The sequence below is a fragment of the Mastigoproctus giganteus genome, chromosome 1 (assembly GCF_048544385.1).
Source record: "Mastigoproctus giganteus isolate SK-2022 chromosome 1, ASM4854438v1, whole genome shotgun sequence".
Lineage (NCBI taxonomy): Eukaryota > Metazoa > Arthropoda > Arachnida > Uropygi > Thelyphonidae > Mastigoproctus > Mastigoproctus giganteus.
In genome coordinates, this window is record NC_143575.1 from 18,908,726 (window position 1) to 18,980,814 (window position 72,089).

General features: G+C 35.6%; 1 protein-coding gene across 1 annotated transcript; it reads right to left on the minus strand.

The window, feature by feature from the left end:
- Positions 1–1,201: 1,201 nt before the first annotated feature.
- LOC150090605 (zinc finger C3HC-type protein 1-like) lies at positions 1,202–56,465 on the minus strand. The gene is made up of 9 exons (XM_090379033.1): positions 56,289–56,465; positions 47,935–48,068; positions 37,960–38,107; positions 34,191–34,274; positions 30,462–30,589; positions 22,991–23,097; positions 18,998–19,259; positions 7,322–7,525; positions 1,202–1,270 (listed from the first exon to the last, which is right to left on the minus strand). Exons 1-9 carry the CDS (start codon positions 56,302–56,304, stop codon positions 1,202–1,204), a joined length of 1,152 nt encoding a protein of 383 aa, XP_090235159.1. The 5' UTR covers positions 56,305–56,465.
- Between the last annotated feature and the right edge of the window lie 15,624 nt (positions 56,466–72,089).

Genomic DNA, 72,089 nt, shown 5'->3' on the forward strand with positions numbered 1-72,089 from the left:
CTTTTAAGAAAACCAATGTTGTCTGATTGTGGTCCCAGTAATAACGCTTAGAGGACACCACCCATTGCCCACCCATTTAATCTTCATGTACAGGATCTTGTCATATTTATCTCTAATATGCCATTCAATTAAATACATTATATCCTGCTTCCAACTAATTCACACCTCAGATTCTATACTAGCATGTGTAATTGATTCTGTGAAAACTTTTGTAGCACTCAGGCTATTTTTAATAAGAAGCATGACCCTCCCCCACTCATACATTGTATACCATAGTGAAACTCATTCTCTATTTCTGGGAGACACTATGTTTCCATTAGCCCTATTATGTCAGCATTAGTTATCCTAACAAGGAGTTCAAATTCACTCATTGTACTGACAACGCTCCTGACATTACTGTAGACAATTAAAAAAGTTCTTATATATTTTACTACCCTGACAGACTCCACAAAGTTATTTAAGCATGTTTCTAGTATTAGCTTCCTGTTAATTTGAGACACTGCTACCTCTCAACATATTTTTCCAATACCAGTTATTGAAACAACAAACAAGAACTCTTCATATGTGTGCAATTGATGATTTAACCTATATCATCAGTGAAACACATTTACATTAACCTCCCCTCACTAACAGTTTCCTTGAGCCCTTAAGGGCTCCTCAGTGATGATACTGGCAAGGTTATTTGCATTACAAATGTAATCAACTGTTGCTCCTGGAAGAACATCCTGGTTTTAGTACACCCATCCTTATTACAAAAAATGTTACCCATTTCTATGACAATGGGAACAGTATGCATTTGACTATTCTGCCCTGAATAGGGGGAGTGCATCACATGGTCACTAGATACTTCAGTCTCTAATGAGATCTGGGCTTTGTCTCCGGGCCATCCTGTTTCTTCAGTGACTGATTGCACCAGTTGACTATATGTGACATTTGCCATTATCCTAATAAAATATTTCTGTAGATTGTAAATAAAGAGACTTGAAATGATAAATCAAATACAAAAATACAGATTATGATTCAAAAACATATATTAAAATGTTTTAATACTTTGTAAATATTTATATAATGAAAATGAGTTCGGGCTATACTAAGTAACTCAGAGGCTGAAAGAATCAGTTTTCATTTATTAAATAAAAAATTTGTATACGAAATGATTAAAAATGCCACAGCATATAATTAAAAATTACTATAAATCTCATCATAATATCGGATCTGACCAAGTGTCCAACATCTGCCTTATTTTTGTGAGTTGTTCTCGAGATGGGCTCTAGACAAGAAAGTTAATAAAACCGAAATTAAATTGGATTTCATATCTGAAATTCTTGGTAATTAAATAATATATGTAACATGTATATAAACAAATACATTGTCATAAAATACAACAAAAAAAACTTGAAAAATCAAATATATTAAATTTGTGTTTTAATTTTATGCAGTCATAATTTCAGTCATCTTAAATGAGATTTTTTTTTTTTTTATATGACAACAGAATTTTCAATGTTTTTATAAATGCATACTGTCCACTAATTAACTATCTTAAAATCAAGAGAATGACATTAAATTTAAGATGACACTCTGTCCCAGCATAAGAAAGGACTTGACATTTTCCATATGTACATATGAATGTATGAATTTTCATGGAAGAGCAGCAGTTTATGAGCTATTGATGACAAAAAAAAAAAAAAAATGCCCACCATTAACTTGAATGATACAAGGTGCTCCAGATTGAGACTATGGAAACTGGTCCTATGGTGCAATGAATCACACTAGATGCTCTTGCTCTTTTAATCTGATAGATAGAATACTTGTTAACAGAAGAAACTGTTTTTGCAGGGATGGGATACATTTGAATAGAAGGGCACAAGAATATTTGCTGATGGTGTCAAGGCAGTGAGAGGTAGGTCAGGTGGAGGAAGATAGAGAGTAGTTATTAAAGGACACATCTCTTCATGGACTAATGTTATTAAGGGAGTCCACCATGGTTCTGTGCTAGGCCTCCTTGTTGTTTTCAGTATTTATTAATGATTTTGATGAAGGTATATAAAGCTTAATGTCTAAATTTGAAGATGATACAAAAGTTGGGAGACAGGTAATGACAGTAATCAAGGTATGCTACTGCAACAATCTAGAAAATTTAGGCAGATGGGCTGAGGAATGGCAGTTGAAGTTTAATATCAACAAGTGTAAGGTACTGCATATGGGCAGCAGTAATCCCAGATTAATATACCAATTGTGTGGTACTAAACTCAGGGTAATGGATAATGAAAAAGATCTAGGGGTAATTGTGCAGTCATATATTAAGTTCTCTGAGCAGTGCAGATTGGCTGCCAAGACAGATCATGGGATGAGGTTTTGTTGATGATTATACAGGAATTTTGCTAGCAAGGATAAGGAGTTGGGTAGCCTATTGTACAAGGCAATGGTTAGGCCCAATCTTGAGTGCTACATACAGGTCAGGAAGCCTCATTTTAGGCAGAAGGATGTAGATCTGTTGTAATGGGTACAGAGAAGGGCCACAGGATTGATGAGGATGGAAAAATGGCTCTTACCAAGAAAGGCTTCAGTTTTGCAAACTGATTGCATATACAAATTCAATAACAGGTTACCACTTTGATTTTTTTAGTGTTAGTAGTGGCAAATGATGCAAGAACGCAAGCTTATACAGCATCAGCCAAGAAAAGAAAAAGTTTATATTAACAGGCTCTTTAATGGTATTTGGGAATCTATGTTAAAATGGTTATATGATTGGATTGTATAACAGGTTGTCAGTATCATATTATTCACAATGGATCTACTTTATGGATTACTACTTTTCCAACTGATGTTCCCCAAGAATCCTCTTTGTGTCTATTATTATTTAATATTTATATCAATGATCTTGCTTGTGTACTCAAACTTGTCATCGAAATTTTGATATATGCTTCTGATGTTAAATTTTATACCTCATGCAATCAAGCACATTCATTAGATGATTGCATCTACATATATCAAAATCAAAAAATGTAATAGTTTCAGTTAAAGATACACATAAAATGATAAAAGCAATGATTATATATTCATGAGCCAAAATATTATGACCACCTGTCCCTATGAGTGGACACATCCTATAGCACCTAGGAGTGATGCTACTGACTCCCACAGCATATATATGAGGTGCTACCCAAATGTTCCTGAAATTTGAATGTTGTGCGGGAACTACATCTAGTATGGCCTTGTGGCGCTAGGTAATACTGCATGCATCCTTTGTGAATCAGTGTGCCACGTGGCGTCGGGCTAGACAGAGCCACTGAATATTTATGTGCAGTTCTTTGGCAGTGTGTTTCGCGTAGTTTGTGATTATTGCGATGGCTGATGTGAGAAAGCAACGTGCTTGCATCAAGTTTTGTTTCCTTCTTAACGATACAGCAACAGAAACCCATAATGCTTTAGGTCAGACGCAGATCTACTACTGGTTTAACCATTTTAAAAATGGTTGAATATCGGTTGATGATGACGATCACTCTGGGCATACATCATCGAGCACCACTCTGGAAAACATTGCAAAAGTTTGGGTGGCAATCCGTGAAGATCACAGGCAGACCATCCATGGCATTGTAGGACTATTGTGTGGCACGTGTCAGCGGATTTTGTCAGACAAGTTGAACACGAGAAGGATTGCAGCCAAGTTCATGCCATGGTTACTGAGTGAAGACGAAAAGCAGAATCGCATGGAAGTTAGCAGAGATCTTCAAGAACAGACCAAAACTTCCTTTCTACGGTTGTCAATGGTGATGAGAGTTGGGTATGACCCAGAAACCAAACAACAATCATCTTAGTGGAAGATGATTGTTGCTTGGTTCCGACCGAAAAAAGCCCGACAAAGATCTTCCCAAGAATGACAGTCAAGCTGAAGAGTCGAAGATTTGACAGTGTAAAGGATATTCAAACTGAATCGCAGGCAGTGCTAAACACTATGACAAAGGACTTTCAGGATGCATTCAAATCATGGGAGAAGTGCTGAGATCAGTGTTTACTCTCTCAAGAGGAGTACTTCGAAGGTGATGGTGGCAAAATAAGAATAAGACCCAGAGTGAGTCTAATTTATTTTATTAGTACATTTTGGGATCTTTTGGGTAGCACCTCGTATAATGACTACACAGGTACTGCCTGTCAGTTCATCATTATGAAGCCTGTGCAATGGTGGGGAAAGGGAAGGACCTGATGGAGTTTGAATGGGGAATGATTTGCATTGCTCAGAATGCATAGGCCAGCACCGCAGCAAACAAGCATTTTCAGCTGTTCGAGGGTCACCATAGCAAAGATGTAGCAAGAATGGTCAGAAGAGGCATACACAGCTATCCAATCTGCCAGGACAGGGAAACCACCTCAGGTTGACAGTCGAGGTGAATGATGGCTGATACGTTTGTCGGGGACAACAGATGGCTCTTGATCCCTCAAAAGTCTCCTGGTCTGATGAATCAAGGTTCCAGCTGTATCATGAATGCATATCAGACGGCAAGCAAGTGAACAGCTGCAACCAGGCTGCTCTTTTGGACAAAAAACAGGCCTCCATGGCACCATAATTTGAGTGATGTTTTCACAGACATCACTGGCTTCCCTCATCCCCACTGAACAGCCTTAACTGTGAGATCTTACTTCAGCATTGTTTCGGGACTAAGTTTTGCTGCCTACATGCTGGCTGTACATCGGGTTGGCACTGAACTCTTTCAACAAAGCAACACCCCATGCCACAGGCCCAGACTATTCAGGAATGGTTCAAGCATCGTGTTGAAGCATTTTGTGTGCTCCTCTGGCCGCCAAATTCCCTTGTCATCAATCCCATTGAACATTTGTGGGAAGAGGCGGAACACAACATTTGACAGTGGCTTGGTTCTTTGCTGAACTCTGGGATATCCTTCTGTTCAGCTGGTCCAGGATACCCGAGGACACTTTCAGGGATCTTGTGGAGTCAATGTCATGTTACCTGCAAGCAGTTATGGCGAAATACAGCTCAATATACTCTTAGGTAGTTGGTCATAATGTTTTAGCTCATGAGTGTACAATAACTTCCCATATTATAACACATATCAATGAAATGTATGTGACTTAAGTGTATTATTTTCTGATTGCCTTAACATAATAAATTGATAATATAATTAAACCAACTTTTCAGAAGGCTTGGATTCATAAAATTTTTCTAATACTTTTAGTAGCTCAAAACCCATCAAAGACTTGCTTTTCACATTATATTTATCTATATTATTTACTTACTACTATACCTATTTTCCTTCTTTTATACATTATACTTTACTACTTTACCTATATTACTTACCTTTATTTATAGTAATGAAACTTAGGTGTATTATTTTCTGATAATTCCCATTTAACTCAATACAGTGACAATATAATTAAACATGCTTACAGAAGACTTACATTTATAAACTGTTCATCTAATACTTTTAGTAGCTGGAAACTCATCAAGACCTTATTTTTGACATTAGCTGGAAACTATATTGGAATTGCATCCAGTATGGTTGTGACTATATAATTCATGTTTCCAAACCGAAAGATGCAGAGAAGCAAAATTAAAATACAGTACAGCATCAGTTATCCAGAATAATCAATGTCAGACCTCTTCCGGATAACCGAACTGGAAAATTTTCCAGATAATTTTTCCAGTAAGATTAAATAAATTTAATTAAATAAATTTAATCTTACCTTACGATTAAATTAAATAAGATTAATTAAATAAAAAAATTAGAAACCAATTTCGGAAAACAGAAACATCCATCCAGGCATTTTTATGATTTTTATACAAAACAGGAAAATTAGAAAGATTTTTAAATGCTCTTGGTTTTTTCAACTTACCGATAACAAGCACGGACAATCTGTGTATCCCAGTGGCATTTGCACCCATAGCAATTGTAACTCACTCTTTTCTCATCTTAAAACTTGGCGCAGGCATTTTAGTGGCTATGGTTTTTATCGGTAATGCTTTCCATAATAATAAGACCATCTCATCAATATTATAAACATTTTCTTTTTCATAATTTGCTATAAATGAAGCAAACTTACTTTTCAAAGGACAACCGCTGCCGATTCGCCTGCAGAAAGTTTCTCGCCTTGAATATCTAGTTCACATATACCGTGTCTCAGTTTAAAGTTTTTCGGCCAACCTGTACTTGCCTTAAAATCTTCATTACGTCTTAATTTTCGATTAAAATCCAATGCTTTTTCATACAACATTGAGACAGACACTGGTTCACCTAAACTTCACTCTGAAGAAACAAAAAAATAAAGTGAGTGCACTCTCTAAAGCGGAATTTTCAGGTTTCAACATAGTCTTTTTCCTTAGATCCTCCTTCACTATCCATATTCGACACAAATTCTGTTAGAGCATTGGAATTTTTTTTGATGTCGTAAATTGTTGAAGTCCCCACATTAAACTCTTTGGAGAGATGTCCTAAATTTTCACCTTTTCTAATTCTATTAATATTTTCCATTTTTTGTTGCAATGTTAAAACTACACGTTTTCTTTTCATTCACATTTTACCGTAAAAAACTGATAACAATAATAAATCGCACAATATTGGGCTGATATTATTCTCACCAAATCTGGAGCTAAACTAATCTGAAATTCACTCATGATTTCTGAGGAAACCCAGTAGTCTCTGTGATATTTTTCTACAGCACATTTCTGAAGGTCACCTAGAATTCTAGAGGTCACAACCATAAAACGATAAAAACAATTTGCAGTTTTCAGTTTATTGGGCTTTTAATTTGTAAAATCAGTTATAAATGGGTAGTAAACTCAATCTTTTGCTTATTAGAATCAAAATTCAATTTCCAAACGTGATCACTATAATCGGCGCATACTGTACTACTGCTAATATAAAAAAATTAAAAAAATCAGCATTTCAAATTATTCTGGATAACTGACATTCCAAATAACTGACGTTCTATTGTACTTAATGAAATTAGACAACCAATCAGGCTATCATGCATCTAGTTATAATTTACATTTTTCAAAACATAATTTAACACTCCTTAGTTACTGGCTTAAAATATATTCATAAAATTATAAACAGTAATTCCTTAAACATTGAATTACTTCCTTATAGCTCATTAGAAATGTAAATTTTTAATATCAGAAATTCAAAATCAAGCTGCTTAAAATACTAAACTAATCACAGTAAATGTAGTCCATTATTCATACTATTAGCTTTATTAAATATGAAAAATTTAGATCCATCTTTTCAGCTAACTGCTCTCCTGCACTGTAAGTGAGTTATATTTGTAGGTTGTACCTGTTATGAAAATAAAAAATAACAATACTTACCACAGAACTTTCTAATTTGGTTTCTAAATTTCTTAAGAGACCATCAAAAAATATTTTCCAGCCAGGTAAAGATTCCAAGGATTTCTTATTAAGAGGAGAATCTATTGTGTCTCCTGAATTTGGTTCCTTGACCTCTGGTTTGCTTATTAACCACAAACACCAGTGCCGATGTGCATAGAGTGGATCAAAAGGCTGATATATGTTCTGCAAGGATTAAATATCTCTTAATATAATATCTGAATAATATCACAATATCATGCATCTTAATCCACTGTACAAATAATGGTCATATACTTATTATTTTCTTTAACAAAGTTATGTTCGGGTACTCACAAAATGGATTACCAAAACAAATAAGTGAATTACTGACAACATCACTACTACGTTACCGAAAACAGAAAAGTAAATAAGTTCCCATAAGTTGGAATAAAATTAAAAATTGCACAAATTTGGACAAATTAATTAAAATATTTACTACCACAATAATTTGGTAGAACTTAGCATTTACTTTTATCAGTTAAAAACATGACTAATGTTTTTAACTGCCCGATAAAAGTAAATGCCACCCACAAAAACTATAAAATAAATGGAAAAAGAAAGGAAGAAATGTGACACAGTTGGGTAAGTGCATTCAATCAATCAGATGCCCTGGTCTTTGAGTGGTTGCTCAAACTTGTAGCTTAGTAAACGATGCTGGAGCCAGCTGATAATTTTCAACCAACCTGGGCTACTGCAGATTGGAAGAGAATGGAACATTGCTGTTAACTTCTCTGCTGGTTAATAGCTAGACAAAGAGAAATGCAAATATATGCTTTCTCTGTGATGCCTGTGTGAGTTTGTGTTATTGAGGATTCAATACTTGATTATTCTCTGTGGACTTCCACTTGATCTTGATTTCTGTTGTGCAATGTGAGGTGGTTGTGAAGATTGCTTTCATATATTCTTGGCAAGACTGAAAAGGGTTACTAGCAATAATATACCTCCTTCCCCCCAGGTTAATTTTGTGGCATTTGAAACCACACGTTTGTCTATCTGTTGTTGAAATACTTAAGGTGGATGGCTGCCTTTCTCATTCTCCATTATCCAGCTTCGATAAGACCAAGCCAATAAATGAGCATTGGACATTCAAATCTAATTCAGCAGATAGCCCACTAACAAGACATGGTACAGTAAGTTAAAACTCAGCTTTTTTGCTCTAAATGGTAGATTTGAAGCATCACTCATCCCTAGGATGAATAGTTCTGCAATAAGCTTTAAAAAGACTTTTGTTCAAGGATACCTTTTTCTGTGGGTAATCTCATTTCCTTTGCACATTTCCAGGGCCTGCTGAGGGAAAGCATCTTCATTAGTATTAGTAACAGCCATATGGTGCAAGAAAGCCTATGGCTTATGCTGCACCAGCCAAAAACAAAAAAAAAAAAAAAAAAAAAAAAAAAATCCGAACAAAACAATGATAAAAAAAATAAATAAATAACTAAATAATAATAATAATTAATAAAAAAAAAAAAAAAAAGGAAATTAAACCTATCATCCTATGCGCTTCCCTTACCCGAAAGTACTATCCAGATGACCTTTGAATTTCCCCAAACTGTCGGCCTCTACCACCCATGAAGGCAACTTATTCCAGTAATTTATAACTCGCTGGCTAAAATAAAATTTATTTATTTATTTAAAACTTCCTGCAGTCCAATCCAAACATTTCCCCCCGTAACTTGAATTTATGTCCCCTAGTTCTAGCATCATTTATAATCTTGAAAATTTTGTCCTCATTCATTTTACTGATGCCTCTCAGAGCCTCAAACACCTCAATCAAATCTACTCTAAGGTGTCTAGTTTCCAAACTCTGCAACCCACATATTCGAAGTCTTTCTTCATAAGGACGCCCTTTAGCCGATCTCACCAGGCGAGTTAGCCTTCTTTGCACCCTTTCAAGAAGCTCGATGTCTTTCTTTAGGTGCTGTCTCCATACTTGAACACAGTATTCCAAGTGTGGTCTAACAAAAGCCTTATATAATGGGATTATCACGTCCCTATCTCTACTTGCAAAAGTTCGATAGATCATCGATAGGACACCATGGGCCTTCCTTGCAACCTGTTTACAATGCTCAGAGAATTTCATGTCTGACCGTATCGTAACACCCAAGTCCCTTTCCTCCAGTACTGGGTTTAGTTGAACTCCACAAAGTGAATAAGTTTTTTTGGGATTACTGTTTCCCAGGTGTAATACCTTACCCTTTGTTGGATTAAAGCACAGCTGCCATTTTTCTGAAGTCTATCTAGGTCTCTCTGAAGAAGCTCAGCTTGACAGTGATCATTAACTACTCTACCAATTTTAACATCATCTGCAAATTTAGACATCACGCCCTCTATCCCTTCATCAATGTCGTTTATGATTCATAATTCCTATTAGCATTAATAGAGGCATATGATGCAAGAAAGCAAGCTTATGAAGCATCAGGCAAAAAAAAAAAAAAAAAAAAAACCCTCCCATTTCACCCCTCCATTCGTTCCAAATTCCTGTCCAACCCAGCCTTAAATTTATTTAGCCTATCAACTTCCACAACTAAAGATGGAAGTCTGTTCCATCAATCAACTACCCGCTGGCTAAAGGCAAATTTCCACACATCTATTCTACAATTGTCTTTCCTCAATTTGCATCTATGCCCCCTCAAGTTCTTAATCTGAGCAAGAGGAAGAATCCCATCAGCATTCAGCTTGCTCATCCCATTCAAGGCCTTATATACCTCAATCAGATTACCTTGCAGGTGCCTACTTTCCAGGCACTGCAATTTGTAGAACTTAAGGCTTTCTTGGTAAGAGTACCCATTTTGTTCCCTTCACAAATCTTGTTGCCCTTATTTGTACTCATTCTAGCAACTCTACATCCTTCCTAAAATGAGGCCACCTGACCATTGCCTTGTATAATGGGATAATGACCCTCCTGTCACTGCTAGCAAAATTCCTATATATCATTGACAAGATCCCATTACTTGCCCTGGCAGCCCGTCTGCTCAGCGAACTTCATATTTGACTGCACAATTACCCCCCAGGTCTTTTTCACTTTCCAATTCCCTGAGTGTAGCACCACACAGTTGATACATTTCTCTTCGGTTATTGCTACTCGTACACATTACTTTGCATTTGTCAATGTTAAACTTCACTTGCAATTTATCAGCCCAACTTATCTAGATTCAGTTGGAGTAGCATACTGTCTTTATTGTCGTTAACAACCCGGCCAATCTTTGTATCATCTGCAAACTTGAACATTACACCTGATATACCTTCATCAATATTATTGATAAATATACAAAACAACAATGGGCCCAAAACTGAACCCTGGGAAACTCCACTAATAACATTTGACCACGAACAGTAGTTGTTGTTATTTGGGTTTTGGGAGCATTAGCAACTAAGGCCATATTGCTCTGGGGATATGCGGTGGTCATTCCCTGACCTTTCCGCATCCTCCGTATTTGGTGGTCACGGGCTCAAACCCTGGTCTAATCAAGAAGTGTGTGCTACGCACTGCTGCTTCTACCCACTTGGCTACGGAGGTGCCACGAAGAGCAGTGTCCATTGATTACCACTCTCTGTCTTCTCCCACTCAACCATCCCTTTATCTATTGTAGCAACTTACTTAATGCCATACCTCTCCAACTTGTACAACAGTTTTCTGTATGCAACTGTATCAAAAGCTTTCCTGAAATCCAAGTATATGATATCAAAATTATTTTTGGCATTCAGTTCCTTTGTGACATCATAGTATCCAATCAAATTGGTCAGAGAAGACCTCCCTTTAACAAACCCATGCTGTTTCTTAACTATTACTGCAGTCTTGTCTAGATGATCCTCCAACACTTCTTTAACCAGTGACTCCATTATTTTCCCCGGAACACAAGTTAAACTAACAGGTCTATAGTTACTTGTGTCACCTTTTGAACCCCCTTTGTGAACTGGTGATAAATTTGCACACCTCCATGGGAACTTCCCCTGAGTCCAAGGAAGCTCTTATAATTATGGCTAAGGGTTTACTTACTTCCTTTGCTGCCTCCTTTAATATAACTGGATAGATCCCATCCAACCCAGGTGCCTTTTTTATGTTTAACTTCAACAATTTCTCCTCGACTTTGCTCTGAGTTATTACAAAATTACTTAGCTCCCTGTTAGAGTTTGATAAACGTCTGGCACTCACCTCATTGACTAGCTCCTCATGTGTGAATGTAGATGTAAAATACTCATTCAGTTTATCAGCTACCTGAGCATGATCATCAATAGTCAACCCATCTATGTTAAGTGGTCCAATCTGATTCATCCCTTTCCTTCTGGAGTTTACATAAGTAAAGAATTCTTTACTGTTTTTCTTTGCATCCTTTGCCAAAGATTTCTCATAATCTGCCTTCGCCTGCCTAACCTCCTTTGTGACTTGATTACAGACTAGCTTATATCTGCCATAGGCTTCTGTGTCACCTGATACTTTATATGCATCCCATACATTTTTCTTCTTTGCCATGAGCCCCATTAATTCATCTCACATCCATTTAGTCCTAAATCTTGAACAGTATTTCTTAGTTGGAATGAAAAGCCTAGTAGCCTCCAAAATTAAGACCCTGAAGGCTTCCCATTTAGAATTCAACGTTGGCAACATCATCAGTTGATCCCACTGTAGAGAATTTAAAAACCTGTCTGAGACCCCTGTAGTCACCTTGACGAAAGCAAAAGCCCTTCCCTTTAGCCTTGATGGTAGTTACATCTTTAAGTAATTCCCACATCAGTACATTGTGGTCACTGTCACCCAGTGGTTCCTTTATCTGCAAATTCTTAATGCATGAATAATCACTGCTGATAATCAGGTCAAGAGTATTACTCCCTCTGATTGCCTCTCAAACATGTTGCTGTAGAAAACAGTCATTCAATAAATCCACAAAAGTCCTGCTAGTGTGCGAGTGACGAACCCACAAGTTCCAGTCAATATCTGAAAAGTTAAAATCCCTCATTATAAGACATTCTGATTTACTCGCCCACTCCATTTCTCTGCACAATTGCTCATTATACTCATCAGATTCATTAAGCCTATAACACACACCTACTCTCATTTTTCCTTTCCCAGTGCTTATGTCACACCAAACAGACTCAACATTGCATTGTTCACCAATGTCAACTGGATGCACTTCCTTAGATTTTATGTGTTTCTTAACTAACAGCATAACCCCTTCCTGTCCTGTCTATCCTTTCTGTACACACTGTAGTCCCCAAATTCCAATTCTGCACTGCTTATGTCTGTGTGACACCTTTTCTCTGATATCCCAACAATATCTGCCTTTGATGTCTTGACTAGCACTTCAAGCTCATCAAATTTATTAACTGTACTCCTAGCATTGGTGTACATGCAAGTATACATGCATCTGTTTTTACTCTTAGTTAGCCTAACACAGCCCACGTATTTACTTGTTTCACTATGACTCCCAACATTCCTGGAAATCTCCAGCACTTTGCTTTCCAGGCTGTTGCTCATTCTAATAGAAGCAGTGCAAGAATCACTTTTGCTTCTGCCTGCGGCCACTGTTAACCTTTTAGTCTGTGTATCCCCCCCCCCAAGCTAGCAGTTTTCCGACCCACCTAACACTGCCTTGATAGCATCAGCAAATATTCTTGCACTCTTTCTATTTAAGTGTACCCCATCCCTGTAGATACAGTCTCTCCTGTCAAAAAGCACAGACCAGGCTGAAAAAATTTCTACCCCTTGAGCCTTGCATAATCTCTTCAGGGCCAAATTGATCAACAAGGCTTGCAGCATATACTCCCTCCTATCATGTCTGGGCAGAATTGCAGACACTTTCACATTCAACCCTAACTTGCGACTTTTTTTCAACATTGACCTGTACTTGTTAAGTAAATCTGCAGATCTCTTACTCTTAATGTCATTAGTTCCAACATGCAACAATATCACCTTTTGTGCCCTTAAAAGATGATATCTGCTCTACAACATCATCAACTTTTGCCCCTGGCAGACATATCCTGGTGCTGTTCCACCTATCCTTCTTGCATAGTATATTTCCAGTCTCCCTGACAATAGAGTCACCAACAATAACTAATTCCTATGGGACTAGCACATTCTGCCTTGGAGATTGCATCTGTGTTGCCTGATGCAAAGGAGTGAGCTCTGATGTTGAGCTGGGCAACTGAGAGCTTGATGGGCCTCTCATATTAATTTCTTCAAGGGCATTTACCCAACAACTCAAGCTCTCATAGATGCCCATCAGAATGCTGAGTTGGTGCCTAATTTCTTGACACTCTAGACACCTAGCACACACACAAAGGCATCCTTGGTTAGATCATGTCCTGTTTTAGAAAGGTCGGCAAACATTTCACATTTCGCACATTTTTTGAGGCTGTGATGCGTTGGAGAATCACCCCTTCGTTTCTCCCCTGAGTCACAGTACTCTCACTATTTGTGATCTTTGCTTCGCAGCTCTATTCTTGGTCATGTTTTCCGTTTAAATACAATTTAATTAAAAATGAAATTTAATAAGATTAATAATATTTTTGATTAATTGATAATACTATAATGAGCTAACAGATTCCTAATACAGTGTTTCGTATTATGCTATCTAGTTTTATGTTATATCTTATGCTATCAGTTCGAAATATATATATATATATATATACGTTACACTATTTCTTATTGACTACAACATGGTGGCTAGTTCAATGATATTGGCAGCAACACTGAGAGTCATAACTTCTAAAAATCTCTAGTTAAATTCAAAATAAGAAGCTAACGAATGCTACTAAACTTATTTAATATCTCTGTAAAACACAATGTAGTATGTTACTTAACGAAGAATATGGTAAAAATTAAAAATACTTATCCCTTTACAGCAGCCAAAAATCCACCAACTGTTCTCTTCCGCAACCAGAGCACCCCCCCCCCATTTGGTGATGTATAGATGGAGGGTGTACTGCTATCAGGAATGGAATGTTAAACTATTTTCCATCTCAAGCTTGAACTATCATAATGATAATTAAGGTGGCAGTGAAAGTCATTCAAGTGATCTTACATGAACTTGGATGGCTTTCAATGCCACTTTGTGACTCCAGATAATAAGAATGCCATCTACATAGATATACATAACTTCAGGCTGTAAGAGTAATAAGACAGGGCTTTGGTCTCACATTAAGTGACAAAAATCCCAGTAAGTAGGGAATGGAATTCCTATGCTTATACCTATAACTGAAAAGTATGAGTCAAAGAACTGGTCAACTGAAAGATCTAAAGGCTCAATGATATGTTTTCATTAGTGATCTAATCTGGCCATGTAGGTAGATAAAAAAGTTGAGGGATTGATTTTGTATCTTGAAATTGCGGCAGTGTTGTAGTGAATTATGACTTGTTGCAACATGTTTTATGAACCATCCATTTATCTACGGTCAGTTTGAATTAATAAACATACTGAACAGGTGTTTTATGCATTTTACCATATTTTGAAATGAGTGATATTACTGAGCAGTAAATTTTCAACAAATTAGGGAAAAGTGCAACATAAAGCCACAAAGTGTTTAAAAAAAAAAAACAGCTTTTGAAGATGCTATATGTCGTTTGAAGACTTTCAGTGGTTTAGAGATGGCACTTGTGTGCTGAAGTTAATCCTCATTTTGGCTGCCCTTCAGTTTCAAAAACCAATGGTTCAATTGCTTGTGTTTGTGATCTGACGAGGAGTGATTGATGTTTCACTATCTGCAAAGTTTTTAGCGAAATTAGTATCTCTTATGGTACATCTCAATCAATTCTTATGCAAAATTTGGGAATGTAATATGTTCCAGAAAAGTTTGTGCTTTGCATCCTCACTGACAAAAACAGACAGCAACCAGTTCTTGCATGTCGGGATGTTTATCAATCACTTGTTTTTTCCATCATTACTTGTGACAAATTGCATATGTATGGCTATGACCAAAAAAAAAAAAAAAAAAAAAAAAAGCAAAAAAAAAAAGCCATCCTCTCAATGTAAGACTCATCTTCTCTAACACTCAAAAAGCAAAACAATCTCAGTCAAATGTGCAGATCATGCTTATGATATTTTTTTGACTCACAGGGTATTGTATTGGTCATCATACTTTTGTCCTGCATGAACAAATGGAGGAAGAAGAGTGGGCTTCAGAAAATTAGGGCTTGCATCATGATGATTCTCCCTGAAAACTCTATGCTTTCCTTTCAAGAAGTAATTGTGACGAAGTGCACTTCATCAATGTGGTGCACCATGTTCACCACATTTGCTGTTAACTTCACTGTGATTTTTTTTGTTTCCCAAGTTTAAAGCTTCTTTTAAAGGTCAAACATTTATGGCTTAGGAAACTATTCAGGATGCAATACAAGAACTACTGGTGAGTCCAAAAGAAATTTAATTTAGGAATTCTTTCAGAAGTTGTAGAAGAATTGGAGACTACTCTGAATGGTGGTTCCATCTGATTCTGGTAAGCTTGATTTCCCAAATATCAGTTTGGTCTCTGAATGTTTTGATCACACCTCATATATATTTGTCAAGAACCTTTTCCAGACTGGTTTTAGCATTTTATAGAAGTATATTAGTAAACACAGTATGCAAATATTGCTAGCATACTTCTCTACTACAATATGTGAAACACTTATGTTGACCAGCCATTTAGTTATGCATTGTCCTGGATACACGATCACACTAATATTTTAATTGTATTGTAGCTTTATAGAATTTGCAGCCAATTATTTATTTTTATATTTTCAATACAGTGTCAGTGTACCATTTTTTTAAATCCTATTAAAGACAAAGTAAAACTAGAAGGCAATAAAAATTTTACTATTTTCAGAATGAAAGTTGTTTTTATGCAATTGATAATACTTTTGGTCTGAAATATAGTTCTGAACACCAATTATTATTATTATTATTTTTTTTTTAATGTTTGTGGATTAAGTATATATTTTTAAAGTAGAATTCAAATAGTAAGCCATAAAACTCAAATTGCTTTTCAAAGCCAAATCAGAAGCTCAGCGCATGTCAACAGTCTGTGAACTCTGGAATTCAGCATGGTTATATAAACTTATGTAAAAACAAGAAGTTTTTAAATACAATTAATTAATCAAAATTTATATATTTTTTAATATACGAATTATGGAGTCTATTTCAATTTTATTTCAAGGTGAAGATAATAATAATAAAAAGAAACACATCAGGACATCCTTGGATTTTCCCACTCCATGTAGCCTAAGTCTGGTTTTGTATCAGAGTAGATAGAGACTAAACTTGATAGAGATTGGTGTTCTCATTAAGTTCCCTTTGTATTTCTGACATAACAAAAAAAAATCACTTGCCTCACTTGAACTCTTCATGCCTTCAATATATAAATCCTTTTATATAGTAAATTTACTACATTTAATTTATTCAGGTTAACAATAAGGAAAAACATTAGCATTAGTAGAGGCATATGATGCAAGAAAGCAAGCTTATATAGCATCGGCCAAAAAAAAAAAAAAAACCATTTCACACATCCACTCCCTCTAAACATTTGTCCAGTTCCTCCTTGAATTTATTTATGCTATCAACTTCCACAACGACAGATGGAAGTTTGTTACAGAAGTCAACAACCTGCTGGGTAAGGGAAAATTTCTGCACATCTATTCTACAACTATCTTTCCTCAATTTGAATTTATGCTCCGTCAACCCATTCAAGGCCTTATACACCTCAATCAGATCACCTTGCACGTGCCTAGTCTCCAGACACTGCAATTTTGGAAGCTTTTCTTGGTAAGACCACCCCTTTGTTCCCCCTCACCAATCTTGTTGCCCTTCTCTGTATTCACTCAAGCAACTCTACATCCTTCCTAAAATGAGGCCTCCAGACCTGTACTGTGTACAGGTCTGGAGGCCTGTACACAGTACAGTGCTTTATACAAAGGGATAATAACCGCCTTTTCCATTCATCATCACAAATGAAAAACACAGCTAAGTAGTTCTCTCCAACATATCATCCTTTTTTCACAGTTATGATAAGCTTGTGTTAACTGCTACAGGTAGATAAAATACATATACAATCCAGTAACAAAATGTTTGTAAGCAGAAATATGTAAAACTTAAAGATATAAATATGCACTTCTACAAGGAGTTTTTGAAAGCATAGTAATCATGCAATGTTTACAACTATTAATATGCAAGCTGATCTGCTAACTTTCTCATCCTTTATATAACTTATGTCAACAACGAGGAAGTTAATGCCATAGTGTTTATAATGTATCTATCCAAATAACCACATTTTAACATACTGTTACTACCAAAGTATTAAATAGGGTTATAAATGGGTTAAGTCTGATTATACAACAATCACACTCCAGATGATACAACTACCCAACAAGTATTATTTGCCCAAAATGTTTCCCAGACAAGTACAATTTTGTTGACAGCACATTCGCTGTCCATTTGCTGTTTGTTGACAACATATTTGCTATTTATCCAGCAGGTATGATTTTCTGATATTTGTTTAACATTGCTGTTTCTCAAATTATACATTTTATAACCTGTTAGCTTATTTCTATTGCTTAATTCCATTTTTGAGCTGTAAAATTGGTATTTCTTACCCACAGGCTATTATTCAAGTTTAAAACAAGGTTCATTATTAATAATCTTACCTTATCTTTAATTATAATGTTGTTTAGTTTGCACCAAAGCAACCAAGGTTATGAGATGTCAGTGTATTCTATGGTTAGTTTGACTGCTTTTCTAGATGAGGAATCTGAGTTTCCAGGGAAAAACAGTGAAACCTTTTCCCAAGGTAATAGCAAATCCCACAAAAATTCCTGCTCTTTTGACATGTTTGAATCCAGACTATTCTATTCATTACCTTGCCACCTGAAAAATTTACTAAATCTGTACAGTGGTTCAGAATTGAATGTTGAGAAATTCTTGGAAAGTATGGATGGGAGAAGTGTGTATCGTTTTTTTTTTTTATTATTTTGGCAGATGTTATATAAGCTTGCTTTCTTGCATCATTTGCTATATCCATCCAGGACAGATATATTGAAGGAGTGTGGAGAAATGGGTTCATCTAGTGAAAATTATTGGAGCTGCAATTCCAAATTTATAGCAGTTTCGGTAGGTGCCAATCTGATTTTTCCTTAATTAATAATCATAAATCAATTTATGATTATTAATAAATATGCCTGTAGAAAGAATCCACTTTTCACAGCCAAAAAATTGAAGTTAAAACAAATAAATGGTGTGAAATAAATTATGGTTAGGAATATGATTGCTGGAAAAGTGACTTGATCCTCTTCTCCATATTGATAAAGTATCTCCTTTTACCTGAATTACTGTTGACTTCAGGCAATGGCAACACACACACACACACACACACACACACACACACACACACACACACACACACACACACACACACACACACACACAGGACATCAAGTAGGATGATTTTCTGCAACATGCTGGCACTTATTTTCATTGATTACTTCTATATTGATACACCTGTTCAAGTAGCATGTATTAAAAAAAAATTATTACTGCAATGAATAAAAATGGCACTGACAAGGAAAAAATTTGCTGAAATTAATGTAAATTTTCTTTATATAGAATTTATAAAATTAATTTTTATATAAAATTAATTTATAAATTTTATAAATTCTATATTTAAAACACTTACCACATCTAATTTGCATTTTTTAAGTGGAGATTCAGGCTGACTCTCTTCCAATTTTTGCTTTTCACTTTTCTGAAGATCATTACTGCACTCTTCTTCATGTACACTTTCTTTATTTTCTGTCTTCTCAGCAGTACTTTCCTCAGAATTACCAACTGCTTCTGACATGATATCCAAAGTAGATTTTGGAGATGTGTACAACCACAGCCCAACTGATCTATGGCAACTGGAACAAGTGGCATATTTTCTCTTCTCGGCACTTAGACTATAAAAACATATCAGTGAAGAATTTTAATTATTTTTGTTTATATTTACTCTATGAATTCCAGCAATAGTGCCCACACTATCAACAAACACATCTCTGCCTTACTATCCACTGCCTTCAATCAATCCCTGTGTCTACAATGTAATGGGCTAACTCAGGGATGGGTTGAAAGAAATTATATTCACATAATTTGTGCAATTAACAATATACATAACAAGAAACGTGTACAAAGGATACATGAGGAAATAATGGATTTAACATCACATAGGATCTTCATAGAAATTGTTCCTTTTAATATCAAAGGTACACATGAAAGAAAGACTGTAATGGTATACAAAAATATAACTAATTAATTTTTAATACAATTACAGTATAATTTCTAGAATCAAAATGAGGTCTGAGAGTGATAAATGCAAGGTATTTGGATACAGTAATCCCAAATAGAATAACATTTGGCTGTTGTCAAACTCAAGGCAGTTGATAAGGAAAAAGAAGTAGGGGTAAGCTACAGTGAAGCTAGTTGTACTATGAAATTCTCTAAGCAGTGCAAACAGCCTGTTAGAACTTGGGGTTCTGTTAATGATATTAGGAACTTTGCCAGCAGCATAGACAGGTGATCATCTCATTATATACAGCAATTGTTAGGTCACAACTGGAATACCACATACAAGTTTGGAAACTCCATTTCAGGAAGGACATAGGAAATCAGATGCAGAGAAGGATGCAGAGAAGAGCAACGAGATTAGTTGGGAAAACAAAGGATATTCTTATCCAGGGAAGACTAAAGGTTCTGTAAATTGCAGTCTCTGGAAGCTATCTGTGTAGATTCTGTAAATTGTAGTCTCTGGAGGCATCTGTGTAGTGACCTTCTTGAAGTGTTTAATTCTCTAAAAAGCCTAAGTAAATAAAATGCTGATGGCATCTTTACCCTTTCTCAGTTGAAACACAGAAGGTGGCAGAAATTTAAACTGAAAAAGATTGGTTGCAGATTAGATGTTCAGAAATTTGCATTCAACTAAAGGGTAATCAGTTGTTGGAATAATCTTCCATCTAGTGTTGTACAAGTGGATAGTTTGAACAAATTTAAGAAAGGGCTCGGACAAATTATTGGAAAATGATGGGAAAATGAAGGGTTTTTTTTTGGCTGGTACTGTATAAGCTTTACTTACTTGCATCAAATTGCCAATACTAATACTGAAATTCATTGTTGAAACGGATCACCATCTTTCATGCTATGTCAATTAATTCAGTTATCTAGCTTGCTAGCTAAAGATATCAACTGTTGCTAGATCATTGTGTAAACTGTATTTGTGATCCTGGCCTTAATTTTTACATAAAATAGAGTTATCAAGTAAAGCACACTTTTAACATGGTTCCATAAAAAGCAATCCAACAAGGATAGGTCACTCTGTAACTGCTACATATTAAAAGCAAAATGGCATGGTCCTATCATAAAAAGATACTATTAGAAAGGTTTAATTATTGCACTTTAGAAAAGAAATTCCGAAAAAATGTAAGAAAGCATTCACCACTATCTTCCTTCTTTCAAAAAAAACACAAAAAAAAAAAAAAAACTAATTATGTGTGACTTCTCTAGGTAACGTTTAGTTTGAGAACACACTAGTTATTACCTTTCAGAAAGATTCTTTCATGTTGATAAACTTCATAAGGTTACATAACTGGTCCTATATGCTTAACTTTTCTGGCTTTGTAAAAACTACTTTATCAGAAAATGCTCCAATAAAGCCATGGGAATTTTGAATTTTTGATTTGAACAGCTGATATCAATCAAACCTCATATGCTTTCATCCTGTAACATTTGAAACATTTAAATCTTCTTTTAAGTATGTTCCCTCATTTTTAGAATTTTGTGCACTGTCAACATCGCTTAGTTCAGCATATGAATTTATTCAGAATGAGAGAGTTGAAGGACACTATAATATAATAAATATAGGAATGATTAATAATGAAACACGGTGCACTATGTTTTTTGAGCATAACTTAAACAATTTATGTTAACGAAATGATAGATACTATACTATTATATCACATGGTAGATTAGATTAAGTAATTTATTATTAAAATGTACAATTTAAAGGACTGAACCACCTCAATGTCAAACACTTAAACAATTTATCACTATGTTTCCCATCTTCAGATCTGTGGGGGGATGGGGTTTGAACATTGTTTGAGGAGACGTCATTAACTTGAATTTACAAGTTTTCAATTTGATAATGATATGTGTATTGATTGAATTAAGTTAATTATCTTCTATTCAATTATTTACAATACAGTGTGTTCTAATTATATCTATGATAATGTAATATACTCCATTATATATACAGTTGCTGTATAATTTTGCATTTTATTTAATTTTCACTTTTGTTTATTATTTAATTAATTTATTAATTAATAAACAGTTTATGAAAAATCCCTAGAATTACTCTCTAAATTAGGTCGGAAACACCTGTTAATGTGATCTGGAGTGGAGTTTCTTGGACATGTTGGGGAGAGGTATGCATGGAGTGTTTTTATATAATTGGGGTAGCCAATGGGAGGTTGTTACTTGGCTAAACCTGGTGGATACTGAGAACACGGATATGTTTTGGAGGGAAGATTAAGCTGTTTCCAAGGTTGAAGAAGGGTGAGGAACAGTTTGAGAGTATATGTATCTATGTATCTTTCTAAATTTTTTAACTTGTTATGGATTATTAAATGTGATCTGACTGATCGACATCTTATCTATCCAATAAATAATTGTGTTATACTACTAAACCCATTAAAATTAAATTATAATATCCCAATAAAATTGCCATACAGTTGCAAAATTATTATGATTATTACAATAATGATAATGGTCCTATTGTTTAGAGTTTAGTTGGTGACGCTGTCTATTAATGCTGAAGGATAATAGTCATTATTTCATACATCCAAAGAATTAGCAGCATCATAGCAAAAGCAGCAAAAAACCTAAACATACCTACATTCTATTCGGGAACCCAATATCTGAAAAAAAACTATCCAGGAACCAACATCAACCACCTAACCCTATGTATACCTTATCCAGCACACTGATGCAATTCAACCTACATCAGAGAAACATATAGAAGCCTCAGCAGAAGGATATGAAAACATAAGAAAGATACTTAACATGGAAGAATCAAAAAGTCCAAGACAGCTATAAATCCCCTTTCTTGCAGAGGCACAGGGAAAACACCACAGTACTGACGACAGATTCATCGTACTACAGAAGAACCTTCAAAGAAGCCTACTTCATAAAATGTTTCAGAAGCTATGCAATCAACAAAAAGCAAGGAGTTAACTTCCACAATGCCTATCCCATGTATATATCGTGAAGTTCTCAGCAAAAAGAAGATAACAAACCTCTTAATGTAAAAAGTAACTCAGAGTCCCAGTCAAAATCAAATTCATTTAAAATTTAAACTTAAACTTTAATTTAAATAAGCAATTAATCAACCAAAAATGATTATTACTATCATTATTGTAATAATCATAACAATTTAATCAATTCAATAATTCATTGTGTTATATTGATTGTGTTTGGAGAATTATTTTTAGCTAATTTAATAATCTTTCTCTTTTCACTACATTCTTAATCCAATCAAAGGGGCGAGTGACATATAATTAAATAAAGCCTTTGCTACTTTAAATATAGTTACTAGAATTAGTAAAAAATTTCCTACTTTAATTTTTTCTGCAGACATCCTTACCTTCGTGTCCATCCTGTAAATGCCATTATAACAGCAATTCTATTTAATTCATCATTTGGTATGTGGCTCATAGCACATATGGAATTTAGAACCTCATCTGTAATATGCTAAAAACAAGGATTTAAAATATATATATATATACACACACTGATACAAAAATTCAATAGAGTATTTAATGTTAGAAATAAGTAATAAATTATATCAGAACCGATTAATGCCATCTGTATGAGATTAAACATTAAATCTGTCTGTAAATATATAGTAATATATGGTAGTAGTTAAATGTACCTCAAAGGTGAGGTATATGTAGGTCGGTATAGTGTAGAATCATTGTAGCCTGTGATATGCCATAACCCATTCAGACATGAAGACCTAAGTACGTGCCAACAGGAACTGGAAAAAAATAATATATACGCATGCAACATATATGAATTATTAACATGTTAATTATAGGTAAGTAGCTACATTGAAAGAGACTTTATCGAGGGTTAACCCTTTCAATGTATCAACCATAATTAACGAGCTATCTGTTTTTGTTATCATCATCCAGTCCAACAATTTCCAAATGATAGTAAAAGATATACGTAAATGTGGTATACAAAATGAGAGTTCCAAAGTAAAAAGTATACATAAATGTGGTATACAAAAATGAGAGCTCCAAAGTAAAGTATGATAAAATTTTGCCGTAGACTGGCATGATGACATTTACCCCGACGGACAGCTAATATACAAAACTAATAGTTAGTGTTACTAAGAATGAGATCCATCCACTGTTATACTTAAATATGTGTGTGGTAAGAATTTAGCTTTTTTAATTATTAAATCAAAGGATAGCATGCGCTAACAGAAGGTGAAAGGTGGTAGAGTAGAGTAGAGTATAGTACCTCAATCCCCCTCAAATTACTCTAATAGTTCATGAGGTATGAAAAGTACAGTTTTTACAGCAGAAAGTAAGTCAGCATAGGAAGAGCAATGCATAAGGTTACTTAGGTTTTAACTACTACCATATATTACTATATATATCTATCTGCTGTAATAAGAGCTGAGAAAAATGATAAAAAACACATTATAATAAATAGATATGTAAAAATATTATATATATTTTTATCTATATTATATATACTTTTAATCTCCATTTGTTATAATAATAATAATAATAATTTTTTTTTAAAAATTAACATATAAATACATTGATAGTCTCTTGAATAGAAATGTTAGAAAACATTATGTTCATACTTTTTTCATCATTTTTCATTGCAATAAGCTTTATCTCAAAGTGTATCTTGCACACTTTTTCATGGAAAGTAACTTCGACAGAATTTTATCAAGCATCCAAATTCACTTATGTTGGCTACTTACTGACGAAAGCACAAACAAAAAAGCAAGTCAAATTGCTGGTACTGATGTTTATCCATGCTTCAAACATCTGCTTGAATTACATAAACCTGTTTCCATAACTCCAAAGAACAAAACATAACAGCACATGCCAAGCTGCATCAACAATGGTTAAAATTAAACAAGAGATGTGTAACTACAAAAACACATTCAGGAAAAATTATATACTACTAGTTTAATGCACTTCATTATAAGCCATACTTGTAATAATGGACTTTCACTTTAGGAAAATATTTGTTAATATACTGTAAAGAGCACAGTGAAACTGGGCATATGGATAAGTAGTGGAAATGTTAGCTGCAATTAGCAGGAGTTCAATAAATAGCTGGAAATCTTCAGCTAACTGGTTGCAATCTAAAATGCTTGAATAGGCTGAATAGCACAAAATACTTTGTATTTCAAAAAGAAAATATTCATTGGGCTGATTAGGGCACAAGATCTTGTATTAAGATTTAAATTTCTTAATTATTAATGCCATTATTTGTTCTAAATGATATATCACAAAATGCTGGAAAAGATGTTATTCATGAATTTTTACAATAATGTTTCTGGTTTAATATCTGATCATTTATCATCAAATATCAATATTGAGATCTAAATATTGCATTTGTCTAACTGCATTTCTTGAAGAAATACAGGATGTCCATAAATTATTCACCCCATTATAAGCCTTAATAAATTCATTAGGAGCTCTCTTAAAATGGTTTTCGGCAATTAATAACACAATTCAAAAAATTTTTGTTTTAATTAAGTACACTACCACAGTTCAGTCAATATTTCAGTAAAGCAGAATTCAATAAATGTCCACATAAGCCCCATTAGTAACACACAGAACATCAAGGCAATAGATGGTTTCATTCCAAATATTAAGTAGCATGTCTTGTGTGATGGCACCTGTCTTTTCAATCTGGTGTTTTAATTCTGTGATGTTATTAACCTTCTTTGCATACACTCTGTCCTTTTTGTAGTCCCATAAAAGAAATCCAGAAAAATGGTCCGATCACATGGGTATAGGAGAGAGCACACCAAATATTTATCTTGGGACTGTCGAGTTAGTGTTCAATAAATTCGTGCAGGTTTTCTGATCCCCATATATGGCAATAACGATTCTTAATGCTTGGAACGAAATCATCTATTGTCTTGATGTTCTGCATGCTACTAATGGGGCTTATGTGGAAGTTTGCTGAATTATTGATTGAACTGTGGTAGTCTACTTATTTAAAACAAAAATTTCTTGAGTCGTGTTATTAACTGCCGAAAACTGTTTTAAGATATCTCCTAAAATAACAAATTTATTAAGGCTTATAATGGTGTGAATAATCTATAGACATCCTCTAGATCGTAATGAGAGCTGCTAAAAGCAATATTTATCTCAATTAAATCTTATATATATATATATATATATATATATATAGCAGATACTATTATGTTGTGCAGCAATTTTTTGGAGCAAATTTATTCAGCATTACGTAAATAAAATGTGAATAATTTATTATCAAATAAAAGGTCAACTACATTAGTTAATCTTTGCTCTCATCATGATTTTGAAAACATTTACATCAATAAACTTGCTGTAGCATGATGATTTTAATATAACATTTCTATAACAATTTAAGTAAAGCTTTTTGATTGCATTCCACATAAATGACAACTGTATGAACCAGAGCAGTGCTGCACTGGGGGGAGAAAGTTACTGCTATGGATAAAGGAATGGTGGGTGGTAAGAGATGGATAATAGTTATTAATAGCTTGTTATTCATTCAGTGTTGGGCCCTTTACTGCTTTTGATATTTATTAATAAGACTGATGCAGATATATCAAGTTTAATGTCTGTTTACAAGGTGGCAGGGGGGTTAAAAACAATAATCAGGGTATGCTACTCCAAAAAAATCTAGATAAATTACATTGGCCAACCTCCAGAGTGAAAGTTGCAGATGCTAAAAGATATTTATTGATCTGCTGATTCAAAAAAAAGCCAAAATTATGTCTCTATCACATCTCCACTGAAAGATGTATTGAAATTTTATTAATGAATGACCAATTTCGAATATAAAAATAAATAAATTTTCTGTTTATACTCCGGCACGACAACCAAGTCAGTAGAGTTTACAATAAAACTTCAATACAAATATTTATCGTATTTATTAGTCACGGGATTGAACCCTGGTCCAATCAAGGAACGCGTGCGCTATGCACTCTCGCTCCTGACCACTGGGCTACATCAGGCCTATGATACAATAATAATAAAAATGAGTCATTCATTTTAAAATACTTTAATGAAACATATAATGTACTACATAAACGTTTGCCACTTAGAGAATTTTTTTTATAGTCCATTTTGCTTTCCTTTTTAAGAAACCATCAGTAATTGCCCGCCATGGTAATATTCCAGCAACTGTGGTACTGCTTTTTAATCATGGATATGACTTGTGGGAGAAAAAAAACTGATATGGGAACACAGATAACGAATTTCCAAAGACATTCACAGCAGCCCATATCTTTATAACACTGCAGTAAAGGTTACACCAAAAGATTTATAAAAGGTCAATCATAAAAAACAAACAAACATCTATATATTTGAAAAAAAAATTTTAAATGTGGGGAAAAAACTGCAGAAAACTAAACTAATTGGAAAAGAGGAAGCTACCTGATTACTAGATGAGTGAAACAGATATCTAATGCACATGACTAAGACTTTTCTTCAAGTACTTGCAACTAAAGAAATCCAGCTTGGCAATGAATATTTTACTAGTCACTCTGGAAGCTATGAAGTTCAACTGACAGTTGTTTCTTTTATGATCACTGTGGTCTGTATCTTGCATTGACTGGCACACTTTTTGACAAAGGGACAGTATGACAGACTCTTAATGTGGATACTAAACTTGACAGGAAGCAAGTTAAAGTTATGAGAAGAGCATTTCATAATTAGTTTCTTATTCATTACTGAGACAACAAACTTTATCCCTTTTTAATTGATCAGGAAAAAATAATACTGAATAAATATTCAAAGATTTTTTTCATTCATGAAAACATTATATTGTTTATCTTACAGAACTTTGGAAAAGTCATTCTTCATTGAGAGTCCCTCTTCATAGTGGAGTAGTCTTCTGCTGATGCAGCAAGGCTAACTTTCTCACTGTTTTCAGGCTTTAGGCATCTCAGTGGCATATCATATTGTGCCATTGTGTATTATGCCTGTACAAGTATGTGTATTTACAGGCTGATGTGCATGTTGTGTGGGCACCTCCATAGCCAGGTGGGCAGGAGCAGCAGTGTGTAGCACATGCTTCTTGATTAGACCGGGGTTCGAGCCTGTGACCACCAAATACGGAAAGGTCAGGGAATGACCACCGCATATCCCCAGAGCAATATGGCCTTAGTTGTAAATGCTCCTAAAAACCAAACAACAACAAAAAAAAAAAAAAAAAAGCATGTGTGTTCTGACTAACCTGGAATAACTCATGGGGAACTCCATCGCAGGTTGACTAAGAAGATGTTGAAGAAGCCAGTCATTGACAGGACTTGAATTCAGACCGCACCAAATGAGTAACAAGTAGCAAAACCACCATGCTGTTAGAGAGAACTGGCTTCCCTGAACCTATTGGCCTTACTTCAGGGGGGAGGGGGTGACTAAATGATTTATAAGATCTTATGCATTTTCAATTTGTGTTGCTTTGGTATGCTGGTAATAGCTAAAAAAAAAAAACAATTCTAGAGTTCAGGGCCGATGAAAGGCAAAAGAACTAATGCTGTGGCATCCAGTCATTCTGGCTAGGATTGAGGTGTGCTGCCCCTCTATTTGGATTTGAGGTCCTTGTCCATTGGTGCCTGGATGCACTGCACTACCTTAAGGATTGGCCCTATAGTTAACATATCATTTAGAACTTTAAATGCTATTAATTTTCACAGTTTAATTATCAACAATCATGCAATATCAGTGTGTCACTGAATGCTATCAATTTGTTTGCAAAGTTGGTATTATATGAATTTAATGCTAACAAGCAAAGTAAGCACCGATATTTTCACTTCATTACATGACTTGCTTACTGTCAACAGCTGTTCCAGAAGCCCTTTTGTAGAATTCTGTCTCCCCACCTGGCAATTAACATTTCATTTTGCAATATTATCTGATCTTGAACAAATTTGTTGAGGCCTACACTTGTCTAGTTCAAATAGCAAAGGGGGTACATATATGAGGTGAGATTACAAATGTAGGTTACAGAACTTGGAAACAAGACATCTCTGAGGGGATCAGACTGAGTTGGGGGGAGGCAGAGTAGACTGAACAATGGTAGAATTTTCACATTGAAATAAGACACAAAAAACAGCCAAGGGCATCAATATAAACTTTGGGGAAACTAACAAACTGAACCTCATTTAAAATCAAAATTCATATACATTGTCCACCATTTCAATCATGGAGAGACATTCTGCTTTCATTTGGGATCAAGGGCCATGTCCTCAAACATCAGTGACAGCACACGGCTTGGCTTACGTTCAACTTACAGACAAATATTGTTAACCATGTTTCTGCCTAAGTTGCTAATATCTTTTTAAATTGTAAAGTATCACCTGAATAATCATCTGAATAAAAATATTGTGGATCCACAATACATATAAAAATCTGAGACATCACCAGGACAATTGTTTCAAAGCTTACTGGCTGGCTTCTCATCAGTTGGTAGGTGGTCTTTAGTAAGTTTTCAATTAAGTTTTTACTCCAGTGAAAACTTCTTTTAACCATGTTTTTTATGCTTTTAAATGAGGTTCATTGTACCTCATTTAAAATTGTATAAGTGAATAGCCACTTGGCTATTCACTTATACAAAATACTTTATTTACAGTTTGACATATATTTGCTAATAGACACCACTCACTGGGTGTGAGAAGCCAGTAAGGTTCTGAAGCAGCTGCCCTGACAGTGTCTCAGGTTTTTAAATATATAGTAGGCTCGCCTATTCAGGGGGCACTATACAATTTAAAAAGATATTAAACAAGTTAGGAATAATAATGAATAATAATGTTTGTCTTAAAGTTGAACACAAGCCTTAGTGAGAACAGAATGTCTCTCCATGATCGAAATAAACTGAAGGTAATGCTGTATGATTTTATTTCAACTACTGCATTGAAATACCCTGAAATTCCTAATGTTTACATTTATTCAGCTTTCTCAATCATTAGAATAAATCACTTTCCTAGGTTTCTGTTGGGTTTTAGGAGCATCAGCAACTAAGGCCATGTTGCTCCGTGTAATTGTCTCTAAATTGCGTGTGTTCTGAGGTCGATTTTCTGTTTGCTGGACGAAAAACATGAATTTCTGGGAGAAAAAACCATGCTATCCTCACCCGAGAATGACTAACTCAGCTATGTTGTGAAAAAGACCCATAAAAATTCTTCCCATCACTGACGGGATTTGAACTCAGGTCCTTTCCACTCGGTGTGAGGAGGACAGCAATCCCACCAACTGTGTGACAAACGAGGGCTACCTTCCTAGGTATTTGAAGTTGACAGTCTGTTAAAGTTTAAGGGGCAACTGAATAAGTATCTTCCAGCAATGGGACCGATGCTGGTTCATTGTTTGTTTAATTTTTTTGACACACTGGCAGCTTAAGCCATAATGTACTGTAGAGTACTGACATAAAAGATATGTATAGAAAAAGGATTGTACAGATAATTTTTTTTGGCTGATACCGCAAAACTTAGTATCCTTGCACCTTACAGCCTATACTAATACCATTCCTTATATGGATTTATAAAAAGACAAGTTCTCTAAATATAAGATGAGGTTCAATACTAGAATGTAGTTTGAATTCATTGGAACACTTTTGATTTTTGCCATTATCATAGTGTTAAAGATTTTTTATAAGCCACAATGATTATAATACAGAAGTTATGCTTTTCCTCTGAAACCCACATTATTTTGTGGTTGCAATTTGAACACTTTTTTTTTTTTTTTTTTTAATTTACTATCTAGTAATGAATACAAATATTTTTATCCATGTTCTATTTAATAAATACCAATCAAAATTTTACAGACTCTTTTCCCCGACTTAAGAAAATGAAAATTTCAACTTACCATATCTGCCAGTATATCATTACTAATTTCTGGCAAAAATTCTTTAATTTGCAATAATGATTCCAAGCGAGTAACAAATTCTTTATAGGCCTGCTTTTTATGTACTGGCTTCATATATACAAAGCTTTCTTAAAAAAGAAACCAAAAATTATTTTTTTATTTTAAGAAAAGGCATTACCCAGTAAAGTTTAAATAATTAGCAATCAATTATGTCAGATAATTTCATATTTTGTTTTTCAAAAATTCACAGGAAGAAATTAAATCCTTTTAACCCCTTTGTTGCTGGCTTTGTTGACAACCTTCACGAACCAAATTCAAAATATGCAATTGAATCAATCAGGTTTGGGAAGGGCAAAGACATTTTTGGGCTTTCTTCTCACTATGGCTGAATTATTCGTCTGATGGTGAGGGTTACTTGACAAAAATATCCAGCAGTTTTTCTTCTGTCAAATTGGAAGAAATTGGTTCCCAAAGTCAGATAGCTTACCCTCCAAAAGGATTAAACCCCATAATCTACATGTGCATTAACATGCAGTTAACAAGTTAAAACTACGGAAAAAATTATCCTGAAATAGAGCTATCCATGACTGTGCTCATAATTGTCCATTTTCAATAACAGAATTTATTTTAAATAAATCACACTTAAAAAATACACATCAGACAATTTTAATATGTTTACATTATACAATATGGTATTTGAAGCTAGCATTTACAGCAAGTACCTCAAAAACAATGTAATGCTAGTACCTATGGGAGAGACAAAAGAAGACAATATCACAGAAATTTATAAAAAAAAAAAAAAAAAAGAACTGTTTTAATGTTTAGAAGTTCTTAAAAGATCAAAACACTGAAGGATTTATAAAAAAAAAAAAAAACGTTAAAATGCTTATATGCAACTAAAAGCAACTATTTTCATTCAGAGAAATAATAAATATATGCTTATATTTCACTTATTCTCTTTTTACATGTAAAATAGATTTAAATCATCACTGTGACCAAATGAATTATAATTTGTTTGTTTAATCATTTAAATATTAAAAAATAATTGAGTAATAAAACCTTCTTTTCAGTTTAGATCTTACCATTTCTTTCTAAAGGAATATTCTCAATATTTTTCAGTATTTCTCAGAACTCTATTCTAAAAAAAAAAACTGCTGTCTAATTATCACCATTTTAAGGGAGAGCATCAGGATATTTTAGGGTAGTGCTCTCAAGGTATTCTTGCAAGCTTTCTCTATCAGCATCTACAATTCTGGCCACTTAGAAAACTGTTGAAGGTCTTCATTGTTAAGATGACCCTGCTCAGGTTGCTGACAACCTAATTGGTATTTTGCACCTACATTCACATATCAGGAAATCTTTAGGAAAGGGGATGCCAGAAGTTTATCAAACAAACTAATAGGAAGCTAAATGACTTTGTGATAACTGAAAGGAAAGCAGAAGGTCACTTGTTGAATCTAAACATAAAAAGGCACCTGTGTTAGATGGGTTCTATCCAACTATATTAAGGGAGTCAGCAGAGGAGCTAAGCAAACTCTTATCCATAATTATGAGAGCATCCTTGGATTCATGGGAGGTCCTTTTGAACTGAAATGTGTGAATATATCCAAAATTCACAAAGTGGGATCAAAAGGTGACATCATGAGAAATTACAGACCTGTTAGCTTAATATCTGTTCCAGGAAAAATAATGCAATCACTGATTAACAAAGTAATGCAGGACCATCTAGACAGGAATGCAATTATACTGCAGTTACAGTATGGATTTGTTAAGGGGCAGTGTTGTCAGATCAATCTGACTGGATACTATGATTCCATAACAAAGGAACTGGATGCAAAAAATAATTTTGATATCATATATTTGGATTTCAGGAAACCTCTTGATACCATTGCACACAAAGGTGTGTGCAAAAGGTTCTCAAGCTTAATGCCACATTGCTCCAGGTTCTCAAACTGGAGAAATGTGGCATTAAGGGCAAGGTACTGCTATAGATAAGGGGGTCAATGAGCCCTGCTCTTTGTGGAATAATGTTATTAGTAGAATCCCCTGGTTGTTGTTGTTATTTGGTTTTTAGGAGCATTAGCAACTAAGGCCATATTGCTCCGGGATATGCGGTGGTCATTCCCTGACCTTTCCGTGTCCTTCGTATTTGGTGGTGACGGGCTCGAACCCCGGTCTAATCAAGAAGCGTGTGCTACGCACTGCTGCTCCTTCCCACCTGGCTACGGAGGCGCCCGGAATCCCCTGGTGTTTAGTTCTAGAGCCATTGTTATTTTTGACATTTATTAATGATATTGATGAAAGTATATCAGGCTTAATGTCTAAGTTTGCAGATGACACAAAGATTGGCAGGTAGTTAATGACAGTAATCAAGGTAAGTTATTGCAATGCAATCTAGAAAAATTAGGCGGATGGGCTGAGAAATGGCAGATAAAGTTTAACACAGACAAATTCAAGGTACTGCATATGGGTAGCAGTAATCCAAGATTAACACACAAACTGTATGGTTACACAGTTTGTGTTAATCCTTGACCTTAGCCGAGAAGTTGTGTGGTACCACACTCACTCGGTGTAGTGAAAAATAAAAAAGACCACGGGGTAATTGTGCAGTCGGATATGAAGTTCTCTGATCAGCATAGACAGTCTATCAAGACAGCTCATATGGTTTTGTCAATGTAATACAGGAATTTTGCTAGCAAGGATAAGGAGGTGATTATCCCTTTGTACAAGGCCATGGTTAGGTTGAATCTTTGGTTCTGTTTTTTAAAGATCTGGAGGCCTCATTTTAGGAAGAATGCAGCTCTGCTGGAATGCATACAGAGAAGAGCAACGAGATTGGTGCAGGGTACAAAAGGGTGCCTTACCAAGAAAGTCTTTAGTTCTGCTAACTGCAGCATCTGGAGACTTGGCACTTGCGAGGAGATCTGATGGAGGTGTTTAAGGCCTTGAATGCATTGAGTAAGCTCAATGTTGATGGAATTCTTCCTGTTGCTGAGCTACACAAGAGGGGGGCATAAAATCAAATTGAGGAAGGATGATCACAGGATAGATGTGTGGAAGTTTGCCTTCAGCCAGTGAGTTGTCTGTTTGAACAAACTTCCACTGCTGTGGAAGGGGGTAGTTTGAATAAATTCAAGGAAGAAGTAGACAAATTTCTTTGGGGATGGACAGATGAGGTGGGTATTTTCTTTTGGCTGATTTTCTATAAGCTTGCTTTCTTGCATAATTTGTTACTATTTATAATAATATGTTCAGAACCACATAATATTGAACCACACATACATAAATACAGAAATTCTTACAGTTTACCTTGTAAACTCATGTTATCCAATGTTATCATTCCAAAGCAGGTCTCTCACTATCAGCTTCTTCCAGAGTTAATACCATTTGAATAAATATAAACTGGATTTCACCTAATACAAATTGCCAGTTTAAATACTTTACACTAATCTGACTAATTTGAGCTAATTGGAAATCAGTTATACATAAACTATTTTTTTAAAGAAGGGTAGATTAATGCACACTTTTCCATATAAAGCAAAAAAAAAAAAAAAAAAAAAAACACCTTTAAAATGTTGTTTTTCAATAATTAAAAATATTTAATGTATAAATTAATTTTGTACATATCTTACAACTAGTAGTTTTGAAGCTGTAATTCCTATTCCTCTTTCAAGTTAGTAACAAAAATGAATATTATATAAATTATTCCTAAAAAGAAAGAAAACTAACCTGGACTAGGGGCTAATGGCCATGGACAATATTTTTTATGAGCACTTTTTAGTGAATTGACTAATTCCTGTTCACATTTGTTATCTACAAAAAGAAGTAATTTGTAAGCACAGTTTACAGATCAGAGAAAACATTCTTTTCATACATTCACTTTTACACATATATGAATTCATATGCACCTTTTCCACCAATTATTGTATATGTAGATAGTTATACTTCTTTTTCTACTTCTTTATATCATTCAGGCATTCCCTCAGTTTTACCTCAATTGGCATGAAAAATTTCATAACTCAGCTACTTCTAAGGCATTTAAATCACTTTACAGGTTACTGGCTCTTTGTATAAAATAAGAAAACTCACCTATTTAGAAAAAAGAAAAAAGAAAAAAAACTTAAGTCAATCTCCATGTGGTAGTGCAAGTGTTTTTTGTGAAGTGGACATACCATATTCCACTGTAAGGCTGGTAATGTGTCAGGCATTGCGGCAGCTAAAGCATGGTGATGCAGATATTCGTTTCACATACGCACTTCAGTTTCTGGTGCAAATTACAGTGGATATCACTTGGCCATGGAACAACCTTTGGAGTGACAAAGCTCACTTCTGCTTAAATGGACAAGTGACCTCCTTGGACCTCCCGAGTCCAAGGATGTTTTCATAATTATGGCTAAGGGTTTGCTTACTTCCTTTACTGCCGTCTTTAATATAATTGAGTAGATCCCATCCACTTCAGGTGCCTATCTTATGCTTAATTTCAACAATTTCTCCTCCACTTGAGAGAAGTTAAACTAATAGGTCTATAATTACTTGCATTACCCTTCAGTTCCCCTTTGTGAATTGGGGATACATTTGCTCATCTCCAGTCTGTGGTGACCTCCCCTGAGTCCAAGGATGCTCTCATAATTATGGCTAAGGATTTGCTTACTTCCTTTGCCACCTCCTTTAACATAACTGGATAGATCCCATTCACTCCAGGTGCCTTTCTTACGTTTAATTTCAACAATTTCTCCTCCACTTTGCTCTCAGTTATTACAAAATCATTACGCTCCCTTTCTCATAATCTGCCTTCACTTGTCTAATTTTCTTTGTGACTTGATTATAGACTAGCTTATATCCACCATAAGATTCTGCATAGCCAGATAATTTATATGCATCCCATGCATTTTTCTTCTCTGCTATGAGTCTCATTAGTTCGTCTGACATCCATTTAGGCCTAAACCTTGAGCAGTATTTCTTAGTTGATGTGAAAAGCCTAGTAACTTCCAAGATTAATTCCTTGAATGTTTCCCATTCAGAATTTGCTGTTGGTAATGTCATCAATCAGTTGGTCCCACTGTATACAATTTAAAAACTGTCTGCAAAGAGACTAACACCACTTCTTAAAGATTTAGGCATAAATCTTTCAGAAGATACTCCTCTCTTTCAACTACAAAGAATGCTAATTACTCTCTACAGAACTTCTGATCAAAAACTTGGAGCAACACACTTACATGATGCACAGAATGGAATGATCTGAAAATGTCTTGAACCAACTAAAGTGCTAGAACCAATTATCTTGTCCTTCAACGAGACAATATGGTTCAAGCTCTTAAATTTCTAGTAAGAAAAATGTGTCTTATTGATATGACAAGCACACATAACATCACTTATTTCTGATATCTGATACCAAATGAAGGTTTTATTGTAATGTGACATTTATAAGGTGAGTACTTAGATTGCAAGACCCCCCCCCCCCATCTGTGTTAATAAGAACAACTGTGAATGGACTGGGCTATTATTTTTCTCAAGCTACATTGTTAAATAATAACTCTCAACTGATAGGAGCTAAGTTGAATGTATTAGTGAGCTGATTTACATTATTTCTCTAATACACTCAAATTCATGTTATTCAGAGGTTTTTTTGAGGACACAACATGCTTATGTGCAACAAGAAGCAGTGTGTCACTTAGTAGCATTTTTGCTCAGTCAACACTATCAGTAGTGCAACTGTGGGCTCAACAAACTGTGATCAATGTCACTTAGTTTCATTAAACATTATTCTGCCAAGCAAGTAACACTGTCTTTGGTTGCAATTAGAAATAACTTTTTATTAACTTATTCTCATTTTTCTAACCTGACCTAATGGGGTGTGACAGTTTCATTGTTAAGCTAGGTAAGTTAAGCTGAAGTAAGAAACTAGGCAAGGGTATCGAAAGCATATAAGCAAGGGTATTGAAAGTGACCTTTTTAGTGATATGAAAACTCTGCCAAAAAGGTCCTGCACACAAGCAACATAAACCTCTGGTGTATGCTTGTGTTACCTCTTGTTAACTTTACCTAATAATGATTAACAGCTTGATTCACAGTGACAGAATGAATTTGATACTTTTGACAAGACACTGTAGGGAGAAAAAAAAAGTTCATTGAGCAGCATTTATAAATCACGAGGATACTGTGCTGAGAAGTAAACTTGTAACAAACTGTAAGGGAAAAAAAGGTTAAATGAGAAGCTTTCAGAACAAATTTGAAACTCTTACCGAACTGATATACATTTTAAAATGTATATCTGGTTGTTTGTTATTTGGTTTTTAGGAGCATTAGCAACTAAGGCCGTATTGCTCTGGGAATATGCGGTGGTTATTCCCTGACCTTTCACGGGCTCGAACTTCTTGATTAGACTGGGGTCATGGGCTCGAACCCCAGTCTAATCAAGAAGCGTGTGCTACGCACTGCTGCTCTTGCCCACCTGGCTATGGAGGTGCCTTTGTATATCCGGTAAAAATAATAATAAAAAAAACTGAACTCTGTCACACAATAAGTATATGGAATGCAATAAGAGTAATAGCAAAATTTGGCACTGCAAGCCTCAATAGCTAGAACAAGATCAATAATGATATACTTTTCTAAGAATAAATACTTTTTATTGATATATTTTAATATCAAACAAACGTGCCATTAAAAAAAAAAACTTTATCAAGGTAAGGGTCTGTCCATGATTCCAAGTTTATTGAAGGGGTTGGCTCCAATTCTTAACTTTTCTCAATGAAACTGTTACAACCATTTAGTTTGTAAAAATGGGGATAAGTTAAAAAATTTAAAATTTGCATTTAACAGAGGGCAATCCATTCACTTCAGTATGTTTCATGAAACTATCAAGTGCTAATGACTGTGGATTTCCATGCCTGTATCACCTTATTGACAGAGCTGACTGTGTAAAAATGCTGATTAGAAACATCATTCATCAGTGTACCTGAGCACAGTTCTCAAAAAACTTCCCTGTATTATCATTCTCTTATTTGAAGTCTGATTTTCTTTGTTTCATTCATTCAAATTTCTCTGTAACAATGATTTGTACCATATATCACAGGTGGATGTTGGTGGTCACAATGGCCACACAATTATCAATTTTATAGTGGTAACTGAGTGCTGCATAAAAACAATATTTTGCATGTAAATATGGTGAAAAAAAATTGCAGTGATCATAAAACTTATTTAAAGGGTTAATAATAGTTAGTGACCATAACTGATGAATTTCTTAAAATTCATGGCCTATATATGTAGTAAGTTTTCAAAACTGTTAATATTTCCATTCTGAATAAGGAAAAATTCTATTCACAGGCTGCAGGTTTTCAACTTGTTCACAAAAACAAGAAATACAACTAAAGGTATAAATGTATCAATATTATGAAATTTATATATCTGCAATATCTTTTGAAACACTACTATTATATAATTATCCAAAAACTTCTTGAAAAACAAGCACAGCAAAAACAAGTTAGTGAAAAATCCTTACAAACTGTTTTCCATATCTGAGGCAATGCTGCACATAGCTTAGCAGAGCAGGTGACACAACTCAACATATCTTTATCAATATATTTCCATCCATACTGTGCACACACAGAAGGAGATAATGTGAGTGGTTTCAAGACCCAATTTCTGTCCTAAAAAGAAAGTGTTTATTTCATAGACTTATATAACGACAGTATATATTTTTTTAATTAAGCTATATAGTTAAATATAAAAATATCTGTTATTAATATGATCACATAATAATCAATTATATGCAATAGGTTAAAATAAAAGTGCATACATACATACAAGTTGAACATTAGCATAATTTTCACACACAGCTAAATTGTTTGAAGTAAGCTGAAGTTTGTATAAAAGGCATTATTTCAATGCATATCATATTGTGAAATCCTTTGCAATGGAGTAGACTTACTTTTATGACTTGAATAAGTAACCCTACCCAAATATAAAATATAGAAGTATACTGGTACTTTTTTATTCTCAATTGTGTGCCACCACCCACATGGCACCATTTCAGGGATTACTGTAGCCTCATCAGTGGTAGGTAGGCATCCGATGTTTGATTTTAGACACATCAGCGACTTTGACCATATTGCACCATTGGGCATTGTCTACAAGTGTGTGTTCACAGGTTAGTTTCTTTTTGTGTGGGCTTAAAAACTCTGAAAAACTCATGGGGTAAAGCTCTACTCCTACTGTCTGAGACTGACTAACTACAGCCTAATTTGAAGTCATCTCCAGACAAGTGACAAAACCACTATACTCTCATGGTGGATGTAGCCAAGGTGTAAGAGCTGACAACCCAGTTCTACCTTATAAGCAAGGTGTAAGAGCTGACAACCCAGTTCTACCTTATAAGCAAGGTGTAAGAGCTGACAACCCAGTTTTACCTTATACGAAGTTAATCTCTAGAAGTAAAGTCTTCATTATATTTTATTTTAATAAAGTTATTAGTTATCATGCTTAGATATTTTTCTTTCAGTTTTTTTCGACCTACATGTAATAATGCCTTTTAACTCATACATCCGTAAGAACAATTTTGATATAATAAAATAATTACATTAGATAAGAAAATATTTTCAAATTAATTTTCGATTAAATTATAATCCTTAAAGAGCTCGAACACTGTAAAAACCTTTTTATTTCATGCAAGAAAAACTCTTTATTCTGCATGCCTAGTCATGTTTAAACTGCTTTCATCACTTTGTTAATGTTATAAAATCAACCCTCTTTTCAAATATTTACTTGAAGTTATGCTTACATGAATTATCTGCACTAATATTCAATTTAGTTGGTTGTATTGCAAAAAAAATGTTTTCCAAAATGTAAGGTCCTTTGTGCCAGCAATATTACTAGAATTATTCTGGCGTTAGACCATAATTTTTATATAATTTTAGGTGGCAGACCTGCCAACAGTATTTATCCAGTTTTAAACATTTATACCTATTTGTAAACTTTTCTTTTACCAATATATGCTCCGTCATACTGTTATGTCATTCTATAGGTTTCTGAAAGTTGTACTCCTTCAGCACATAAAAACAAATTAGAGAGTAATGCTTATTTTAGTATACTCTTGTAAGGCGATGGCATTTTTATAAATAAGCTATTTGCACCAAATATGGGAAATTTCAAATTTTATTAGAAAACATTGTTATGAGATTTTACTTACTAAAATGAAACAATACAAATGTAAAATAGTAGATTAAAAGAAATGGCTTATTCTATTAAGTAGAACTCATTTTACAATTTGTATGATTTAGATGTAAGTGTAAAAGCGAAAGCGAATTTTGAAGTAACTGAAAAGGGCTGAATCTGGGCAAAAGGGGGGGGGGTAAGAAAAGAAAAAGTGCACACTTATACTAATTAGCATCATGGGTCACGTGATTTATTTTAATAATATATAACCTTACTATGCATATAATCAGTCAGTTGAGGGTGAAATTTAAGCTAATTTTCACTGATCCATTTTTTTAAACTTTACTACAATGAATCAAAGTATAAAGCATGTAAGAATTAATTATTATACTAACCGTGAGATAATAATATAGTTTATTAAGCTTATAGCCCAAACTACTATACATATAAGGTAACATTTCAGGCAACTTACTGCTGCCTATCATTAGATCATATATTGGCTGCATGTTTGGTTCCTGCTTGCCAATGCTGCCAAATATTATTATCTCATCTGGTAAAAGAGTGGTTATCATAACAATTAATCTTTTATGGAAAACAACCATGTAATGTCCTTCCATAAAAAGCATGTACTTTTCTCAAATGGGATAATTTTACTTTTTTAATTTCTTAAATTTTATTTTCATCTTTCTATATAACCAAATGGAACATGGGGAAAGTTTTGTATCTTAGAGTAAGTGATCATTATTTTCCATTAAATTAATAAAATAAATGCTTTTTAATAAGAATAAATTTTAATCATCGGTAAATTACTGTTACATTTTGAATTACCTTTATACACTAAGTCAATAAAACTGGTTTCTAATTTTAACGTGTTGTTGGCAATATATATTTATAAAAGTAATAATGTACAACAAAAAGCAACTAAGAATGTACAACCTTTCTCAACAAGCAGGTTAAAATTTCAATTTAGTTATCAATAATTACATTCATGCACTGATAAATGGCAATCAAATTAAAAATGTTTCATCCCATATGGATCTTATGGATGAAAATCTTACATTTTGGGAGCATTTTGTCTATACTAAAAAGATAATTTATGCAGCTTTCTGGTCAATCTTCCATGAGTCAATTGGATTCCAAAATACATCACTGACATGTAAATATATTAAAAGGTGTCTCACACTCATCCTTTTATACACATCTGAGATATGATCCTCAGCCCCATCTAGTATTCTAAAGAAGTTGCTCGCTATTGAGTACTGGATTGTGAGATGGCTGAACAAGATCTGAGGACTACCATCTCTAGATCTTTACTACGTGCTAATATGAAAACGGCCCCATGGAAAGTTCAAATTAATGAAAGAAATCTAATTACACTTGCCAAACTACTAACTAATAGGAAGGATTCTTCCAAGGTGTAGGATATAACTGCTGCCTCAAGTATCCTTTTTAGTGAGTGACATAAATAACAATATAGGTCAACACTAGCCAACCTTCTCTACCTTGAAGACATGTTCCCAGCAAACATGGTTAAATATTTCAACACTCTGCAAATTGATCCAAACAAGCTAACTCATGACATGATATATAGGAAGCAAATCCTGACATAGATGTACATCAAAACAAAGAAGTTTTGATGTACATCTATCTTCACACAATCACAACTGTGCAATACCAGGGTACCTGCCCACCCACCGATGATAGGCTAATAGCTTTGAAACGGTGCCGTCTGGGTGGTGGTACTCACTGAGAATAAGTAACAATAGTCTTCTCTATTAGTGAAGCATTATTTATTCGAGGTAGTGCAATACCATGGCAATTCATTGTGAAGGAAGAACTCAATATGAGATACAGAGCAAATTATGCCTCCCACACTACAACTGTAGTTTCTTAAGAGTTATCTATGGTGTAGCTACACCGACATTACATAGATTTTAATGATTGTGTAATTAATGTGTCCGTTGTGTTCAAAATTTATAATATTGTATTTGTAAATGCCTTATGACCAGTCCCTAATTGTATGTACATTATATGTACACCCTCCTAGTCAATGGGCTGTTCAAGGGGTGGATTTTATTTCAATAAATAGATTTATAATAATAATAATACAGGTAGCCCTAATATAACATGGTAGTTAGGTTCCGAAAAAATCTGGTATAGAGCTAAACCATGTTATATGGTTTCACACTACATCAGTACAAAAAAAGAGGGTTACGTTCCAAAATGTAACAAAAAATACACCATTTTGTTATAACTATTGGAAACTTAATTTTTATTAAAAATAGTAACAGCTGAACAAATGTCTTAAAAATCTGTGATACATATATGTCAGATAATGATGTTCATTTAATTTTCTTCCTCTTCATCACTGCTAAGGTGGAACAGGACCAGGGTATGTCTGCCAGAGTCTAAGGTTGATGATATTGTAGAGCAGATATCATCTTTTAAGGGCACAAAAGGTGATATTGTTGTACATGGTGGAACTATGACATTAAGAGTAAGAGATCTGCAGCTTTATTCAACAAGTACAGGTCAATGTTGAAAAAAAGTCGTGAGTTAGGGTTGGATGTGAAAGTGTCTGCAATTCTGCCCAGACACGACAGGAGGGAGTATATGATGAGCGCCTTGTCAATCAATTCGGCCCTGGAGAGATTGTGCATGGTTCATGGGGTAGAATTTTTTTCAGCATAGTCTGTGCTTGTTGACAAGAGAAACTGCTTCTACAGGGATGGGGTACACTTAAATAGAAAGGGTGCAAGAATATTGCTGATGCTATTGAGGCAGTGTTAGGTGCGTCAGAAAACTACTAGCTTGGGGGGAAACACAAACTAAAAGGTTAACAGGGGCTGCAGGCAGAAACAAAAGTGATTCTTGCACTGCTTCTATTAGAATGAGCAGCAGCCTGGAAAGCAAAGTGCTGGAGATTTCCAGGACTGCTGGGAGTCATAGTGAAACAAGTAAATACATGGGCTGTGTTAGGGTAACTAAGAGTAGACACAGGTGCATGTATACTTGCATGTACACCAATGCTAGGAGTATAGTTGATAAATCTGATGAGTTTCAAGTGCTGGTAAAGACATCAAAGGCAGATATTGTTGGGATATCTGAGACGTGGTGTCACACACATATAAGCAGTGCAGAATTGGAATTTGGGGACAACATGTAGAGAAAGGACAGACAGGACAGGAAGGAAGGAGGGGTTATGCTGTTAGTTGAGGAACACAAAACCTAAGGATGTGCATCCAATTGATTGGTGGACAATGCAATGTTGAGTCTGTTTGGTGTGACATAAGGACTGGAAAAGGAAAAATGAGAGGTGTGTGTTATAGGCCTAATTAATCTAATGAATATAATGAGCAATTGTGCACAGAAATAGAGTGGGCCAGTAAATCAGAATGTCTTATAATGGGGGATTTTAACTTTCCAGATATTGATTGGAACTTGTGGGTTAGTCACTTGCACACTAGCAAGACTTTTGGGGATTTATTGGATGTTTTGTACAGCAACATGTTCGAGAAGCAACCGCAGGTTATAACTCTTGATCTGATAATCAGCAGTGATTATTCATACATTAAGAATTTGCAGATAAAGGAACCACTGGATGACAGTGATCAAAATGTATTGATGTGGGATTTACTTAAAGATATAACCACCATTAAGGATAAAGGAAAGGGTTTTTGCTTTCGTAAAGGTGACTACAGGGGACTGAGACAGTTTTAAAATTCTATACAGTGCGATCAACTGATAATTTTACCAACGTTGAATTCTAAATGGGAAGCCTTCAGGGACTTAATCTTGAAGGCTACTAGGCTTTTCATTTCAACTAAGAAATAATGTTCAAGGTTTTGGGCCTAAATGAATGTCAGATGAATTAATGAGGCACATAGCAGAGAACAATGTATGGGGTGCATATAAATTATAAGGTGACACAGAAGCCTATGGCAGATATAAGCTAGTATGTAATCAAGTCACAAGGGAGATTAGGCAAGCGAAGGCAGATTACGAGAAATCTTTGGCAAAGGATGCAAAGAGTTCTTTACTTATGTGAACTCTAGAAGGAGAGGGATGAATTAGATTGGACTACTTACCATAGATGGGTTGACTATTGATGATCCGGCTTAGGTAGTTGATAAACTGAATGAGTATTTTACGTTTACATTCACACACGAGGAGTTATTCAAGGAGGGGAATGCCAGAAGTTTATCAAACTCTAACAGGGAGCTAAGTGATTTTGTAATAACTCAGAGCGAAGTGGAAGAGAAATTGCTGAAGTCAAAGGAAGCAGCAGAGGAAGTAAGCAAACAATTAGCCATAATTATGAGAGCTTCCTTGGACTCAGGGGACATCCCATGGACTGGAGGTGTGAAAATGTATCACCAATTCACAAAGGGAGTTCAAAAAGGTGACACAAGTAACTATAGATCTGTTGGTTTAACTTTTGTTCGGGAGAAAATAATGGAGTCACTGGTTAAAGAAGCTTTGCAGGATCATCTAGACAAGACTGCAGTAATACTTAAGACACAGTATGGGTTTGTTAAAGGGAGGTCTTGTTTGACCAATTTGATTGGATACTATGATGTGATCACAAAGAAACTGGATGCAAAAAATAATTTTGATATCATATACTTGGATTTCAGAAAAGCTTCTGATATTGTTGCACATGGAAGACTGCTGTAAAAATTGGAGCGGTATGGCATTAAGGGTAAGTTCCTACAATGGATAAAGAGATGGTTGAGTGGGAGAAGACAGAGGGTGGTAATCAATAGACACTGCTCTTCATGGACGATTGTTATTAGTTTGTCCATTGTTATTTTGTATATTCAACAATGATATTGATGTAGGTATATTAGACTTAATGTCCGAATTTGCAGATGATACAAAGGTTGGCAAGGTTGCTAACAAAAGTAAAGAGAGTATGCTACTCCAACTGGATCTAGATAAGTTGGGCAAATGGGCTGAGAAGTGGCAACTGAAGTTTGACGTTGAGAAATGCAAAGTACTGTATATGGGTAGCAATAACCCAAGAGAAACGTACCAATTGTGTGGTACTACACTCAGGGAAGTGGAAAGTGAAAAAGACCTGGGGGGGGGGGGTAATTGTGCAGTCAGATATGAAGTACGCTGAGCAGTGCAGACGAGCAGTAGGGCAGGTCATGGAGTCTTATCAATGATATATAGGAATTTTTCTAACAGGGACAGGGAGGTGATTATCCCATTGTACATGGCAATGGTCAGGCCACACCTAGAGTACTGTGTATAGGTCTGGAGGCCTCATTTTATTAAGGATGTAGAGTTGCTATAACGAGTACAGAGAAGGGCAACAAGATTGGTGAAGGGAACAAAGGGATGCGCTTACCAAGAAAGGCGTAAGTTCTGTAAATTGCAGCATCTGGAGAGTAGGCACCTGTGAGGTGATCCGATTAAGGTTTATAAGGCCTTGAATGGCTTGAGCAAGTTGAATGCCAATGGGATTCTTCCTCTTGCTCAGACTAAGAACCTGAGGGGGCATAGATTCAAATTGAGGAAAGACAGCTGTAGAATAGATGTCCAGAAATTTGCCTTTAGCCAGTGGGTAGTTGATTGGTGGAACAGACTTCCATCTTTTTTTGTGGAAGTTGATAGCCTAAATAAATTTAAGGTTGAGGTGGACAGGAATTTAGAACAAATGGAGGAGTGAAATGGGAGGGGTTTTTTTTTTTTTTTTTTGGCTGATGCTACATAAGCTTGCTTTCGCCTCTACTAATGCTAAGCACAATCAAACGAGAATGCTTTCTCTGTTGCACAATATCTTCACCTTCTGAACTTTCTTCTGCAGCATCTAGACTTCATGTATCTTCTGCTCTCTCTAAAAAATCAGTAATCTGGGCTTGTTTGCTTTTGCTTGATAGATCTTTGTAAATTTCATGGTGGAGCTAAGCATTTCTGGAGCTCCCTTTTGAACTTCGTGCTCCTTTCTGTCAAAGGATCTACATCCAAAAAACAAGGTTCTAATTGCTTGGCTAAGTTTATGCCTTCCCGTATGCTTTTTAGTGCAAAATTTGTAACTTCTGAATTTTCATCTGAGTTAATCATCCTATGAATTATTTGGTTTACCTCTGATGCCATTTCCACCAAATCTGCTTCACCAGCTTCTTTTCTTACAGTAATTCTTGAACATCTTTATTAGTGATATCATCAAAACCGTCACCTCCTACCGACTTAGCAAGTCGCACTTTTTCGCTGATTCTGTTTTTTGCCAGTTCGACTATATTTCCTGAATGAACTGACTCTGGTCATACATTTTTCAAACACTCAGTTAATGTTGATAGTTGGTTTTACTTTTAGCAATAAGGCTATGATTCCAATACAGTCCACAATTGAAAAATGTTTCCATGCCTCCATCACTTCAATAGATTCAGAATCAATTTTTTCCAAAATCCATTGTAATGATTTTCTGATGTAATGAGTTTTAAATGTAAATTAAATAAGTTGTATTAGGTGGTAGGAATATTACTTCAATGTTTAGATGACTTAAATCTTTTGGATGGCCTGGCACGTTATCCAATAGTAATAAAACTTTGAAATCTAGATTTTTTCCACAAGTTCAATAGCACAGAACCTAACATGAGGATGTCCCAACAAAATAAAATACGGAGATTTCCCAACATTATTATTATTTATTATTATTTTTTTTTTGCATAATGACTAGCAAGCCAAAAGAGGGGATTCAGAAAAAAGAATGGAAATGTTCAAAAATTACATCCAACATAATAGCATCGTTCCCTTCCCACAAAAGTTCAAAAATATTGTGTTATGTGAGGTTTGTTGCAATTCTCTAACCGTGTTAGAGCGAAACTGTGTTATATAAGTACCGTGTTGTGTGAGGATTGCTGCAATTTATCAGTCGTGTTAGAGATAGAACGGGCTGTAGAAGTACTGTGTTATATGGGTTTGCCAGTACACCCAACTACGAGCAAAGGGAGAGGGAGGAAGGAGCAAAAGAGAGAGAATTTCATTCCAACTGTTTGCAGCATGCTTCAGATTTCAACAGCTAGAAACATACAATTCTGCAGCCACTTATTTTTTCTAGTTTACTCAGTTCAGAGTATATTGTGCATGTTCTCTGCTCAATCCAAAAAGAGGTAGCAATGGTTGCAAAATTTTGTGTGCATTCTTGATGAACCAGAAAAAATTTTTTGTTAGTATTTTGTGTTGAACAAATAGAGATCTTTAATTCACAACAAATTTGCTTTTTACACTGACAGCACTGAAGGTGTGGGGGGAGGGAAGGGAGGGGAGAGAGAATCTTAACCTTCAAATGTTTGTACCATGTTATATTATGACATTAAAAAAGACTTCTGTAAGCACCCATAATGATCCCCCCCTCTCCCTGTTCTTCCTATGGATGTTAATATTGTTCTGAGTGGGCACTGCAATTCAGAGCCTAACAATGAATTTATGCAGCCTATACCAGTAGAGACCTACATTCAAGTATCACTTAGTGGTTGTTTATTATCAAGTTTTGCTTCAAAGGGAATATGTTTCCTATGCAGCCTTCTTCACCCTCCAACTACATGACCCAGGGAAATTATCTTCTTCACACTTCTATACAGTCGAGCCTTCTGTATTATATTACCTGGTAACATAGATAAAGCTTTTATAATTTGATATTGAAACAAATATTTAAATAATATGCTTCCAAATTAATGTTTGCAAATTGTTTTGCAAAGTTATGAAATAGGATAAAATGATTAAAATGTTAAAATAAGATAAATACGATATATATCTGAAAGAAGTGTATAGCATCTAATGCTATTAAGTAAGGATGAGCATAACTGAATGAATAATAATAAATTATTTCAATAACCAAAATAATAAATTATATGCAAATTATTCAATTATGAAATCTATGACAATTTATAATAATTATATAAGTGATTTTGAAAATGCCGCAATCAACCATAATCAATTATGGCATTTTCAAAATCTTAATCTTTCAAAACTTATATACAAATTATATATATGATAAGTACACAGTGATTGAATGCCACTATTGGCTGTGTGGTAATAGTACTTTAGTTTTTGATAACAATGGATTGAATAAAAATTTGCATATAATAAATTATTTCAATTAATACCCATTATTTTGATTATAACTTTTGATTATGCCCATAACTACTATAAAGATCTCTGATCTTCTCTAATAGGGCAGAAAAAGTATTTTGGAAAAGGAAAAAAAAGTGAGGTGATGACAATTAAATAAAATTTAGCATCAAAAGACTGGAATTTAACTAGCTCACCTTATGTTCAAAAACAGATTAAAAATAAAAAAGAGAAAACCAACCTTTCCACCAATGTATGATTTCACACGGTCATCAAAATTCTCCTTACTGTCTTCGGCGTCTAATGATATATCATCACTTGGTAGCATAGATAACGATTTTATAATTTGGTCAGTTTTGGAGGCCATTTTTTTATCTATAAAAGTAAATTAAATCAAAACTGTTACTGAATAAAAATGCCAATAAAAATTATATTTCAATTCAGATTGTTATAATATAAAATGTAACAAAAATGACTTTCAAATTTGTTTAGAGATTTTATGAAATGCTTCTTTAAGTTGCATAAAAGATTTTTCTGACAAATATACATCCTATATCACACATAATCGGAAATCATTAGGAAACCTGAACAGAGCATGTACTAAATTTCAAAAATTCAATGGTTATTTTACTTAATTCTCCAAATTGGAAAGCCTTCAGATGACCTGACTTTTACCAGCATACTGACAAAAATTACGCTTATCAGTCTCTCAACAGAGCAGATAGAACGATTACCCTCATCTTTAAAATCGTCCAGTGAGTTCCTAACAAATAAACTGAACTGATGATATTAACCCTAAATGTATGAAGCAAAAACATCAGAGTTTAGGGTTAAAAAAAGCAATATACTGTAGAACAATGCATCATTAACATCAAGAAATATTAAAATTAAACTGAAAATACCATTAAAAGGAAGATTGTTAGGGTATACATATGGGTGGGAGACATTCAGTCTCCCACCCATATGTATACCCTAGATTTTCCAAATAAATAGCAATTGGTATAAATGATAATAAATATATCTAAGACAAGCAAAAGCAGATCTTTATAAATATAGCACATAGTTCCAATCATAGTGTTTAGTGCCATTAATAATTAAAACAGCGATAACAGTAATTAGCTCTGGTTGAGGAACCAAAAGGAGCTTGTTAACAATGGGCTTAAATTTCCAGAGATCATAATTTTTAGAAGATATTTAAAAAAAATGGAAAACTGTTCCAAAGCATACAAGTAGAGGAAATAAATGACGAGAGGTACAATTAGTTAAAAGGGCAGAATTAATTGAATATACAGGAACAGAGCCATTCAATAATTCAGAGAAATAATGAGCTTTGTCATAATTTCTCTAAGTTATGGAATGGCAGATAAAAAAGAAATTCCATTTCATTTTGAGGCAACTATGATATTATTGTATATTATTATATGCACTTTTTTTAGAATGTCTGTAACATAGCATTAGTAGAGGCATACGATGCAAGAAAGCAAGCTTATGAAGCATCAGATGAAAACAAAACAAAAAAAACATCCCATTTCACCCCTCCATTCGTTCCAAATACCTGTCCAGCTCAGCCTTAAATTTATTTAGGTTATCAACTTCGACAACAAAAGATGGAAGTCTGTTCCACCAATCAACCACCTGCTGGCTAAAGGCAAATTTCTGCACATCTTTTCTACAACTGCCTTTCCTCAGTTTGAATCTATGCCCTCTCAGGTTCTTAATCTGAGCAAGAGGAAGAATCCAATCAGCATTCAGCTTGTTCAACCCATTCAAGGCCTTATACACGTCAATCAGATCACTTTGCAGGTGCCTACTCTCCAGACACTGGATTCGTAGAACTTAAGCCTTTCTTGGTAAGAGCACTCCTTTGTTCCCCTCACAAATCTTATTGCCCTTCTTTGCACTCGTTCTGGCAAATCTACATCCTTCCTAAAATGAGGCCTCCAGACCTGTACACAGTACTCTAGGTGTGGCCTGACCATTGCTTTGTACAATGGGATAATCACCTCCCTGTCTCTGCTAGCAAATTCCTATATATCACTGACAAGACTCCATGACTTGCCCTGGCAGACCGTCTGCACTGCTCAACAAACTTCATATTTGACTGCACAATTACCCCCCAGGTCTTTTTCACTTTCCACTTCACTGAGTGTAGTACTACACAATTGGTACATTTCTTTGGGTTATTGCTACCCATATGCAGTACTCTGCATTTGTCAATGCAAAGTACTGCATATGGGTATCAGTTGCCACTTCTCAGCCCATTTGCCCAACTTACCTAGATCAAGTTGGAGTAGCATACTTTCTTTACAGTCCTTAACAACCCTGCCAATCTTTGTATCATCTGCAAACTTGGACATTAATCCTGATATACCTTCATCAATATCATTGATGAATACACAAAACAATTATGGGCCAGCACCGAACCCTGGGGAACTCCACTAATAACATTGTCCATTGATTACTACTTTCTGCTGTCTCCCACTCAACCATCCCTTTATCCATTGTAGCAACTTACCCTCATTGTCATTCTGCTCCAATTTTTACAGCAGTCTTCCCTGTGTAACAGTATCAAAAGCTTTCCTGAAATTGAAGTATATGATATCAAAATTATTTTTGACATTCAGTTCTTTTGTGACCACATCATAGTATCGAATCAAATTGGTCAGACAAGCCTTCCCTTTAACAAACCCATGCTGTTTTAACTATTACTGCAATCTTGTCTAGATGATCCTGCAATGCTTCTTTAACCAGTGACTCCATTATTTTCCCCAGAACAAAAGTTAAACTAACAGGTCTATAGTTACTTGTGTCACCTTTTGAACCCCGTTTGCGAACTGGTGATACATTTTCACACCTCCAGTCTGTGGGGACCTCCCCTGAGCCCAAGGAAGCTCTCATAATCATGGCTAAGGGTTTGTTAACTTCCTTTGCTGCCTCCTTTAATATAACTGGATAGATCCCATCCACCCCAGATGCCTTCCTTATGTTTAACTTAAACAATTTTTCCTTCACTTTGCTCTCACTTATTACAAAATCATTTAGTTCCCTGTGAGAGTTTGATACACTTCTGGCATTCCCCTCATTGAATAACTCCTCATGTGTGAATGTAGATGCAAAATTTACTCATTCAGTTTATCAGCTACCCGATCATGATCATCAATAGTCACTTATCAACGATCATTAATAGTCACTTATCAAAAATCATCATTAATAACTTACAGAACTATTTAATACTTGTATCATATCACAATTGTTTGAACTATAGTGCTGATAAAATCCTAAATTGTAAATTAAAAATCCATACATGTAAATAATTATCACAAAAACAGTCCTCATTGTAATTTTTTTCCTAATAAATAACATTTAATAAATTAAGTTTTTCATTACAAGGTGATCTATAAAAAAACTGTTATTTTATATAAAAAAAAAAAAAAAAATTCAGAATTGCCTTCACTGCTTCTTCTCCCAATCATCTCTGGAATGCAGATTTTGAAGACATGGAAATTCAATTGGTGCACCATCTTAGATGTAAAAATGATATTCTAGATAAAGGTTTCTCAAACTTTTTTTTGTTGCAAAGAACCTCCTTTTCAAAAAAAAAAAAAAAAAGAAGAAAAGTAAGTACCCTTTGTACCTATAATTTTGAGACACTTATTTTTCATTTTTATTATTATTATTTTTTTTTCTGTCTGTCTGATGATAACACTACACGAAGTTTACTTACTTACACTGTATGCAATTATTTAAATAATTGCAATTGTTTGGTCAAAAAATGTCTATGCAAATACAGGATTAACAAAAAATTAGATAAACATAAGTTTATTTTTTTATTGATACATATATTATGCATACTTTTTTATATAAACATCAGTGAACAGTGATCAATAAAATTATAATAAAATTATTACAAAATTATAGCTTGTTCAGAAAAATCAAAATTTCAAATCTAGCATTTAAACTGCTGAGGGCCATGGTGAAATCATTTTTTGGTGACACGATTTCATCTTGTTTTTCATTCTGTCATAGCAGAAAACTTTCCTCACATAAAACAGGCTGTTGAAAATGGAAAGAGTTCATATTACCTCGTTTATATTCACTCTTTATTTTCTGTAAGAACATGCAAACAACACCTTGCATCTTCAGTACACTGTTAGTCAAAAGCTCAAAGTTGCTCTTTCATTTCTTCTGAAATTGCTGTTTGGGTAACAGTATTCTAATTTGCATTTTAGCATCTGGTAATATGCTCATTTGCATGAAGTACTTAGAGAAGTGCTGGAATCAAGTTCAGTATACATCTGATGGCTGTGTGATCTAAAATGAACCTACCAGAAAGCCATTAAAAATAATAACATGAAAAGTTTTAGGATGTTTTTAGGATGTGATGTTGATTAATTGTCACACAGTTAATTAATAATGGATTCCAATGCACTCTGTCTGTCTCCCTCTCTTGCCAATCTGGCATTTCTCAAGTAGTTACTGCATAGAGTTGGGGGATGTGGCAGAAACCTGTAATAAGTTCATGTGTGATAATTCAAATACAATGCCTTTTTAATTTCTTCAGTTTGTAGTATATGGTTTCAATATATGTGACGACAGTTAATTGTACATGATACAACGGAAAAAAAAAATGTTGAGAACTACAAAATTAATCACCTTAAGTATAGTTTTTTTTTTTTTTTTTTATATTCCAGCAGTTACTGAGAGCTGCAAGATCATGTTCTTGCTGGACATCAATGCTCAGAATGTTTTTTTTTTTCTTTTTTTTTTTTTTGATGATACTCAGAGACCATTCTGATAGGTGTTTAATGTCCATTGATAATTTTTTTAATTGACCCAACAGATATCTTTAAATCGCAGGTAATTTGCTATATCTCCTGGCTGCACTTCAAATACCCAATCATAAATAAATGGAGAGAAATCATGATCTATAACTAACTGGGACATATTTTGTTTTACAATTGATGAGCTTAAACTTCTGTAACACTCTGTATCAAGTTATCTACTTCCATTCTTTCAACATCCCCATAATTTAAATTCCACTCACTTGTTAATTCAAGGCACAGTGCCAAAATTTAATTAATGTAATTAACACACCCCAATTAATGCTTAAAATGACCATGCTTCTTAGTGTATGCATGTTGAAATAATTGGTTAGTCTTTACAATTTGGTACCCCTTCCAACTGATCATTGCGAGCAGCTGTGAATGACATGTGTAGCCCACTACGGTTAGTCTTAGGGTGTTTACCCTCCCCTTGCCGCTGTTTTAAAATTGGAATACAAGTTCCCAACTTTAAAACAGTGGGGGGGAGATAAACACTCTAAGACTAACCATAGCAGGCTAGGCATGTCAATCACTGCTACTCACAACAGTCAATCAGAAGGAGAACCAGATTATTATTATTAGTAGTAGAGGCATATGATACAAGAAAGCAAGCTTATGCAGCATCAGCCAAAAAAAAAATAAAAAACCGGTCCCATTTCACCCCTCCATTCATTCCAAATACCTACTCAGCTCATCCTTAAATTTATTTAGGCTATCAACTTCCACAACAAAGGATGGAAGTCTGTTCCACCAACCAACTACCTGCTGGCTAAAGGCAAACTTCCGCACATCTATCCTACATCTGTCTTTCCTCAATTTGAATTTATGCCCTCTCAGGTGATTATTCTGAACAAGAGGAAGAATCCCATCAGCATTGAGCATGCTCAAACCATTCAAAGTTTTATACACCTCTATCAGATAACCTTGCCGGTGCCTAGTCTCCAGACACTGTAATTTGCAAAATTTAAGCCTTTCTTCGTAAGAGCAACCTTTTGTTCCATTCACTAATCCTGTTGCCCTTCTCTGTACTCATTCCAACCACTCTACATCCTTTTTAAAATGAGGCCTCCAAGACCTGTATACAGTATTCAAGGTGTGGCCTGACCATTGCCTTATACAAGGAGATAATCACCTTCTCATCCTTGCTAGAAAAATTCCTGTATATCATTGACAAGACACTATGAGCTACTCTTGCAGAACGTCTGCACTGCTCAGAAAACTTCATATCTGCCTGCACAATTACTCTCAGGTCTTTTTCGTTCTCTACCACTGTCAGTGTAGTACCACAGAGTTGATACATCACTCTGGGGTTACTGCTTCCCATATGTAGTACTTTACATTTGTCAATGTTAAACTGCATTTGCCACCTCTCAACCCATCTGCTCAACTTTTCTAGATCCTGTTGCAGCAGCATACTGTCATTAGTGTCCTTAACAACCCCGCCAACCTTCGTATCGTCTGCAAACTTGGACATTAAGCCCGATATACCATCATCAATATCATTTATAAATAGAGAAAACAACAATGGACCCAATACTGAACCCCGAGGGACTCCACTAATAACATTAGTCCACGAAGAGCAGTTTCCGCTGATTACCACTCTCAATCTTCTCCTTCTCAACTATCCCTTTATCCATAGCAGCAATTTGCCTCCAATGTCACACTGCTCCAATTTGTGCAGCAGTCTTCCATGTGCAACAGTAAGGCTTTCTAAGATCCAAATATATGATATCAAAGTTATTCTTTGCATCCAGTTCCTTTGTGACTACATCATAGTATCCAATGAACCCCTTAACAAACCCATGCTGTGTCCGAGCTATAACTGAAGTCCTGTCTAGATGATCCTGCAATGCTTCTTTAATCAGTGCCTCCATTAATTTCCCTGGAACAGAAGTTAAATTAACAGGTCTGTAATTACCTGTGTCCCCTTTGATCCTCCTTTCTGGATTGGGGTCACATTTGCACATCTCCAGTCCATGGGGTACCTCCCCTGAGTCCAGGGAAGCTCTCATAGTTATGGCTAAGTGTTTGCTTACTTCCTTTGCCGACTACTTTAAAATAACTGGATAGATTCCATCCACCCTAGGTGCCTTTCTGGTGTTTATTTTCAACAATTTCTCCTCCAATTTACTCTCAGTTATTACAAGATTAAATAGCTTACTGCCAGAGTTGAATACACCTCTATCATTCCCCTCCCTAAAGATATCATACTCCATTATGTATAATTGAATATATAGCAGAATGGCATTAAGGGTAAGTTGCTACAATGGATAAAAGGATGGTTGAGTGGGAGAAGACAGAGGGTGGTAATTAATGGGCGGACTGCTCTTCGTGGACTAATGTTATTAGTGGAGTCCCACAGGGTTCGGTGTTGGGTCCTCTATTGTTTTGTATATTTATCAATGATATTGATGAAGGTATATCAGGCTTAGTGTCAAAGTTTGCAGATGATACAAAGGTTGGCAGGGTTGTTAATGACAGTAATGGCAGTGTGCTACTGCAACAGGATCTAGATAATTTGGGCAGATGGGCTAAGAACTGGCAACTGAAGTTTAACCTTGACAAATGCAAAGTACTGCATATGGGTAGAAGTAACCCCAGAGAAACGTACCAACTGTGTGGTACTACACTTAAGGTGGTAGAAAATGAAAAAGACCTGGGAATAATTGTGCAGTGAGATATGAAGTTTTTTGAGCAATGCAGACAGGCGGCCAGGGCAGGTCATGGGGTTTTGTCAATGATATATAGGAATTTTACTAGCAGGGAAAAGGTGATTGTCCCTCTGTATAAGGCAATGGCCAGGCCGTGCCTTGAGTACTGCGCACAGGTCTGGAGGCCTCATTTTAGGAAGGATGTAGATTTGCTTGAGCGTGTACAGAGAAGGGCAACAAGATTGGTGAGGAGAATGAAGGGATTCTCTTACCAAGAGAGGCTTAAGTTCTGCAAATTGCAGCAGCTGGAGACTAGGCACCTGTGCGGTGATCTGATTGAAGTGTATAAGGCCTTGAATGGGTTGAGCACGATGAATTCTGATGGGATCCTTCCAGTTGTTCAGATTATGAACTAAGGGGGTATAAATTCAAATTAAGAAAAGAAATGTAGAATAGATGTGGGAAATTTGCCTTTAGCCAGCGGGTGGTTAATTGCTGGAACAAACTTCCATTTGTCGTTGTGGAAGTTGATAGGTTAAATAAATTTAAGAACTGGACAAACATTTAAAGGGAATGGTTGTGTGAATTTTTTTTTTTTTTTTTTGGCTGATGCTGCATAAGCTCATACACTTGCTGTCTTGCATCATATGCCACTACTACTACTTCCATCTGTCGTTGTGGAGATTGATAGGTTAAATAAATTTAAGGAGGAACTGGACACGCATTTGGAGGGAATGGTGTGTTTTTTTTTTTTTTTTTTTTTTGGCTGATGCTGCATAAGTTCATACATTTGCTTTCTTGCATCACATGTCACTACTATTATTGTGTAATATTCTGAGACTGCAATACAGTATTTTATTTTTCTGTTATAATCTTTATTGTGTACAAAGGATGTATACAATTTACCCTTCACGGCAGGAATGCCAGGGGCTAAATTGGAACTTTCACCTAATACCCACAAATATACGTTTAATAAACAGAAAAGTGTTTGTCAGTTTCTCCTCAATCAGAAATGTAGTTAGCCAAATAATCTAAAAGGTAGCCTGGGTACATATGTTTATATACAAATATAATGTAAGACTAACTAAAAGCTAAACACTTTCTTTTTTTTCTACACTTACAGACGCTATGATCCATCCGGTCTTTAAAATTTCAAGTATTCCATTAGTTATGAAACAAATAATATGACTACAATAATTTCTGTATCCTTTAAAATAATTTCATAACACTGTCTAATTCATCTGGCTAATAATCATCTCTTTTCAAATAAAACTATAATAAAACTTCTGTCACCAACCATATCCTGACAGTTGCAATAAGCATACTTAATCCAAAATTATTCGATCCACGCTTGTATTCCAAAGCATCTCATACAGGAAACAGAGCGCCATCTGCTAGTTAAAATAGAAAGATGCAGTAAATATGCTAAGCGTAAGCTTAGTATAGTACAGTATATGTAAGGTAAAATAATATTTTCAATCAATCAGTAAAATCTATTAATCTTGTTAAACTTCATTGTCAATTAAATTGTACTTTTTAACTAAATACATATAACGACTTAGATTACAAACGTAACATAAATAATTAATACATAACTTGATACGGAAGTTATATTAACGGAACAAGTAGATAATACTCGATACTGAAAAATATATATAGCGTTATAACTCTGTTGGGATACAAGTTTAGGGTTATAATTTTGAACTGAAATTGAAATTTTATTGAAATTAAATCGAAATCATGACTCACACCAGAGCAGCAAAGCAAAAGGCTCAAGCTAATGGGAGTGCTGTGGCTCAGAGGAGAACTGAGGGGGGCAGTTGCCCTCTGAATCACAGCCTTTTAAAATGCACTGCTTGCATGATGTTTGTGTAGCAATCGGGTACGGGACATGATATTGCCATGGGGGATGTCTTTGTGTGTGCGCGTTGTAAGGAGTGTAAGGAAATCAGGCGACAACACAGCGTTGTTATGGGTCTATATGAGAGCTTGAAGGACAGGGTGGATGCCCTCGAAGGATCTAAATTGAGGGGCCCATCAAGCTCTCAGCTGCCCACATCAACGCCAGAGCTTGCACTTGGTCATCACACAACACAGCAGCAACCCCCAAGGCAGAATGCGCTGGTCCCACAGGAACTAGTAGTTGTTGGTGACTGTATTGTCAGGGAAACGGGGAACATGGCATGTAAAAAGGATAGGTGGAACAGGACCAGAGTATATCTGCTAGGGTCAAAGGTTGATGACGTTCTAGAGCAGATATCAACTTTTAAGGGCACAAAAGGTGATATAGTTGTAGACGTTGGCACTAATGATGTTAAGAATAGGAGACTGGCAGAATTAATTAACAAGTACAGGTCACTGTTGAAAAAAAGCCGTGAATTATGGTTCAATTTGAAAGTGTCCGCAATTCTGCCCAGAAACGATAGGAGGGAGTATATTATGAGAGCCTTGTCGATCAATTCGGCCCTGGAAAGATTCTGCAAGGCTCAAGGGGTAGAATTATTTTCAGCCTGGTCTGTACTTGTTACAAGGAGACACTGCTTCTACAGGGATGGGATACACTTAAACAGAAAGGGTGCAAGCATATTTGCTGATGCTACCGAGGCAGTGTTAGGTGGGTCGGAAAACTGCTAGCTTGGGGAATAGAAGGACTATTGATTAACAGTAGCCACTGGCAGAGGTGAATGATTCTTGCACTGCTTCTATTGGAATGAGCAGCAGCCTGGAAAACAAGATGCAGGATATTTCAGCGACTGCTGGGAGTCATTGCGGTACAAGTAAACTCATGGGTTGTATTAGGGTAGATAAGAATAGGAATAGGTGCATGTATACTTGAGTGTACACCAATGCTAGGAGTTTGGTAAATAAATTTGAAGAATTTGAGATATTGCTCAAAACATCGAAGGCAAATATTGTTGGGATAGCAGAGACGTGGTGTCACACAGATATAACGAATGCAGAACTAGAATTTGGGTAGTAAAATGTGCACGGAAAGGATAGACAGGATAGGAAGGGAGGAGGGGTTATGCTATTAGTTAAGAAACACATAAAATCCAAGGAAGTGAAGCCAGTCGATATCGCTGGACGGTACAGTGTCGAGTCAGTTTGGTGCGACAAGCATTGGGACATCACAATTGAGTGTAGGAGTGCTATAGGCCTAATGACTCTGATGAGTATAAAAAGAAACTGTACAGGGAAATAGAGTGGACCAGTAAATCAGTGAGTCTTATAATGGGGGATTTTAATTTCCCAGATATTGATTGGAATTTGTGGGTTGGTCACTTACACTCTAGCAAGGCTTTTGTGGAGTTATTGGATGATTGTTTTCTACATCAGCATGTTCGGGAGGCAACTAGAGGGAGTAATACTCTCGATCTGATTAACAGTAGTGATTCTTCATGCATTAAGAATCTGCAGATAAAGGAACCACTAGGTGGCAGTGATCACAGTTTGCTGAAGTGGAATTTACTCAAAGAGGTAACTACCATCAGGGGTAAAGGGAAGGGTTTTTGCTTTCTTAATGGTGACAACGATGGTCTGAGAGAGTATTTAAATTCTATGCAGTGGGACCAACTGATGATGTTACTAACAGCAAATTCAAAATGGGAAGCATTCAAAGAACTTATCTTGGAAGCTACTAGGCTTTACATACCAACTAAGAAATATTGTTCAAGGTTAAGGCCTAAATGGATATCAGATGAACTAATGAGTCATGTGGGAGAGAAGAAAAATGCATGGAATACATATCAATTAATGGGTGACATGGAAGCCTATGATAGATATAATATGGTCTGTAACCAAGTCACAAAGGAGATTAGGCAGGCAAAGGCAGATTATGAGAAATCCTTGGCAAAGGATGCAAAGAAAAACAGAAAAGAGTTCTTTATCTATGTAAACTCTAGAAGGAAAGGGATGAATCATATTAGTCCACTGGATATTGATGGTTCAACATTGGAGGATCCTGCTGAGGTGGCTAACAAACTAAACGAGTATTTTGCATCTACATTCACACATGAGGAGTTATTCAGGAAGGGGAATGCCAGAGGTGAAGTAAGCTCTGGCAGTGAGCTAGATGATTTTTTAATAACTGAGAGGAAAGTGGAAGAGAAATTGTTGAAGATAAACATAAAAAAGGCACCTAGGGTGGATGGGATTTATCCAGTTATAATAAAGGAGGCAGCAAAGGAAGTAAGCAAACTCTTACCCATAATTATAAGAGATTCTTTGGATCCATAGACGAGAGATATGCAAATGTGACCCCGATTCACAAAGGAGGATCAAAGGCTGACACAAGTAATTATAGACCTGTGAGTTTAACTTCTATTCCAGGAAAATTAATGGAGGTACTGGTTAAAGAAGCACGCAGGATCATCTAGACAAAACTTCAGTTATATCTCGGACACAACATGGTTTTGTTAAGGGAAAGTCTTGCCTGGCCAATTTGATTGGATACTATGATGCAGTCACAAACGAACTGGATGCAGGGAATAACTTTGATATTATATATTTAGATCTTAGAAAGGCTTTTGATACTGTTGCACATGGAGCAGTGTGGCATTGGAGGCAAATTTCTGCTATGGATAAAGGAATAGTTGAGGAGGAGAAGACAGAGAGTGGTACTCAATGGACACTGCTCATCGTGGACTAATTTTATTGGTGGAGCCCCTCAGAGTTCAGTGTTTGGTCCATTATTATTTTCTGTATTTATAAATGATATTGATGATGGGACATCAAGCTTAAAGTCCAAGTTTGACTACGAAACAAAGGTTGGCAGGGTTGTTAAGGACACTACTGACGCTATGCTGCTGCAACAGGATCTGGAAAGGTTGAGCAGATGGGCTGAGAGGTGGCAAATGAAGTTTAACACTGACAAATGTAAAGTACTACATATGGTAAACAGCAACCCTAGAGCAACATATCAACTCGTGGTACTACACTGATAGTGGTAGAGAATGAAAAGGATCTGAGGGTAATTGTGCAGGCAGATGTGAAGTTCTCTGAGCAGTGCAAACGGGCTGCAAGAGTAGTTGAAGGTGTCTGGCCAATGATATACAGGAATATTTCAAGCAGGGATGAGGAGGTGATTATTCCCTTGTATTAGGCAATGGTTAGGCCACACCTTGAGTACTGTATACAGGTTTGGAGGCCTCATTTCAAGAAGGATGTAGAGCTGCTGGAACGAGTACAGAGAAGGGCAATGAGATTAGTGATTGGAACAAAGGGTTGCTCTTACGAAGAAAGGCTTAAGTTTTGCAAATTACAGTGTCTGGAGACTAGGCACCGGCGAGGTAATCTGATAGAGGTGTATAAAGTCTTGAATGGTTTGAGCATGCTCAATGCCGATGGGATTCTTCCTCTTGCTCATAATAATCACCTGAGAGGGCATAAATTCAGATTGAGGAAAGACAGATGTGGGATAAATGTGCGGAAATTTGCCTTTAGCCAGCGGGTGGTTGGTTGGTGGAACAGACTTCCATCCCTTGTTGTGGAAGTTGATAGCCTAAATAAATTTAAGGCTCAGCTGGACATGTATTGCAAACGAACGGAGGGGTGAAATGGAAGTGTTTTTTTTTTTTTTTTTCTGGCTGATTCTGCATAAGCTTGCCCTCTTGCATCATATGCCTCTACTAATACTAATGCTAATGCTAATGCTAAATACCATATATTAGACTTTTTTTTACAGCTAAACTTAGACTTAGTGTCACTATTTTTTTTTATAGATCTAGGAGAAATCAAGCGTTGAGGTAGATTTATATTGATGCGGGATTCCTTAAAAATATAACTGCTGCCATGCGCTAGGGAAATTATTTGCTTTAACAAACAGCAATGGTGTTAGTAATGGTCTTGAACATTCTTCAATTTGTTTCAGTACAATAGAGCCGTGCCGAGGGTGAGGCGAACGAGGCTCTTGCCTCAGATTAAAAGCTGAAAGGGGCGCCAAAAGAAAGATTAAATAATTGCCAAAGTTGCCAAAAAATGGCTTGGCATGGCCCTGCACTACAACCAACTGCAATTGTTAATGGTAAGTGTTCAGGGTTAGAAATCGTAGAAGCTAATATGGTTTTTATACTAAGTGAGCAATACTGTTCAAGGTTTAGGCCTAAAGGGATGTCAGACAAATTGATGAAACTTGTCATAAAAAATTCATCAATATGATTGATGAATCACGGAACAAGTAAATACATGGGCTGTGTTAGCATATAATAACCAAGTTATAATGTCTTATAACCAAGAGTAGCGTCACGTGCATGTATAAGCGTGTACACTAATGCTAGAAGCATTGAAAATAAACTCGATGAATTTGAAGCATAGATTATGTCACAAATGCAGACATTGTAGTGATAGCAGAGATATGATGCCAATCAGACATGAGCGATGTTGAATTTGAACAAGTGGAGTCCAATGTATAAGAAGGACAAACTGGACAGGAGGGGTGGAGAGGTTATACTCTTGGTTAAGAACCATATTAAATCTAATGGAGTGCATCCACTCAACATGGATGACCAATGCAATGTTGAGTCAGTTTGACGTTTTATAAGTATTGGGAAAACAAAATTGAGAATAGGAGTGAGTTATAGGCCTAATGACTGTGATGAGTATACCAAACAGCTATACAAAGAAATCGAACGGGCCAGTAAATCAAAGTGTCATAATGGAATTTTAACTTTCCAGATGTTGACTGGAATTTGTGGTTGGTTACTCACACACTAGCAAGACTTTTGTAAATTTCTTGGATGACTGTTTTCTACAGCAGCAGCAGCATGTTAGAGAGGCAACAAGAGGAAGCAATATTCTTGATCTGGTTATCAGCAATGATTATTCATACATCAAGAACCTGCAGGTAAAAGACCCACTGGGTGACAGTAATCACAGTAATCTGGAATTTATTTAAATGTATAACTACTGTCAAGGGTAAAGGGCGTTTGCTTTTTTAAGGGTGACTACAGTGGTGGTCTCAGACAGTTCATAAATTCTTAAATTCTATGCAGTGAGACCATCTGATGATGTGACCAACAGGAAATTCTAAATGGGAAGTATTCAGGAAGTAATCATAGATGTTACTAGACTTTTCATACCAATTAAGACTGTTTTTCAAGGCTTAGATGTAAATGGATGTCAGATGAACTATTCAAAAAAGTAGCAGAGAAGGAAAGCGCATGATAGGCATATAAATTATCAGGTGATACAGAAGTTAATGATAGATATAAAGTAATCTGTTGTCAAGTCACAAAGAAGGTTGAGCAAGCTAACCCAGATTATGAGAAATCTCTGTCAAAGATTTCAAAGAAAAGCAACAATGACTTCTAGGCTTATATTAACAGCAGAAGGAAGGGGTTAAATCATATGACAATGGATTAACTGTTGATGATCCAGCTAAGTTTGCTGACAAATTGAATAGGTATTTTGCATCTATGTCCACATATGAGGAATTCTTTAGTCCAAGGAGATGCCAAAAGTTTATCCATTCTAATGAGAATCTAAATGATTTTGTGATTGTTGAGAGGAAAGTAAGAAAATTCTTGAAGCTGAACATAAAAAGATGCCTGGGGTGGATAAAATCTATCCAATTATATTTAAGGACGCTAGCAATGGAGGTAAGCGAACGAATAGCCATAATTACGAGAGCCTCCAAGGATTCACGGGAGGTCCCTATGGACTGGCGATGTACGAATGTATCCCCAATTAGTATAGCGGAATGAAAATGTGACAGGAATGATTACAGACCTGTCAGCTCTATAATAGGGAAAATAATGAAGTCACTGGTTAAAGAAGTAATGGAGGATCATATGGACACGAACAATTGCACTGCAGTCACAGCATGCTTTTTTAAGGGCGGTCTTGTCTAACAAATCTGATAGGATACTAGGAAGCAGTGACCAAAGAACTGATGCAAAAAATAATTTTGATATCATATACTTGGATTTTAGGAAGGCTTTTGATACTGTTACACATAAAAGACTGCTGTACAAACTTGATCAATATGGCATTAAGGGCAAGTTTTCGCTATGGGTAAAGAAATGGTTAAGTGGAAGAAAACAGACATCGACGGGCACTACTCTTCGTGGACAAATGTTATTAGTCCTTCGTGGACTAATAACATTTGTCCCAGGAGTCCCAGGGTTCGGTGGTTTTTGGTCCATTTTTGGTTTAAATTTTATTAATGATATCGTGAAGGTAAAAACTGCATCCATTATCAACCCACTGCAGGATGGAAGCCTCCTCAACAATTCATGCTGAGAGAAATTGACCATAATCTGCCATGCTGGTCCAGTGCGTTGGCAGATCGACAGTATTTAGCAGTCAGGGGCTTGAACCCGGTCTACTCAAAGAGCGTGTGCTACTGCACTCCTTCTCTTGACCACCCGGCTACGGAAGCCTGAAGGTATATGAAGCTTAATATCTAAGTTTGCAGTTAAAAAGTTCAGCAGGATGGTCAATGACAGTAATCAGGGTTAGCAACTAAAACAAAATCTATGCAAATTAGGTCGATGGGTTAAGAAATAGCTGTTGAAGTTTAACATTGATAAATGCAAGGTACTGAGCCATCGTGGGTAGCACAGTTTGTAGGATGTGCGTTCTTCCAACGCCAGATGGTAAAGACCCGAGTTCGAATACCGTCGATATAGTGTGGAATTTTTTAGGGGCTTTTTTCACAACGTGGCTGTGTTAGTCGGTCTCTAATGAGGTTAGAAAATCGACATCAGAATACTCAATTTACAGATCTTAGTCGCTGATGCTTCTAAAACATCAGCGACTAAGATCTGTAAGTCGCTGATGCTTCTAAAACGCTATTACAACAACAGCAATGAATTGTATATGAGTAACAGTAATCTCAAAATGTGACCTATCGACTGTTTACTACTGCACTTAGGTCAGTAAAGCATGAAAAAGACCTGAGGTAATTGTGCGGTCAGATACGAATTTGTCTAAGCAGTACAAAACAAACTATTATATTAGCCACCCGAATATTTTTATTCATCTGTCGTGCATTGTGTATTATATCCGTAAATTGCGTGTGTTCTATGGTCGATCTGCCTGTTTCGCTGGACGAAAAACACAAGTTGCCGTGGTAAAACCTTGTTATATACGCCTGAGACTGGCTAACTCATCCACGGAGTAAAAAAAGGCCATTAAAGTTTCTCGCGTCATCGAAGGGATTCGAATCCGAGGCTTTTCCACCCGGTGTGGGGAGGATGGTGACGATACCACTGTGTTACCCGCGCAGACTCTCAACAGTGCAGACTGCGTAGACAAATTCGTATCTGACTTCCAGTGGTACAGTATATAGAAAGTTTGCTAACTAGGAGAAGATGATTATTTCTTTGTTTAAGGCCATGATTCGACTCATTTTGAGTACTGTATACAGCTCTGCAGGCCTCATTTTAGGAACGATGTAGATCATCTAGAAAGGTTGCAGAGAAGGGCAATCAGATTGGTGAAGGGAACAAAAGGGTGCTCTTACCTAAAAAGGCTTCAATTCTGGAAATTGCAATGTCTGGACTCTAGGCCCTGGTGGGGTAGATCTGAGTGAGGTTTAAGGCCTTGAATGGATTGAGTAAGCTCAATGTTGATGGCATTCTTCCTCTTGCTGAGATTACACACATGAGGGGGGAGCATAAATTCAAGTTGAAGACGGGTGGTTGCAGGAAAGACGTGAGGAAGTTTATCTTCAGGCGGTGAGTGGTTGTTTGTTGTAACAGGCTACCATCTGTTTTCGTGGATGTGGATGGTTTGAATAAATTCAAGGAAGAACTAGACAAATTCTTGGAAGGTATGAATGGTAGAAGTGTGTAGTTTTTTTTTTTTTTGGCTGCTGCTATATAAGATTTCTTTCTTACACCATTTTTCACTACTACTAATAATAATACAAAAAATATCAGGGTACATATAGAAGCCTCAGTAGGTATAAACTAGTCTGCTATCAAGTTATTAACGGTCGTAGGCATGCAAAGTTAGAATGAAAAAAGTCTCTGGTTAAGAGCGTGAAGAAAAGAGTTCTGTTGAACACCAAATTAACTACGGCTAAGGGGTATCAGTATATTGTGTGTTCTCTGGTCAGTTTGCTGTTTAGTACTACCAGAGGTGGGCAGTGATGACACTCTGTTATTGCACGCACTCATTAATTTAGATGATTCATTTAAGCTGCTTTTATTTTATTTATTTAAATGACGGAATAGTATTTTCTGCAATGAAATCGAGGATAGTTTCATTGAAACTTGGATGCTGGCTTATCTATTCTATTGAAAGTTCTCAACTGAAGGAAAAACAGTTTTTAATTTGCATAAAATATTTTTAATGATTTTTCTTTTGTGTGATAACGAACTTCACTATACAGACAGTACCAGACAGGACCACTGTAAGTGAAGCAGATGAATAAAGAAAGGCAGGAAGTCAATGAGAACCATCTTTATTGTTTTACCAGGACCACCTGAAAAAATTCAGCGGCTTCGCAATTCAACATTCTGAAACCGCTTTCCGCTCTTGATATCGATAGAATAACAGCTCCAGACAAAGTATTATTAATGATGTAATAAGTCCTGTTATCCACAATAACAAAACCACTTTGATCCCTTTTAAGGTAATTGGCACGAAAGGTGCTTCTCCTGAACACCCACGAATAGTGTAGTTGGTTTCCAAGATATTGAGCCATTTATTGGGCACACCAATCTCGAAGAATTTTGAGACTCTGAAAAATAAAGAAGGAAACTGATTTAGTATAAAGCTGAAATTAAACAAAAAATTATAACATATTAGAATATTTTGCCTAATAATGATATTTGAGATAATTTTTAATAAACTTAGGTGTTCCAAATATTTTGACTGCTTCCTTCTTACCTTATAACCTAATCCAAGAATTGAACAGGATTTAACTTCATTTGCTTCCAGTAACTTATCAGATATGTTACACCCGAAATAGAATATAGCAGAGCAGCCATATTTGTATACCAGTGATCGCCATTTTGAATTTATAACTGGAAGCGTATTTTTACGAAATCAAAATATTCCATTAATCATTTCCCTAATTTGTGATGGTCTTTCTTTCTAGAAAATTGAAGTAAATGTTTTTATTAACTCCAGCAGTTTTAACATTTAATTTTTTTTTTTTTTTTTAGTAGCAAGCAGGAGAGATGAACAAGGAACGTCAAAAGAAGAAGGATCTTATCAACGTACTTCCCACATCATGTGGAAAAGGCCCGGGATCGAATCAAGTAACAAGAAATTCGACCAGAGGATACACGAAATTCACAAACAACATAATATACAATGACAGATGATTGTGTATTCCAGGTCACCCTAGCGTGGCATTTTGTGGTAAACTTGAGAACTGGAGTTCAGAGTCCTCGCGGCTAGCATGGTTACAATATATTTTTTTTCCACATCAAGTTGAATTCCGTCTTGTTGGAAGCAACTTTATTGGATTTTTTTCGTAACCCCCAGAGTTATCAGTCCTTGGTGAAGGTTTTCTTTCTAAATTTGGTGTTTTATCCAGCAAAGTAGGCAAACATTATCATAAAGTGCACGCAATTTTACAAAAACGATATAATGACGTTTCAGGATCTTTAGAATTTGCAAATACTGTACACTGTATTTGCAAATTCGGTCTCAGGACACCAATTACCAATAATACTCCCGTTAAGTTTGAATCAAATTATAGTTTATGAAATTTTTATGGGTCTTTTCCACAACGTGACTGAGTTACTCTGTCTTAGGCGAGGGTATCATGATTTTTTCTGCTGGAAACTCAGATTTTTGTCCATTGAACAGCAAATTGACCACAGAACACAAGCTATTTACACACATAATATATATGGCCCAATATGGCCAATAAAACCAACCTTTCTTTAGAGTCTAGACACGGTTTTGGGCCTTTTTAGCCTTCAAAAAGTAATGCAGCTGTAGAGCATAATTTGAATATTCTGTGTATTGCAGTACAGTATAAAAGGATTACTCTACCTCTGGCTCTGCTTAAGTTGATCTACCTATAAAATCATATACTACTTACTGAGTGGTAACTTCCTATATAATACGCATGCATGAATAGTAATTGAACCCCGGAATATGGGGGATATATTCTAAATTGCCAACAATTATCAGCTTGAAAGTGAAGCAGAGATTTTAGGGTGCTGCAGAAGAATTTGATATTGTTTGAATTCAGCACACTTGTTATATAATTGCGAGTTGAAGATCAGCTCCATCAATTATAATTTGATTCAAACTTCCAAACGGTAGTATTATTGGTAATCGGTGTCCAAATTTCCTAAATCAACTTCAATTAAAAAACAGAAGAGTTTGGTTATGTTAGTTATTGGAAACTAAAGATTAAAACGGAAGGAACACTAAAATATACTCCCTGATATAAAACTATTTAGGTGACATTTGTGTAATTGTGCAGTATTGTATACAAAAGTTGGGTTGGGTTGGATTAGTTTTTTTGGATTAACGCAACTGAAATCACGTCGTATTCTAATTTTTTCAACTCAGTTTGTTTGTTGGGCCAATAAATACTAAGGAAGCAAACATCAGTTTGAGATTGGCTAACTGAATTAAGTTGAAAAAGTCTTTGGTACACTGTACTGTACACATTCACATCATGGAAGATCTGATTTCTGTAAAAATATCAGATGATATTGTTGGCACCAAATTCAAATGGAGTCCGCTTTAAATGGTGATAGTTAAAGTGACATTAGCTATATTTATAAATAAGGTTGCATATATGTCCTTTTGTTGATTTACCCCACAAACAGATTGCCTCAAAAGGATATTTCTTTTGTGAGATTGAATTTAAATCCCATGTTGGTGTATGTTCGTGTATCGCCTATGGACATAGTTGGCAGTTGGGACCATAATAGTGAAGTGCAGCAAATAAATTCGGATATTTTAATACTGGCTACTTTTAAATTACCATTATTGAAATGTGATTTATTCCATTATATAAACCATGCTGTTCTCTTTAGTTACATGGTATTTTTAGACCCATTAGGGAGTTATTTATAAAGTTCATTTTGTAAGTTAGCTTTAAGATACCAATATATGAAACTGAATTAAATGCAATTACATTTTAATTAAAATTCAAACAACTGTAATATACGTATTTCTCAAGTGTTATTCTACAGTGGCGGACAAAAAACTGCATCACTTTTGAATTTGCAAATAATATGTTTTGTGCTGCATTGTGGGTTGCAGAAACGTTCGAAATTCATTTGTTAGATGGGATCTCTGTGAATGAAATCCAAAATAAAAAGACTCCACCCGATATACCTAATTGCCATAAATATCTTCCCAAAGGGTAAAATGTGTAATTAATGGAAATATGAGATGCAAATAGCAATCATGACAACCAAACATACATTTTATTGCATTTACGTGTACAAACTGAAATGGCAAGTTAACGTAATAGTATTATGTACTGTAAATCAGCAAAATAAATCCTCAATATTATGTTGTTCCTCCTCGAGCTGCAATTACAGCCTTACAAGGATCTGGCACAGAGTTAATCAACTTCTGGATATACGGTTGCCCAATTTCGTGGTACCACACCCTTACAATGCTCTCCTGCACTTGAATCTTACTTGTTGCACTTGAATCTTACAATTTTAGACGACATTATGTACCAGTAATTTTCAATAGGGTTCAAATCTAGACTGTTGCCGGGCAAGTCCAATACTGTAATGCCAGCATTTATGAAGTACAACTGCACCTTAAGGGAGAAAAACTAGGGAAAACATTGGTGTGACTATGTTTTAAGCCTTGTGAGGCAAGAAGGCAAACTCATCATTAAATCTAAATAGCATAAAACTTAATCAATTTTGCTGTGTGGCAAAGTACTGAGTCCTGTTGAAAAATGCAATTTTGGACGTCTGTGTAGTGATCCCTAATAACGGGTTTCATGCACTCCTCCAAGATAGCAGTACAGGTTTCTGCATTCACTGTTCCTTTAATAACCTTAATTCGCCCCACCCCTTTGCTTATTATGCATCCCCAGAACATCTGACCGGCGGGGAACTTTACAGTCGGTGTTATGTAGTCAGGATGGTATGCCTCTAATTTTCGTCTTCTGGCATATCGCTTCCTGTTCGAGCCATGAAAGTTGAATTTCAATTCGTCAGAAAAGATGACAGTGTCCCATCGCTCCTTTGTCCATGAAACATACATTTTAGCCCAAGCAAGTCGCTTCTTCCTCATTTGTTGGGTCAACAAAGGCTTCTTCTTGAGCCGATAGGCATGCAGACCAATCACATTCCGAAAGCCGTCTTTGGACAGTTCGTGAGACTTTGAGATGGCCTCTGGTGTTTCAACACCAGAGGCCATCTCAAAGTCCAGTTTTAGATCAGGAGCACTAGCATGACGATTACGAAGGCATAGCCGTTTCAAATATCGATCTTGGGAAGGCGTAGTCACTCTCTTACAGCCTAATCCAGGTATTCTCTTCACATTACCGGTTTCACGCTTTAATTTCAGCACCAGGGATACTGTTGACTGGCGGCAGCCTATTTTATCAGCTACAGCACGCGTAGAAAGCCCTTCCTGGGACAGAGCAAAGCTACACTTTTTTTTTTCTTGGTGTCAACTGAACATATGGAGCCATCCTTACGCCTCTGCAAAACAGGACAGTAATGAGCGTGTATACTCTTCCATCGCTGATGAAATACCTTGCAATTACTGTCTAATGTAACAGAAGTGTTATCTGACGCAATACCTTTGCTTTGTGACCAACAAAACGACTGTAATCAAACAATATCTTATTCGTTTCACTACAAATGTTACTTTTTTTAAGGTGATGCAGTTTTTATGTCCGCCACCTATGTATTGGTTCTACAATATAGGCACTTATCATTGCAAAAATTTCTTCTTAGAAACTTCTCAGAAACTTACTGTATATTAATGTGCTCTTGAAGCTTCGGATGCATGTCTTTCCTCATGGCTAGAACGCTGTTATATGCACCATACAAACCTTGAGAAAGGTGAAAACCACATCGTCCTTCTGAGGTCATGAACTTAGTAGCTGAGAGTTGTAGTTCGGTGACATCATCCAGAATTACATGTGTACCTTGAGCAACTTTATTCAATAGCGATGGAGAGCGCATGACAGCAAAAGAAGTTGTGTGGTCTTTCATACTTCCCATAGAGAAGAAAACATGACATTATCATTGTACTGGAAAAAGAAAATGATATATCAGTAATGTAGAACTGAATTTAAAATAACTAATTAAAGTATTTCGAATTTTAAAATTCGTTAAATTAAGAGTCACTGAATTGTTTTCTATCTTCCTAAAAATAATGAAACTTTTTTTTAAGTATTTTTTGAAGTGACTAGTTATTGTTCAGTTGGAATCATAAGCGCAAAGGATCTGCCAGGTCCTGAGCGTTCTCGCGGTAGCACAACGCTTATAAGCACTGTCCTTCCCATCTTAGTGGAAAATGTTCGTGTTCGAATCCCGTCAATGACTTTATTAATTTTTATAGGATTTTTTCGCAACGTAGCTGATTTAGTCAGGCTCAGGTGGTATTACCAAGAGATGTCATTATCATGAGATGTCAATATAATGTGTCTGTAAATTGCGTGTGTTCTGAGGTTGATTTGCTTGTTTGCTGAACGAATAACACCCGACTTTAAAAAACCATGCAACCCTGCCTGAACTGACTATCTGAGACATGTTATGAAAAAAAGCCTAAAAAAATCCCTTGCGTCATTGACTGGATTCGAACTGAATACTTTTCCACTGGCTTTTGGAGGACGATGCTTACAACAAATGTTAGAGGAGAACTTTTGTTTCCTCATTCAAAATTAGCTAATACAGTCACTAGCAAATAGCTGCGAGAAATTGTGGTTACCTTGAAAAATGTTTCTGTTATTGTTCCCTTGTTAATGATTGGGAGGACATTGGGATTGTCATGAAGGTCGTCCAGAGAGTTTATCTCAGGACCTTCTGTATTTGTGGCCAACACAGATGTCAGAGATCCTCTTAAGATGGACATGAGTATGAAAACAGGACTGATGATCCAAAATATATAAACTATTCTAATGGATGGATTTCTTTGACGCAGTTGACGACCACCAGATATACCTGAAGGAAAGATAATAATAACACATGACATGTATAAGTGTATAGTAAATAAAAACGATATCTATTATAAATAAACGATGAACATTAATAAAATACTCCCTAATGCTTCAGCATACATTTACGAAAAAAATATTCGATATATCTTGCAGGATTAATAGATCAAAGCTGTGGATAAAACTATTAACTTCAACAGTACCTTGAAATAGTAAAAGAGCCACGAAATTCCAGAAATATTTCATCCAGACAGTAACTATCTTTTGCTTTGTATGTGGTTCACAAATGATTTGAGTTGAAGAGGCGACTGTTGTGGCAGTAAATAATGACAGCAGAAGAGCAACCCACACCTGAATGAAAGGAGATGTTTTAAATTAAGGATAAAACTAAAAACGTCAGTGGAGTTTTCATTAGAAAGTGTCTTATTGGTTATCAATATTTAACAAATTGATATATCTGATCAGTTCCATATTGAGAGTTAACAGTGCGTTAAGCTTAAAAATAAAAGGAGACAACACGGATTTCCTAAATTTTGTTTTTGGGACAGAGAAACTCAGAGAATCGGTGAAATTTTCTCGACTTTAGAGATAATCAGTGGATGCGCCAGGAAATTGGATCATGACATGAGGCATCTTTAACTCTGAAATCATCCGAAAACTGCAGAGTGGTTAGACCTATCTTCCATCAGATCCATTGGTAGGATATCCGGACATGCAATCTCTCACAAACCCGAACAAATTTATCAAAACTCTAGACGATGCCTGTCGTAGTTTATAAAGAAACAGCAATGGGTATTTAAGGAGAGACAGTGCGTAATGTCTAGACATCAGCTACAAAACAGCCCTGGATTGTTTCTTATCA

Bases quoted from the DNA above. Each gene is read 5' to 3' on its own strand.
- LOC150090605 (XM_090379033.1), bottom strand. The intron at 30,590-34,190 runs GTTAGTTTTCTT...TTCTTTTTTAAG, and splicing joins GCCATTAGCCCCTAGTCCAG to AAAGCTTTGTATATATGAAG. The intron at 23,098-30,461 runs GTAAGTTGAAAT...CCTTGTTTTTAG, and splicing joins ATGATATACTGGCAGATATG to CATATTACAGATGAGGTTCT.